We start from the raw sequence: 72089 nt of genomic DNA, 5'->3' as shown, positions 1-72089 counted from the left end.
CACACAACTTTTAGCTAGGGGGATGTAGTCTATTTATGACTAATTTTTTACATTGATATGATATTTTGTGAAGGTTATCTATCCTATGTTATTAATGTAAATAATTAATTTCAGTCTCGATCGAGTCATTTTTATATCTTAATGTTAAATTGGGTAACGTTTAGAGATAATCAAGTATAGAGTGATGAATTTTTGGACATGTATTTCTATTTTTATGACATTGAAAATTGATAGATGGTTGGAGTATTGTTTGTTATTTAGAATGCAAGCTAAATAAAGTCCACTATTATTTTGTATTTATGCATGCAATTTTGAACTTACCTATAATTCATTATCTCCTCCTTTTATTCAACCTAGTGTCCTAACCCTCATTTCTAGACGATTCTACCCCTCCATCACAATCCAGCTTCATAACATTTTACTAACTTACACATATAATTGTTCTTGAGAATTTCTTTTTTAACGTATTTTTTAAATACTAAAAAAATAATAACAAATAGGCTCACTTATTCTCTTTAAAAATATTTTTCATAAAAACATTTTTCTTTCAAGCCAAATGCACTTATATCTCTTTTCTTATTTTATATATAAAAAAAATACAAAACAATGCAATTAAGGAGTAGTATTATTTTATTCTATTTCTAATGATCTGCCATTCTCTAATCCACCATATAAAAAAAATACTATGCTACTCATAATTAACTTTAGTTATAAAAAATGATAATGATAAAAAAAATCACCATAACTCAACCACAATCTCATTGAACAAATGGCCAGGGTGTATTTAGCCAAAGTCCAACTTTAATTTAACTACCCACTTTGATATATGAAAAGTATAAATACAACCCATAAAATGATCAAATTAATATCTCAAAAAATGGAGAATCAAAAAAAGATCAGTAATTTGTTTTTTGTTATGTTATTAATTCTAAGTGTTAGTAGTATTGCCTTTGGTCAATTGAAAACAGACTTTTACAAAAATACATGCCCAAATGTTGAGTCATTAGTTCGTTCTGCTGTTAGACTGAAATTTCAACAGACTTTTGTTACGGCTCCAGCGACTCTCCGACTCTTTTTTCATGATTGCTTTGTTCGGGTGCGTTTTCAAATTCATTGAATTGTCTCAATTACAAAAAAAAAAAACTAACATATAACAATTTTGAGTGATTTTAGGGTTGTGATGCATCGATGCTATTGTCATCACCAAATGGAAAAGCAGAGAAGGACCATCCAGATAATCTTTCATTAGCTGGTGATGGATTTGATACTGTTGTCAAAGCCAAAGCAGCTGTGGATAGTGACTCTAAATGTCGTAACAAAGTATCTTGTGCTGATATTTTAGCTTTGGCTACTAGAGAAGTTGTTGCTATGGTAAAATACTACTTTTACTATTCAGTATATATAGTATATTGATGATGTCAAGATAAAATATGTCGTGTTTCAGTAGAAAGACTGTTCAATTACTGCTTGATCTCATCAATCTTACGTAATATAATTGTAGACTGGAGGCCCATTTTATCCGGTGGAGTTGGGCCGTCGTGATGGGAAAGTTTCAACCTTAACCTCAGTCCAACATCAACTTCCAGGGGAAGGATTCAACCTAGACCAGCTCAATACCATGTTTGCTAGACGTGGCCTTAGCCAAACTGATATGATCGCATTATCAGGTATTTGCTCTGTCCTAATTTAATTATCGTATGTTTTCTTTTTTTGGCCTAATTTCGTTGTACGCTATTTCTTTCGTTTCACAAAGAATGATTTGGTTTGACTTGGTACAAATTTTAAGAGTATAAAGAAGACTTTCGAATCTTGTGGCCCTAAATTAAAGTTAGGTCAAATGTACAAAATTGTCGTTTGATTTTGTGGCCTTAAAACATGTCACGTGGAAAACTGAAATTATAATGTACCAAAAAAAGAAAAAGGTCATTCTTTTTTAAACAAACTTAAAAGGAAAGGATATCATTCTTTTCGAAACGGATGGAGTATTTAGTTGAGTATGTAAACCTTAAACCTGTATATAAAGTTGAACAAACAGACACGCATGTCAACGTAGCATCCTATGTTGCAATTTGTGTCTTACGTGGTGTACACCACGTGTTTTATGTCATATAAGACTCATGTATCTACTTATTCAACTATATACAAATTTAAATGTTTACTCATAGACATCTTAAATTGGAGGATATTAAATATTAAGTGACAGATTTATGTATCATACCTTTTTTAATAGATATTTTAACATTCTATTACCTAGCACGACAAAAAATTCTCTATTTTTTAAATTTGATATCGAATCAAACTAAAACGTTGTTTGAAATATAGGTGCACATACTCTTGGTTTCTCTCATTGCAACCGTGTTTCCAAGAGGCTTTACAATTTCAGCCCAAAGAGCAGTGTTGACCCGACCCTAAACAAAGCATACGTGGCACAATTGAAGCAAATGTGTCCATTACGGGTCGACCCAAGAATTGCTATTAACATGGATCCAACAACACCCAATACTTTTGATAATGCTTATTATAAAAACCTTCAACAAGGAAAAGGTCTATTTGTGTCTGATCAAATACTTTTCACTGACTCAAGATCAAGAAATACTGTCAACTTATTTGCTTCTAATAATGATGCATTTAAACAAGCATTTGCAACAGCAATGACTAAGTTGGGTCGGGTCGGAGTTTTGACCGGAAATCAGGGTGAGATCCGATTCGATTGCACGAGACCAAATTAGTAATTACTTTATTTGAGTTTATTTACTAATAATAAAGTAATAGTACGATTTACCTATTTTTTTTGTAATCATTTTTATGACTTATTGGGATGTGTAACCAATAGCTAGTTCGATGAAATTCCTCGACAATTAGCTCTTTTGATCTTGGTTACGCTATATCAAAATTCATCAATAAAATTGTTTTTCTATTTATCTTTCTAATTTTTTTTATTGATGTTATGTTGTATAAAATCAATTGAAATTCGCAAGTCAACTTAAATTAAAATAAAATTTACTAGTGATCTGATTTGACTTGATTTGGTATTAGAAATAAACCCGACTATGTGATCTGATTTGACTTGGTTTGGTATTAGAAATAAATCCGACTATGTGATCTGATTTGACTTGGTTTGGTATTAGAAATAAACCCGACTATGTGATCTGATTTGACTTGGTTTGGTATTAGAAATAAACCCGACTATGGTTGAATTGGTTTGATTTTTATTAAAAAAAATCAATCAAAAACTAAATCAATTCGAATATATATATATTTTAAATGTTTTAAAATAAGGAAAAATCTTAGCCAAAATAATTTGTGAAGTGATAATGGACACGAGAGTAGATATTTTGAAATATTACGTAAAGATATAATTGGAAAAAAATTAAGTAAGAACGGGAGCACATCAAATCGGTTATTCCATAAAATAGGGTTTTTCATTGTTAGGTAACAACCAAGTTTAACAATACAGTACAATACATTTTAAGTAACAATCAAAACAAACATTGTAGGTATATTAACGATACAATACAATGAGTGACAATGATTCAAACATAGTGTAAACCAATCGGTTATCAATACTCATTAATCTTCCTTCTTCACCTTCACATTTCTAACCTCACTTTTCACGTTTCTATCCGTCTTTTTTTCCCCATGTTTCTAGATTCTCTTTCTTCAAGGTACTCATAAATTGTTCATCAAAATATATTTTTAGTTCAAGAGATTTTCTCTATTATTAAACAAATCTTTTTAATTCAAGCAGATTTCTCGATTGACAAGGTAATTTCCATTATTTATTTAGATTTATTTAGATTTGCTGTTTAAAATCACCGATTATGGTGTATACTTCAGATTCTATATATTACGAATTTCAATATCACCGTTTATGGTTTATATTTCGCATTGTACATATTACATGTTTTCGTCAATTTTTTTTAAGTTTATGCAAGTTTGTTTACATGTTCATCTAATATTTATGATCTAAGATTTTTAGTCGATTAAATAATTTCTTTAATTGTTTTCTAATTTCGTTTTAATATTTTAAATTTATTAGAATTTACAAATCCATTCATATATTTATTTTGTTTGACTTTTAAATACCCTTATATTTGCTTTTAGGATTTTAGATTCAGAGAAAACATTTGTCTATCTACAATGTCTGAATCAACAGTTTATTTGTCTATTCATTCTATCTATATATCAAAAAGTTTTACATATTTTTTGTTTTTATATTGTATTTCAATCTCAATTAGTACACCAACATGTTTGTATTTCCTTCTTAATTTGCATTCATCCTAACTGTATGCTAACAATTCTGTATCTTATTGGGTATTCATTCGGTATTTCAGTCTCAATTTATATATGAACAAGTTTGTATTTTTCTTTTGTTTTGTATTCAACCTAATTGTATACCTACAACTTTTGTAATTTATGTGCCTATTTTACCTTTTAAAGTTACTTTGTATGTCAAATGAAAAGAGTATTTCTTTTGTATTCATAACTTTATATTCAATCTCACTTTGAATTTATAACTTTGTATTTTCATCTCACTTTTGTATTCATATATTGTTGTATTCAACATATAGTTTATGATCGATTAGTTTGTATTTTATCTTCAAAGTCACTTTGTATTTCAATGAAAAAAGTATTTTTTTTGTATTCACAACTTTATATTCAATGTCACTTTGTATTTTCATCTCACTTTTGTATTCATAGATTGTTGTATTCAACATATAGTTCATGATCAATTAGTTACATTAACTTAATGAGATACAAATTATTGTATGCATTCAAACAGAAAAAACAACTACTAAATTAAAAAAAAAACAATTTCATTTGTTATACATCATAATTTGAATACAAAATCCAAATCGTTCTTCCCGGGCAATGTATAGCTTAAGTTATATTCGAAATAACCTATAAATCCCAATGCACACAAAGATTTCACTGATTCAATCAGGAAAAAAAAACTCTTGTACTATACAAATATCTCATCCAAACAAATAAAAATTCAAAAAAAAATCTGATTATTTTTCAATTATTCACTGAATGCGACAAATTTATAATCGTCCATTTTAAAATTTTTCATTTTGAAAATATGTCGTATTCAACTTGAAGAAGCTTTTAAAGTTATCAAATAAATGATTCGGAAAACAACCTAGATTATTTCATTTTTTATGTCTTAAAAAGAGAGAAAAAGAACGCTCAATAGAAATATGACTATTTTATGCTCTTTTCAAAACTTAACTAATTTCTATTTAAATTATTTTTTACCTTTTTTCAATTTTTTTGTTCCATGAACTTCTCCGTTCTATTATTAATATTTATATTCTTTCAAATTAATCAAAATAAATTAAATACCTAATTAATTCTTTAACAAGCTAAAATAATGATATTTTTAATAAATGATGAAACTGTTGGTAAGGAGTCTCATTAAAAGCTAAAATATAGTTGTTTTTCAATATTTAGGCATAATAATGTTTAGGCTAAGTAGACTAAAGAAACTTGGGTTTGGACCCAGATTCCCAGATTAGCCTTTTTGGGCTGCTTTGAAATGGTGGGCTTTTAGCCCATTTCTATCCTGTATATTTACTGTATACAATATATGTATACCAGCATCTTTCCACCTACATTTTGGCCTTCCAAGACCTTTATTTATCTTCTTTTTCTGACATCCAGTAGGGTGACTTAGAAAGTAATATCAACTCCAAGAAATGCAAGGATGGAGTTCAAACTGGACTTAGATTGGCATCACCTGTATCATGGAATAATATATATATATATATATATATATATATATATATATATATATATATATATATATATATATATATAGATATAAGAACTTATATACCAAAATAATGTAAAGTCATAAATCTAAAATGAGATCAAATAGTTAGATGGATATGTATGCTACTGTATAGATTTTTGAAGGAAGAATATAATTAACACTCATACAAAAAAAATAAAATAAAATAGTAATGTACAAAAGAGGAGCAACATGACAACTATTTTGAAGTAAGTACCAAAATTTTCTTAATACAAATTAAGAGTGCGGTTGGTATTTTCCAATTCTCATATTTGGTTGAGACAAAAGTTTTAGAAAATGTTTTTCAAATCAATTCATTTTTCTCAAAATTAAGGAAAATGACTTTCTTTCAAAAATTAAGGAAAACATTTTCCAAAACTCTCCTCCAAATTCAACTTACAATTTTTTTTTGAAAAAAATCAATTTAAAAAAATATTTTCAATTTTAAAATTTTATTTTTTCACCCGATCCCCGGCCCCAACCCACCCACCACCGGCCAACCCCCAAACCACACCCCCTCCCCAAAAAATTAATTTTGTTTTTTAAAAATATTTTCAATTCAAATTTTTATTTTTAAACTCCTACCCTCCACCTTGCCAGCCCCCTACCAGCCCCCACCCACCCCAACCCCCCAAAAAATTAACCACTTAGAGAGGTGTTCTCTAATTTTAGAAAGAAAAATAAAACAAAATAAATATAAAATTCAAATTTCTAACCTCACGTAGAGAGATGCATCAATCAACATTGCGTTATAAGACATTTTGAGTGTGGGTTTACGCATCTATATTTTAATATACTTTTAAAAATATAATAATACTACATATGATCTTGAGAGGAGAGAATGAACTCACGTGAACCCGGTGACCCCTCTCCCCGGATACGTCCCTGCCTAGCCCCAAAAATTCATACCAAACATAATGCTAAATAATATAATATATAATACATAAACTATTTCTCCTAATACGTTCAACCTAACGACCCCTTAACTTGTTGACATGTCCTCCTGTGGAAATTTCAAGGGGGGGGGGGGGGGGGGTTCACACTACTCCATAAACAAGTTAGACATTACAACGCTTTAACCATGTCAGGCTGAAGTGCTTACTTTGTGCTTAGAATATAAAACAATTGTAGAGTCGATTGAGTGACATTCTGAGTTTTATATGCATAATTAAGTGACTTTTTTTTTATTCTTTTATTACAAATAACAAATGTGATTTTATTAGATCATTTTAGATGGTTAAGTGAAGATGAACTCTTCTAAATCTTCTCTTTATTAGATAAACGTCAAATGAAAAACTTTATAGGTTCTCACTTAATTCTCTTCTATGAGTGAACAAGAATTGAACCTCTTTATTTTATATAGTATTATCACTTCAAATCATCATCAACAATATTTTGTTTGTATATACAATAATATTGTATACCTACCTTCTTACACATATTTGGAGTCTTTATAACTTGCCTGACTACCGGTTACTTGAGTTTAACTTCATTAATAAAAAATTAATGATTGAGAAGAAACGAATAATTGAGGCTAATTTTGTCAATAATTTTTTTGCAATTTGTAGAGTGTGCATAAGACAAACGAATTAAAGGTAAACAAGAAGAAGACAAATAATTAAAAAAGTCATGCTTTAAATTTATTGGTATTATATGAATTGAATTTATTTATAAAATAATTGCACCATGTGGAACTGAATATTTTAAAGCACATCACTTTGTTGTATATTTGGAAGACAAATATGATATATGGAACATTTAGCTTTTGGGGTAATTTCTATGTCCCTTCTAAATCTCGAGGGACTTTATTATTAAAAATTAATTATTCACCTCAACTTTAATATACATCTATATTGAATTTATCTGATTCTTTTTTTGTTATTAAGTATAATTTTGAAATTTTGGTTATCCACCCTGTCCTTCTTTTGCTATCATTTGGCACCTTGCTTAGTTCAATTTTTATATTTTAATATCATTTGGCACCTTGCTTAGTTCAATTTTTATATTTTATATTTTAATTTTAGAGAAAGAATCAAATTATATTCATTAATTTTATAGAGTGGACAAGTATTGTTGGTCATAAATAATATATCATAGACAATTGTTATTGAACGTTATTGAACGGAGGATCAATTTTACAGTTTTGGTTACAACTAATAACTTCATACTTCGTGTACATAAATATCTTAAATTCATATAATTTTACATTAAATATGATGGATGAAGTGATAATTATTAATATACTTTTAATTTATTTATTTTTTTGAAAAAAATGAAGATGAAGAGGGAAGATTTATTTGGTTTTACTATTGCTTAATGCTAATGATTCTTGTATCCAACTTACAAGAATCTTGTTCTCAAGTTTGAAAATATTAAAAAATTAAAAAAAAAGAAGCAAATTGTTTGTGATCATGGGGACGATTTGTACAATTTGAGCTACCCTAGTATATGTATTTGATAATTTTCAATTGGATTATTATTACTTTAAAATTATTATTTCGAAGCCCAAATTCATAAGTTTAAACATTTGAAGCTTTATTTGCATTATAGTGCAAGAAATGGGAAGTCATTATCCGATAGACATACATTTGCTCCATTTCAGTTTGCTTGTTTTACTCTTCTATTTTTAATAATAAAGGTTTAAAATTATAAAATTAAAAAATATTTGATATATTCTACATATATTTACTTTAAACCATAAGATTCACAATCTATTTATTTTCTTTAGTTTCTTTTCAAGTCAAAATTAAACAGATAAATTAAAATAGAAAACTATATATACCATGTGTATTATATATATTATGTTACAAGACAACCCTCCAATTAGAATAATCTGCACCTCTAAATTCCAATCATAATTATCAGACGTAAAGTCAAGCAAATCTTGATTGACTGGAAAATGATTGAATGGAGATTAGTGGTAAAAAGAAATTTAATTTTATAGAGGGTACTAAATCATGCATTTGATGACATTAACAAACCCATTTTTTTCGATAATAATGATGCTTTATAATTAGCTTATACGAAATGCTAATATATAGTCAAACTCATTCACATGCTTGCACATACTGGGATCCACACTACAATAGGTGGTTCACAAGAATGTATTAGTATCTTTTTATTTTTATAATATGTATAAAGAAATAGATTGAATATCTATAAACATTTAATTATGAACGTTAATTTAAGGTCTTTATGAAAATTCATAAAATTTAAGTTTTGAATTTGTTTTCGTATACAAACTATCACGGGTAATACTAGCAAGTCTTTTTAACCAACATAAATTATGGTGGAAAGTTTGAGTCTCTTTGAATATAGATTCGTTTTTATTAGAAAACGCTTTGCACTTCAATGTTGGACTTCTCGACGTAAATCCGAATTTAGTCAAGCCCAAATGTGAGTATCAAATATTGACTCAATTGTATTTTAAGAATACTATTTTTTTTTTCATTTTTCCATGAGAGATGGTAGAAAAGACGAACTCAAATTTACTTTATATTTTTATGAAAAACTATATTAAATATAATTAACATTTACATGTCTTTGGATCGGAAAACATTTTGAGACATGTTCTAGTTACACTTGTTCTATCTTTTATTTTTTTGCCTCCTCTTAATTATAATAATGATTAACCAAGCTTAAGGTAGAGTACAAGGATTGTTTCTTATAAGGATTTAGAAGAAAAAAAATTAGGTTCCTTTTATCCCTTCATTGAAATTGTGAACATATTATCATATCTTGGTTAACTTTACTTCATTTCATCACACTTTCAAACTAATTATATTTGTGTTATTTATGTATTGAATTACGTTACTTTCATCAATTCAGACATACTTTTAATATAATATAACATAATTCATACTAAATTAAGCTTATATAATTGTTTTAAATTTTTTTTTGTACCATTGCACTATGATATTACTCGAGATTTGTACTATTACAACACAATATAATATAGTATAGTATTATTATTCATACTGAATCAAACTCGTACGCAAGAAAGAGCTGTATGGAATATGTCGTTAACAGTCCTACGTTGGATTATATTACTACTATGTCTACATAGCTATCTGTTTCCAATCTTAAACCATTCTACTGTGGGGTCCATTTTCAAATAGGATATAGTCAAATCAAATAATTTTGGACATAGCTACTCTATTCTTCTAAGCCATTGATATCTTAAGTTGTAATACTTTATTTTATTCTATAATTGATTCTTCTAATAATTCTTTTCCAATCAATAATTATTTACTTATTTTTAGTGTCTCTAATGTCTGAAAAATTAGGTGATTCAGTTGGTATGATTCTCGTATAAATCAATTTTAAAAGTGTAGTAGTGTGAAAACAATTTTCTCAAAAATAGTAATGAGGATCCTATGTATCAATTGAAATCTTTGACAGTGTTAAAAAAAAAGATATATGTCTTAGTTTTCCAAATTTAAGGGGCCTCATTTTTAATAATAATAAGTTATAAGTTATTATTTTTTAAGAAATATAGAATACTATTTGAAGAAAAAGTAAACTTTTTATGAAAAATTAAGGAATTATTATAAGAAATTTGATATATTTAGAGTACTATATCACATAAAAAATAATTTAAAATAAGAGTGGTTATATTATCAATTGAAAACTAGAAGAAATTAGTTATATAAAAGTTATTAACAATTCAAGTTTAAGGCCGCGTTTGATTTTCGCTTTAAGCCACTAATACGCTTGAGCCGCTTCTGATCTTATCACAAAATAAATGAAATTAAGTAACAAATGCAATGTAGGTCATCACCAGCCTCCAATCAATAGTAGTCAAACAACGCTCTAAGAATAAAGAAAACTAACCTAAACTCAAGTTGGTCCTCAACCAAGGCCTCAGGCCTAACAATACACCAACATTCTCAATAGTAATAGCATAACAGGTTCACCGATACACAAGACACGAAGGAAATAATGAAAAGTTTAAAAAATCGATGGGGAATAATTCAATAATCGACGCCCTACCCAAAACATGCTATCCGACGACAACTAAGTCTACCTAAAGTCAGTTCACGTCTCGAGCCTACATCCTAGACGTGGATGACACTCGATAACTATTGTTGTCCCCAAGCGAACCCTTGGCCTGACTTACTTACTCAGCGGAAGACTACATGCATAGTTATAATGATTAAAGACACTATACTCACTTGAATAATAAAATATTGAGAATGCTTAAATAGTCAAACATTCAACTTGGTCAAATGGCAACTCAAGTCTTAACATATGAAATGAAAAGTAAAGACAAATGATCTACTAACTATCTATGAAACCTCTAAAACAAAGAGGGATATCGGGACAAGACCCCCGATTATCCTAACAATGAAATACTAAAAGCGAAATATAAAAAGAGTCCTCAAGAATGCAATGAGGCTCACCAACAGACCCTGAGTTCTCAACTAGATCACCGAAGTGCTGGATGTTGATCTTGATTACCTGCTTCTGCATCATAAGACGATGCAAGCCAACTGACATCATTACATTAAATGTACGAATATGCGAGTTGAAATGTTAAAACATGATATAAGTTCAAAAAGAATTTGAAGAAACACTTACCTTTCCTCTTCTCAACTTTTGAATAACTTCGCTCAAATGTAAAACAATAAAACACATGTCCTATATATAAAACTTATAAAAACAATTGAAAGCGACTTAGTTCGCTAAATAAAATGCAATAACAAACTCAACTTTACTCATATAAAGAAATTAACATAATTTATGTGAGAGACTCTCTAACCAACAACCATCATTGTGAGCCTAAGTAGTGATACATCGTCTTGCCCACATTATCAGAATTTTCCTATACTTTTTCGTCGTATAGAACTACTTAACTTAGTGATCCACTAGCATATGCTAAAAGCATCTCAAGGAGTCATCTACAAAGTATGATCCTTTACTTCCCATGACGGCTACATGTTTTATGGAGACTTGAGTTTAATGAACTCGCATCCCCATATGGTGCTCAATACTACTCCCAAAATATACTTAATTCATGTGTTTGTAAAAACAAAACTCTTTCTTTGGTTTGAGATAATTACTATAAATTTAGCTTAAAACTCTCTTGGAATTGATGTTCCTTTCTTTCTCAAATGTCAAAACATTTTAAACTTTTTGGAAATACTAAGTCCTTATATACTTTTTGAAGAAACGAAACTTCAAATCATTACTATTTGCTTAACTTGAACTTAATTTTTAAAACAAAGTAAAAACATTTGTGAATGACTTTCGAAAACTTTATAAACTTCTCTTGACTTACTTCTTAACTTCTAAACTTGTCTCTTAACCCTCCTTGAATTGAATTTATGTATTCAAGGATTATGATTTGAGAGGAAAGATATCATGATGATTAGGAATGATTTTTAGATAGCTAAACATGAGAAAATATCAAACTATCAATATATGAGGGTGGTTCGCGATGCGGAGAATCATTTATATTTTTGGTTCTGAAATAAATTTTGAGGTAGAATAGTCTGTGAACACTCCGCGATGCGAAACCATTTTCCCTAATTCTGGGGAGAAGGCCCACGACGCGGAGGCACTGTCCAGATTTGCCCGATAAATGTCTTCTTCGTTTTCCAGCCCCAATTCACCCATTTTCAATTTTTTTTCTTAAATTCTTTTTAGATACATATGCCCAGAAATTGTACTTAAGAACATAACTCAAAACGACTCTATAATTTGACTTAACGATCTTAGTAACTTCTCAATATCAGCCAATTGAAGAACGACATCAAAATTAAGAATATATATGAAGAACATCAACTTTCAAACTCTTTTAAGATGAATCCAAGCTGAAATAAATATATTTGGCACATGTGTGGATGAAGCCAACATTATGAAAGCATCAAATACCTTGTAAAATTAAATCCTAGGCAAAATCCACAACTAGATTGAATGATCTTGACTAATCTTGCTCTTTCTTCTTCTTTCTCCTCTTTTCTCCTTTTATCCAATCCCCAACGTAGATTTTCAATTTTCTAAACTGACTATAATCTAATTTGATCCAGATTAAACTCCTAAAACGGATTAAAATAATAGGGCAAGGAAAAGAGTAAAGTATCTTTCTAAAATTCGAATTGGACTTTCTTGATCAAACATCCCAACTTTCAGAGGGTTATCTCACTCGTACCAACTCGTAATTGCGCAAATTTGGTGGAGTTGGAAAGATCATTCCAGAAGATTTTCAACCATATCTGGAAACACACCTAACTCATTCTGATCTAGAAGTTATGATTGTTTGACGTTGACCAAAACTTAACTTTTACATACGTAACAAATATCTAGATTTTTAGATTCTTCAAAAAAAAAAAAGACCATTTCCAGTTTCTAGTTTCTGTCTAGTTATTTCAAATTGAGAGATGTTACAATACCTTTGGGAACATTCGTCCTCGAATGAGATTACTCTTACATCATTCAATTTAAGCACCCAACAAGCTAAGAAAATTAACATGCTTACTCATAAATTAAAGAGCTATTAGAAGAGAATTAGTACGTTATCTGTATTTTCTCCGTATTCGAATAGATGTGAATATATCTTCTTCATATCCTTCTCAGCTTCCTCGACTAATTGGTTCCTCCAATGGGCTTTGACTGATGCTACTTCCTTTGTTCACAACTTGCGAACTTGGTGATCTAGAATCTGAACAGGAATATCTTCACAAGATAAGCTACCCTTGATCCCATTATCTTTAATTTGTATAATCAATGAAGGATTGCCCATGCACTTCTTCAACATGGTGACATGAAATACCAGATGGATCGCTGCTAACTCTTGGGATAGCTCCAATTTATATGCTACTTTGTCAATCCTCTTAGAAATTTTGTAAGGACCAACATATTGGGGACTAAGCTTCCCCTTCTTACCAAACCTCCTAACTCCCTTCATGGGTGAAACTTTCACCAACATATTTGGGACTAAGATTCTCATTCTTACCAAACCTCATAACTCCCTTCATGGGTGAAACTTTTAAGTATACTCAATCATCTACTTCAAACTCTAACTCTCTTATCCTAACATCAGTGTAGGATTTCTGTCGACTCTACGCTATTTTCAACCTTTCTTAAATCAATTTTACCTTCTCCATAGCTTGATGTACTAAATTTGGTCCCATCAACCTCGATTCACCAACTTTAAACCATCCAATAGGATATTTGCACTTCTCCAATAAACAGCTTCATAAGGAGCCATTTGGATGCTAGAGTGGTAACTAGTATTGTAAGTGAACTCGATGAGAGGTAGGTGATCATCCCAATCACCTTTGAAATTAATCACACATGCCCTTAACATATACTTTAAGATTGAATGGTGCGCTCTTCTTGACGATCTATCTGAGGATGAAAAACAGTACTCAAGTTCACCTTTGAATCCAAGACTTTCTAGAATGACTTCCAAAAATGTGCAGTAAATTTTGCACCCTTATCTGATATAATCAAAACACGGACTTAATGAAATCTTACCACCTCCTGAATATATAACCTCCCATAATGTTATGTTGAATGGGTAGTCTTTGTCGGCAAAAAGTGGGTTGATTTGGTCATTCGATCCAAAATCACCCAAATGGAAGCTTGCTGCCTCCGAGACCTTGATAAACCTGTGATGAAATCCATATTCATCATCTCTCACTTTTATTTTGAAATTTCTATATTCTGAGCCATATCACCGAGCCTTTGCCGCTCTACTTTAACTTTTGACAATTCAAATATTTAACAACAAACTCTGCAACGCCCTTCTTCATACTACTCCACCAATAAACATATCTCAAATCGCGACCTATCTTTGTAGAACTCGGATGAATAGAATATCTAGAGTTATGAGCTTCCTCCCTGATTCTGACTTGGAGTTCATCCACCATAGGCACACACAATCTACCTCGATACCTCAACACACCATCTCCCCCTTGTTCAAAAGTCATTACTTTTTGCTTATGGACACTTGCCTTCAATTTAAGCAAAATGGGGTCTTGGTCTTGCTTGTCTTTTACTTTTGACACTAATGATGATTCAACTCCAATCATCACCACCACTCCTCCTTTTGTGGAATCTATTAGTCAGACTCCTAAGCATGCAAGTCTATGCACATCTTTTGCTAGTTCTTTCTTCTCTTTCTCAAAATGGGTGGTACTACCCATAAACAACATGCTCAAGGCATCAACAACAACATTAACCTTGTCTGAGTGGTAAAGAATACTAATGTCATAATCCTTGAGTAACTCCAACACTTCCTTTGTCTGAGACTAAGCTCTAGCTGAGTAAACACATACTGAAGGCTCTTGTGACTGGTGAACACATCTACGTGCACACCATACAAATAATGATGTCATATCTTTAAAGCAAATACTACGACAACCAACTCTAAGTCATTGGTTGGGTAATTTTCTCATATATCTTCAACTGTCTAGATCCATAAGCTATAACTTTATCATTCTGCATTAATACGCAGCCCAAACCAATTGTAGATGCATCATAATACACCATAAAACCTTGAGTACCTTCCGATAAAGTCAAAATTGGGGCAGTAGTCAACCTCTTCTTCAATTCCTATAAGTTTTTCTCACAAGCTTCAAACCATTAAAACTTCACTGTTTTCTGAGTCAACTTGGTCAAAGGAGACGAAATACACAAAACCCCCTCTACGAACCTTTTAGAATAGCCAACCCAACTCGAGAAACTCTAAATATCGGTTGGAGATGTTGGTCTAGGCCAACTTTGCACTGCCTCTATATTTTGGGTATTTACTTTAATTCCATCACTGGGAATTATGTGTCCCAAGAACGCCATAGACTCAAGCCAAAACTCATATTTAGAGAACTTAACATATAACTCCTTATCCTTCAAAGTCCAAAAAACTATTCTGAGATGACTAACATGATCTTCTTCATTCCTCGAATACATTAGTATGTCATCAATGAAGGCGATAACAAACATATCTAAATATTTAATATTTTAAAATTCTTGAGAATACTTAGTCCCCATATACTTTTCGAAGAAATGAAACATCAAATATTTACTCTTTGCTTAACCTGGAACTTAAGTCTTAAAACAAGGTAAAAACGTTTGTGAAAGACTTTTGAAAACTTTATAAACTTCTCTTGACTTGCTTCTTAATTTCTAAACTTGATTCTTAACTCTCCTTCAATTGAAATTATGAATTTAAGGGTTATGATTTGTGATAGGAAATATCTCATAATGCTTAGGAATGACTTTAGATAACTAAACGTGAGAAAAGATCAAAATATTGATATCTGAGGGTAGGTCCACGATGTGGAGAAGCATTTATATTTTTGGTTCAGAAATAAATTTTGAGGCAGAATGGTCTGCGACCGCTTCACGATGTGAAACCATTTCACTAAATCTGGGGAGGAGGTCTGCGACATAGAGGCACTGGCCGAATTTGATCCACGAAATTTCTACTTCGTTTTCCAGCCCTAATTCACCCTAACTCGATTCTTTTTCCTAAATTCTTTTAGATACAAATATCCATAAATTGTATATAAGAATCTAACTCGAAACAACTCTAAAATTTGATGTAACAATCTCAGAAATTTCTCCATATCACCCCAATTCAAAAACGACATTAAAATCAAGAATAAATATAAAAAACATCAACTTTCAAACTCTTTTAGGACGAACTCACACTGAAATATACATATTTGACACATGGGTGAACGAACTCAACGTTATGAAAGCCTCACATACCATGTAGGATTAAATCCTTGGTGAAATCCACAAATAGATTGAACGATCTTGACGAATCTTGCTCTTTCTTCTTCTTTCTCATTTTTTCTCCTTTCTCCAAGCCCTAGCATAGATTTTCAATTTTTTGAACTGAATAAAATTTTATTCAACCCATATTAAACTCTTAAAAATGGATTAAAATAATAGGGCAAGGAAAAGACTATAGTACCCTTCCAAAATCCAGATAGGACTTTTCTTAATCAAACATCCCAACTTTCAAAGGGTGTATCTCACTCGTATAAACTCATAATTGCGCAAACTCACTGGCGTTGGAAAGAGAATATCAGGAGCTTTCCAACCATGTCTGGAAACACACCTAACTTATTCTGATCTAAAAGTTATGACCATTTGAAGTTGACCAAAACTCAACTTATACACACTTAACAAATTTCCAGATTTTTATATTCTTTCCAAAAATAACTATTTCTAATTTCTAGATTCTTTATAATTATTTCAAATTGTGAGATGTTACAGTCAAACTACGATTGTGACAAGCAACTAAATGAGCAATAATGGAAGATACCAAGAACTTTAATAATTACTTACAGGGGAAACATATAAGTATAAGCATCACTAGAACACACTAAAGCATCTAAATTGCATCCTAGTTAGACTATGGCCACAAGTATCAGTCCTAAGGAGGATAAGGGCGCCAAATATACTATGATCGGCAATAAGTCTATCAGCACTTACACAAGAAAAATCGAATGCTTCTACGAAATTCAAAGAAGAAGAATAAGGAAAGGATTTCTAAACTCGGAATATACAATCACAGTTCACATGTAATTCATACTAAACCTTTTCTAATATAGCAAAATAAAGAAAAGTAGATTGTTGCCTACCTCAAAATTGGCTACACACTTTTAATCCACTGAACTACAGTTTTCCACTTTTAATCAAAATATATGTCATAACGTCAATACGAATGTTTACACACCAAAATTACAATAATTAGATATTGACAAAAAAAATATTGTTGTTAATATTATTAATTATTGTTATTCTCTTGAGATAGTTTTCTTTGTTATTATGTATAACAATTGTATTTTGTTATACATATAACAAATGTTGTATTTGTTAATTCAAAAAGAAGCAAAAGTCATTATACATATAATAATTAGAGATAATAATAACTATAAAAGTAAAACATTAATATGAACCTACAATAACTCTCCACCGCACCTTCTTCCTCATTTAGATCCCAAAAAATCTTCCCTGCACATATTTTTCACCATTAATTCTTTTTATAATCTCACTCTATTTCTAAAAGAATGTACTCATCCTTCAAACATTCCACGACAAACATACAATTGGAAAGAAAAAGAACTACTTTTTTGTTTGAATGATTCTTTGGGATGATTTATTTGTTACTACTAAAATACAAATTGGAAAGAAGAAAATACTCATTTATAACAAACCCAATAATAAGACCAACCAATTCAAACTCAAGCAATCGATAATTCTGTTCACGAACTCGTAATTGAAATTACAAAGAAATTTAAGAACTAAAAAGGAATTGAATAATACACTAAGTGTTGTTCATCTTGTATTTCAAACATACTTAAAACAAAAGTTTGAACATCTTTGTAAGACAATAAAGTTTGAGAATATTTTCACAACTAGAAAACTAAAACTAGTAGCGAAACTAGAATTAGAAACAGATTAAAAAAAATATACGAAATTTTTTTCTTAAAGAAGAATTGTTGTTAATATGTGTCTAAAGAATCTTACTGATTTCAACAAACTTTGCAAAAATACGAAGTTACCAAGTTTAATGAACCAGTGAAGAACAAAAGAATAGAAAAATTGAAAATAATTCACAAATCTAAAATTTGTAAAACACGTACCAGAATCTGGAAAATTTTTAATAGGAAAAAGATCAAGTCCACTGAACTCACAGTGTCCCCTTAAGGAAATTATTCCCCTCTAGAATCCGAGGTTTGATTTGGAATAAGACCTCCCAGGGTAAAATGATCTCAATCATCAGAGTATAGATACCAAAAACTCCGGTGTCAGCGAACCACTCAACGGCAGGAAAGTACACTTCGAATACTAGATTTAGTAGTTGAAGAAGAAGTCCATGAATTCTATATTATATTGAGAGGAAATCCCTCAATTTATAGAAAACAAAGGGTAGTGCGAAAAGGTTTTTATTGTGCCTTACCGGAGAGATCACAATCCTTTGGGTTGTTTAAATCCCCCACTAGATGACTCAAGTCTAGTTTTATACGGATAAATATGTTCAAAAAATTCAGTACTATCTGATTCCAGTACCGTATTATCATGAATATCCGGATGTTCGGACTTATGAACCAAAAATCGACATGCCTTACTGTTTGTGGCATATCCAATGAATACACAATCCACAGTCTTAGGTCCTATTTTTACCCTCTTAGGTATGGGAACTTGAACTTTGGCTAGACACCCCCACACTTTGAAATATTTCAAATTGGGTTTTCTACCTTTTCATTTCTCATATGGAATTACATTTGTCTTTGAGTGAGGCACTCTGTTAAGTATCTGATTTTCTGTAAGAATAGCTTCCCCCCACAAGTTCTGTGGTAAACCTGAACTTATAAGTAATGCATTCATCATTTCTTTTAAAGTTTGGTTTTTTTCTTTCTGCAATTCTATTAGACTAAGAAGTGTAGGGAGCAATAGTTTGATGGATTATTCCATTTTCTAAACATATTTCTGCAAATGGAGATTCATATTCTCCACCTCTATCACTTCTGATCATTTTGATATTTTTATCTAACTGATTTTCAACTTCAATTTTATATTGCCTAAATGCATCTATTGCTTCATCCTTACTATTTAGCAAATAGACATAACAATATCTAGTGCAATCGTCAATAAAAGTTATGAAATACTTTTTCCCACCACGTGATGGTGTTGACTTCATGTCACAAATATCAGTGTTAATCAATTCTAAAGGATTTGAATTCCTTTCAACAGATTTATAAGAATGCTTAGCATACTTAGATTCAACACAAATTTGACATTTTGATTTATTGCACTCAAATTTTGGCAAAATATTTAAGTTAATCAGTTTTCGCAAGGTTTTATTATTAACGTGTCCCAAACGTTCATGCCATAAACATTTAGACTCAAGCAAGTAAGAAGAAGCAAAATCTTTATTCATATCAACTGCAATTACATTGAGTTTGAAAAGGCCATCACTAAGGTATCCTTTTCCTACATACATATCATTTTTGTTTAATACTACTTTATCAGAAACAAATACACATTTAAATCTATTCTTGGTCAGAACTGGAATTGAAACTAAATTCTTTCTCAATTCAGGAACATATGAGACCCTATTCAAAGTCACCACCTTGCCTGATGTCATTCTTAATAGGACTTTGCTAGTTCCTTCCACCTTTGCAACAACGGAATTTACCATAAACAATTTTTCATCTGTAAGTGCTGGAGTATATGATGAAAATAATTCTTTGTTGGCACAAACATGGCATGAGGCACCAGAATCTATCCACCATTCTCTTGGATTTCCAACCAAGTTACATTCTGAAAGCATTACATAGAGATCGTCCATTTCTCCTTTGGATTCAGCCAAGTTTGCTTGATCCTTCTTTTTCTTGTCCTTCTTAGGACCTCGGCATTCATTAGCCCTATGACCATGTTTACCACAATTAAAGAAGTTTCCATTGAATTTCTTCTTAGGAGGATTGCTTTTTGGACCAGATGCTTTCTTTCTTTTCTTTAATTTTGTGGAATCTTCTTCAACAAAATTTACTCCAGTTATTGTTGAATTACCACGTGACCTCTTTTTTGCAGCCTTATTATCCTCTTCGATTCTCAACCTTACTTTGAGATCTTCAATAGTCATCTTCTTGCGTTTGTGTTTCAAGTAGTTTTTAAAGTCCTTCCACAATAAAGGTAACTTTTCAATAATTGCAGCCACTTGAAAAGCATCATTCACAATCAATCCTACATTAAAGGTTATGTGAGTATTAAGGGAAAACTCAATATTTCTAACATAGGAATCAAATAAATTTATACCTTCAGCAAGGAGATCATGGATTATGACCCGCAATTCTTGAACTTGGGTGACGACAGTCTTACTGTCTATCATCTTAAAGTCCAGAAATTTTGCCACAATGAATTTCTTCATTCCGGCATCTTTTGTTTTGTACTTCTGTTCTAAAGCATCCCACAGTTCTTTTGAGGTTTTTGCATTGCTGTACACGTTGTACAGATCATCTTGCAGACCACTCAAAATATAATTTTACACAAAAAATCTGAGTGTGTCCATGCTTCTGTTACCAAGAATCGTTCATCAGCTGGAGTTTCATTTGACATAACATGAACATTCTCATTGATGAACTTCTGCCGACTCAACGTAGTGAGATAGAAGAACATCTTTTGCTGCCATCTCTTAAAGTCGACTCCAGAAAACTTTGTAGGTTTCTCAGCCGGTGCTAAGGCAACATTTGAACGATTATGTGCAACCGTTGTTGTTGCAGCACTTACTGTTCCAGCATTTGTTTGACATGAATTAGTCATTTTTTTCTGTCACAAATGGAAGATAAATTAAGTATTTAAAATACTAACAGTAAAGAAAAAATCTTTACACCAACTATTTCTGATTTAACGATAAAGTTTTTATGTTCTTTTAATCGTTAATCGAATGAATTTTAAAAAATTCAAGCAGAGTAGAAAACCATAAAGGTTTTAATCTCCAGAAACCTCAAATACAGAAACTGTTTAAATTTCTTAAGATTGTTATTCTTTTAATAACTTGTATTTATAAAGTTAATAAACAGAAACAGAAACAGAAATTAGATGAAGCAGAAAATAATATAGAATACAAGAATTAATCCGAGTCCACAGAAACTACTGTGTGTCCTTAAGAAATATAATCCCCTCACTATACCCAAGGTTATTGATTAATTGACTTCCTTTTATAGCCATTTTCAGCAAGGAACATGCATGCCTTTTCAGTGAAATCTGTTCAGACCCATTTTATCCAGAAAGTTGTGTCTTTTGAAAAAAAATAACAAATTTTCAAAAAATTGTGTCTGTTAGGAAAATAACTACTTTTTGGAAAGTAACGACTTTTCGGAAAAGTAACGACTTTAGGAATGTTACCGTTACCCGTAAATTTATAAGAGATAATATTAATAGGATTTATTTGATTTAACAAAAAATTGATTAAATAAATTTTGTCCAAAAAATTTATCAATCAATCATTTGCCAAATCCAAATCCAAAGCCAAAGCCAAAGCCAAAGTTGAGCCGAGCCGAGCGAGCGACGACGACAACGACGGCGCGAGGGGGCATCTTCTTCTTAGCTTTTTAAGAAGTAATGGAAGTGTTTCCTTCTATAAGGACAACAATTTCCCATTCTTTTGTCTATATAGGAGAAATGAATTTTCATTTGCACTTTGCAAATGACTTTTCATTTTCCCTCCAAAGTAGTTCCCTCACTTTTCATATTCTCTCTTTTCTTTTCTCATTCACACTTGTTAAAACCCAACAGATATAACACTCACTAGAAACTTTGTAATTACTTTTGGTGCAATATAGCCTTTGTTAATACGTTTTTCCTTGTTAGCTAAAGGAATCAGAAAGCTAGTTGTATGCCTATGAAGAGACATGGCAATGACCCAAGCTACACAATTTCTTGAATTGACCAACTTATTTTGAGACATCTATGGTGTATCCACATTCTTAATGTCCTTAATTGAAACCACCAATTTGGATAGATTTCAAATGCAGTCCAAGATGTTCATCCCATGAAGGATTTGTGCACTTCCTTCTCTATAGATTTGTCCAGCAACATCTAGAAGAATATTATGATATAGAGCAATGACTAATGCATCATCAACGACGTCACGGGTTGAACTTCTAAAATATTTAATCCTATAATCAATAAGCAATTCAAATTGAATAAATTCAACCATCCATGGCGAAGAAGTTGTAAGCACTTTGAAGTTGAGTTATTGTTGAAACACTTTTTTTTACAACTATCAAGAGCAGCAAACTGCTTCTGATATGATCACTCTAGAGACTAAAAACAAGAAGAAATTGCATTTGTCTCACGCATTGGGCCAAACCTGTATTGTATTTACACTGTCAAATGATGTCCAAAGATCGTATCATAATACCTTGACATTGCAACGAGCAAAACAACAAGTGTCTTTATCCACAAGATTGATTTGATTAATTTATCATGATCCAGGTTGTTTGAAAATACAGAGTTTCTTGTAACTTAAAGGAACATAGTAAGTAAACGAGAGTCGGGATCAAATGGAAACGCTAATCCAAATTGATAAGGTGGAAACAAATGCAAACTTAAAATAAGTGAAGCAAGACCAAGTTGACATCTCCTTCGAGCATAGGGTTATCTAAGTCCAAGTTGCATATTAAACATGACAAGGTCATTTTATTCTCCCTTAACTGCACAAACTGTTTGAGACATTTCATCCAACATATGGGATGCCATATTTTCGAAATCATATATCACTGGAGCTTCGACTCTCAGGTCAATTTTCTTATTGGGCATTTCAGCAGACATCTTGCATGCATAATTGATTGGGTCTGAAACACCGCTATAGCGCTCCTGCTTGATTGGAGTTGGGATTTGGCAAGCCATGGAGTAAAAGTAATGAAAGCAACAATGTAACAAACCCAATAATAAAACCAACCAATTCAAACTCAAACAATCGATATTTTATTCACAAATTCATAGTTGAAATTATAAAGGAATTTAAGAACTAAAAAGGAACTGAATAACACACTACGAACAAAGGGATGACTAGTATAACTCAAAGAAAAGAGATGAGAGGACTAGACATTTTTCTCAATATTTTTCATAAACCTATTTTGCTCTCTCAAGTTTCTATTTATCGACCCAGATCACACACATAGCTATTTATTTGGTTTTGGGCTGCTTTGTCAATACTGATCTTGGCCCATTCATAACACATCCTTCAACATCCCTCAACAAACATACAAATTGAAAACAAGAAAGAACTTTTTTGTTTGGAAATACTTATCATCACTGCTAAAATCTCCATGGTTGCTTCAAGCAGCTATTTTGATCGTTGGAGATTTATCTATTTGATATACCGTGGTTTCACGGTACAATTAATACCTTTTCCTTAAGTTTAGTGTGTCCGAAAGCCCTTTTTGTGCTAATTTTGATATAAGTTTCTCTTTGTTTTGCAGGAAATCTGTCCAAAGCTGAATGTGGAGATTTTGAGCGAAAAATGCAGAAGAGACCACCTATGGAGCTTATGATGGTCCGCCGTGCCTGTGACGGTCCGTAGGTTGCAGCGTAGAGAAGCTGCTGAAGGAAGATGGGGAAGTCTGACCAAGTGGGATTACGAAGCTTGTGACGGTCCGTCATGGCTATGACGGTCCGTCCTGCAGGTTCGTCGTGAAGATCAGAGAAGTGATCCCAGTACCCAGATTCCAAGATTTGAAGTATTTTGAAACGAGACCCTCGACGGACCGTTGTGCATATGACGGTCTGTCACACTTGCCGTCGAGGGGAATGAAGAAAGCAGCAGAAGAATTGCACCAAGTATGGTACGACGGAGTCCACGATGGTCCGTCATGACCACGACAGTCCGTCGCGTTGTCCGTCGACCCAGCCGTGTTTTGGCAGATTTCCAGTAATTAGAATCCTTGTTTAATTAGGTTTTTATTTTTTTATAAATAGTTCGAAAAACCTCGTTTTTGAGGTTAGACTCTGTGAGATTAAACATCATATTGTTAGACTTTGTGTCTTGAGTGTTTGATTGTTAGAGATTCTTACAAGTGATTTTTGGTGATTAATCAAGCAAATTTTCGGACTTTATTCTTTCTCATTGAAGTAAGTACATGAATTCTTGTTTAACATATTTGAATATTGTGTTTATGGCTATGAGGAACTAAACTCCATAACTAGGGTTGTGGGAACCATAGGCAAATAATGAGATAAACCCTAGCTAAAATAACAATTCTAGAATCGTGTCTTGCATTTATTAATAATTCTTTCGCTTAGAAGTCTTTTTAACGGATGATCAACGTTAGAACTCGCCTTAATGCTACTTGCTGGACCAAGGAGGTAGATAATAGGAAAAGAATTATTAACATAGATTTAGTGTATACTATCTAATAGGCTAGTATTAATTGGTACGAGGTAATAACTTAGTCAAATATCGAATACGATGCTTAATATGAGGTAAGGATAAGGGTTAGGAAAGCAACACACGTAGCCGGACCAAGGTGCGGAGTGAGATTTTCTAGATGCCAGACCAAGGATTTAGAAATACATAACTTATCACTTTGCATGCAAGATACTAGGAAAGAATTGTTATAGTTAGAATTATCAAGTTATGAACCTGTGGGAACACGTAAACCCTAGTTACTTTGATTACTTGATTAAAACTCAACATTAAAAGTTGTTAAGTGTCTCTTTCAAGTTCGTTAGTTATTTTTGCTAATTAGGAAATACAAACCCCCCTTTTATGCTTTTACTTTCTAAGGAAGTCATCAACCGAACAATAGTAATAACAAGTTGAAGTTAAGTCTAGACTATTTTCCTCGTGGGAACGATCCCAACATCACTATTTAGGGGTTATTTACTTGACGCGACCGCTTTACTTCTCATTTGAGAAGTAAGTTTGAGCTATCAAATTTTGGCGCCGTTGCCGGGGAATTTAGCTTTTAGATTAACTTGAACTTCTTACTATAGTTTAGGTTATATTTTCTTGATTTTACTTTGTTTTATTGTTTTTGATTTCTTTTTCAGAACTATCCTCCTTGTATGCCAAATACACAGAGAGGAAGAGAACCATTGTTTCCCTACGATTACGAGCTAGAGCGTACACTGAGAAACATGAATCGTAATTTGGGAATCAATGATGAGGATCCAAACTAGATCATCCCAGCTCCGGCTGATGTTCATGGTCAGATGTTACCCGATGCTCCGGGTGAATATCAACAGAGGGGACAGAATCCCGCTCCACGACCCCAAGCATACTACAGAGGCTATGATAACATAGCAGATTCGAATGGGACACTGGTTTTGCCTCCTCTACCCACAGGACACACTTTTGTGGTAACTAGTAGTCAGATGCAAATGCCCACTGCCAGAGGTTTGTTTTCAGGTCTACCTTCTGAGGATCCACATGCCCATATAGCTAAGGTACAGGCAGTGTGTAAAAGTTGTGTGGGGAGGCCTTATTTGGATCTAGATGTAATAGGTCTCAGAGTGTTTCCTCTCTCACTGACGGGAGAGGCTGCTATGTGGTTTACTGAGCTCCCATACAACTCCATCTTCACTTGGAACCAACTACGAGATGTCTTCTTAGCACGCTACTATCCGGTCTCCAAGAAATTAAACTACAAAGACAGGGTGAATAACTTTGTGGCACTACCAGGAGAGTCAGTTAGAATTTCTTGGGATAGATTCACCTCATTCTTAAGAAGTGTTCCAAATCACCGTATTGATGATGAGTCACTGAAGGAATACTTCTATCGGGGACAGGATGATAACAATAAAGTGGTGTTGGACACTATAGCAGGTGGATCTTATGGAGAATGCCCTTATGCTGAGACCGCTGAAAAATTAGAGAAAATTTCTCGTAACAACAAAGCTTGGAGTACTAGGAAGTCTGATACTGGGAGAAACACTTTCGCAGTGCAGTCCACTCACAACCCAGCCACAGATGATATTCGTGAAGAAATGGCTCAGATGAGAACTGAGCTTGGGTTGGTACTAAAACATGTCACTGGGGGTGCAAAAAAGATAAATGCAGTCAATTACTTGGCTAAACCACCACCTCCAATCGATGAGTGTTATTATGAGGAGGATTCCTATGCAGTAAATGAACAGATGGGGGGTTTCCGACCAAGTGACCAAGGCTCTAATCAGGAGAATTGGCGCCAAGGTCGGAACTATGGTAACTACAATCGTGAGGGTCATTATGTCCGAGATGGAAACTACAATCGCGACAACAACTTCAACAGGGGTAACTATGGTAATAGAAACGACAGGAATGGACCCTATGTTCCTCCTCAAAATCGTGAAGTTACTCCTAGGTATGGTGGAGGTAGTATGTCGCGAGTTGAGGATATGTTGCATAAAATGATGAGGAGGTTCGATGCTAGTGATGAGCACAATAAAGAGTTGAGGAATGATTTAGAGGGTATTGGGCAAAAAGTTGATACACATGCAATATCGATTAAGCAACTTGAGTTACAATTGGCCCAATTATCTGCAACTGTGAACACACGGCAACCAGGAACTCTTCCTAGCAACACTGTCCAAAATCCGAAAAATAATGGACATTGTATGACAATTACTACTCGCGGTGTCAAGCAAACCATTGACCCACCTATGCCATCTAATGAGAATGAGGTGACAAAAGACACTGATAAAGTGGTAAATGTTGATGCTAATTTAGAGGATAACATTGCAGAAGATACTGAAGTGCCTAAAAAGGTAACTCCCATGCCTAGGCCACCACCCCCATTTCCTCAAAGATTAGTGAAAAAGACTGAGGATGGCAAATATCGACGTTTTATAACAATGTTGAAGCAACTTTCTATCAATGTCCCTTTGGTAGAAGCTTTAGAACAAATGCCCGGTCACGCCAAGTTTATGAAAGATTTGGTAACAAAGAAAAGATCGGTTACTTTTGAGGATGATGATAGAATGCAACATTGTAGTGCTATTGCTACAAGATCTCTGGTCTAAAAGAAAGAAGATCCGGGTGCTTTCACTATTCCTTGTACAATCGGGCTATTACATTTTGCGAAAGCATTATGTGATATGGGGGCAAGCATAAATCTCATGCCCCTCTCGATTTACAAGAAGTTGGGTTTGGGTGACCCAAAGCCCACTACGATGCGGCTACTGATGGCTGATCGAACAGTAAAACGGCCCATAGGGATACTTCATGATGTGCTAGTAAAACGGAGTCATTCATCTTTCCAGCCGATTTTGTTATTCTTGATTGTGAGGTTGATTTTGAAGTGTCTATTATCCTTGGGAGGCCATTCCTAGCTACGAGAAGAGCCTTAGTAGACATGGAAAAGGGGCAGATGAAATTTCGGTTGAACAATGAGGAAGTGACCTTTAATATTTGTAAGTCCATGAAGCAGAGTGGTGAACTCCAATCGGCATCTGCTATATCCTACAACATGGGTGAGACATTTGAGACACAAATAGAAGAACGTCTAGGTGTCGAAGCATTAGCGACAGTGATAATGAACTTTGATAGCGATTGCATTGAAGAGTATGAGTCACTAGTCGCGGCTCTTGACCGAGGTGATGTTCGGTTTAAACCGAAGAAATTTGAGCTTGATATGAAGAATCGCGAGTCCCCACCCGCGAAACCATCTATAGAGAAAGCTCGAAAAGTTGAATTAAAAGCTCTCCCACCTCATCTTAGGTATGAATTCTTAGGAAATGGTGACACTTTGCCGGTAATCATTGGATCAGACCTGGATGAACAACAGGTTCAGAGTTTGGTGAAGGTACTAAAAAGGTTCAAAAGAGCTATTGGGTGGACCATTGCGGACATTATTGGGATCCCTCCTGGTATTTGTTCTCATAAAATCCAACTCATGCCTGATCATAAGCCGAGTATTGAGCACCAGAGACGCTTGAATCCTCCTATGCAAGAGGTTGTGAAGAAGGAAATTATCAAGTGGTTGGATGCTGAAGTAATCTATCCAATCGCTGATAGTAGTTGGGTATGCCCGGTTCAGTGTGTACCTAAAAAGGGGGGAATGACTATGGTCCCCAACGAAAATAATGAACTTGTTCCAATGAGACCGGTTACTGGATGAAGGGTGTGTATGGATTACCGTAAACTGAACTCATGGACTGAAAAAGACCATTTTCCTATGCCATTCATGGATCATATGTTGGATAGACTTGCCGGAAAAGGGTGGTATTGTTTTCTTGATGGGTATTCGGGGTATAATCAGATTTCTATTGCACCAGAAGATCAAGAGAAAACCACTTTCACTTGTCCATATGGGACTTTTGCATTCAGAATAATGTCGTTTGGGTTGTGCAATGCACCCGCAACCTTTCAGAGATGTATGATGTCAATATTTTTTGACATGGTAGAGGATACTATAGAGGTTTTTATGAATGATTTCTCTGTGGTTTGTGATTCATTCGAGCGGTGTTTGACCAATTTGTCTGAGGTCCTTAAGAGATGTGAAGACTGCAATTTGGTACTAAACTGGGAAAAGTGTCATTTCATGGTGAAAGAGGTTATTGTGTTGGGTCATCGCATTTCAGAAAAGGGCATAGAGGTTGATCGAGCTAAAGTTGAGGTAATAGAGAGACTTCCCCCGCCGATCTCTGTGAAAGGTGTGAGAAGCTTTCTTGGGCATGCAGGTTTTTATCGGAGATTCATCAAAGACTTTTCAAAGATTGCACACCCATTGTGCAAATTGCTGGAGAAAGAATGTAAATTTTGTTTTGATGAATCCTGTCTTAAAGCATTCGGTGAGATAAAAGAAAAGTTAGTGTCTCCGCCTATCATTATTTCTCCGGATTGGAACAGTCCATTTGAGGTAATGTGCGATGCTAGTGGGGTGGCTCTTGGTGTAGTATTGGGACAGAGAAGAAACAAAATCCTTCACCCAATTTACTATGCTAGTAAAGCCCTAAATGAAGCCCAGAAGAACTACACAGTGACGGAGCAAGAACTCCTCGCAGTAGTCTTTGCTTTTGAGAAATTTCGCTCCTATTTGCTAGGTACTAGAGTTATAGTGCATACTGACCATTCAGCATTGAGATATTTGATGGCGAAAAAGGATGCGAAACCAAGGCTAATTCGTTGGGTATTACTGCTGCAAGAATTTGACTTTGAAGTGCTGGATAGAAAAGGGACTGAAAATCAAGTTGCTGATCATTTGTCTCGTCTAGAGGATGAAGCTATGAGAGATTTAGGGGATAAGACTGACATTGATGATACTTTGCCCGATGAACATGTATTGGCTGCTTCACAAGACTTGATTCCATGGTTCGCAGATTTTGCGAACTATCTGGCTAGTGATATTGTTCCATCAGACTTGTCCTTTCATCAAAGGAAAAAGTTCATGTACGATGTGAAGAAGTTCTTTTGGGATGAACCATACTTGTATAGGAGTTGTGTCGACGGGCTTATTCGGCGTTGTGTGCCAGAATGTGAAATGTTGAGTGTATTGGAGGCATGCCATTCTTCACCTGTTGGCGGACATCACAGTGGTATCCGAACCGCTCACAAGATATTGCAATGTGGTTACTATTGGCCAACTCTTCATCAAGATGCTCATGGGTTTGCTAAATCATGTGACAAATGTCAACGAGATGGTGGTATTTCAAGAAAGCAAGAGCTCCCTCTAAACCCCATTCTTGTGATTGAGTTATTTAATGTGTGGGGTATTGACTTTATGGGCCCTTTCGTGAGTTCTCATGGGATGAAGTACATTCTTGTAGCAGTTGATTATGTATCTAAATAGGTCGAAGCCATAGCCCTCACAAACAATGAAGGAAGAGTGTCACTGCATTCTTGAAAAAGAATATATTCTCCCGTTTTGGCACTCCAAGGGCCATTATTAGTGATGGGGGCTCCCACTTCTGCAACAGATTGTTCAAGGGGTTATTGGAGAAATACGGTGTTCGCCATAATGTGGCCACTCCTTACCACCCCCAAACTAGTGGGCAAGTTGAGGTATCGAATCGGGAGATCAAACAGATATTGTCCAAAACAGTGAATGCTAGTAGAACAGATTGGTCAAGGAGGCTTGATGATGCTCTTTGGGCCTACCGGCAGCTTATAAGACTCCCATAGGTATGTCTCCATACTAACTTGTATGTGGGAAAACTTGTCATCTTCTGGTTGAGTTAGAGCATAAAGCCATGTGGGCTATGAAGAAGTTAAAATTGGATTGGAGCGAAGCTGCAGAGCAACGGTTAAATGGGTTGAATGAACTTGATGAATTTCTCTTGAAAGCCTATGAAAGCTCAGCCCTATATAAAGAAAAGATGAAGAAGTATCATGACAACAAAATTGAAAAACGAGAGTTTATGGTCGGGGATTTAGTGCTTCTATTCAATTCCAGATTGCGCTTGTTTCCAGGCAAACTCAAGTCCAAATGGACTGGTCCTTACATGGTTACCAATTATTCCCTCATGGAGCTGTTGAGTTGGAAACGAAGGAGGGTGTGCGGTTCAAGGTGAATGGACAACGCATAAAAATCTCTCTCGGGCATGCTGAATCGGCGAATGAAGTGATCGAGGCATACCATCTTGATGAAGTCTGAGTAATCAAGTGGCCCCAGTCGTGCCGCGACATTAAATCAAGCGCTTGTTGGGAGGCAACCCAATACTTATCGTCTTTTTAATAATGGTAGCATTTTTTTCTCTATAAATGGGTTTTAAATTTGCAGGCACATGATACGCTCAAACTTACTTCTCAAATGAGAAGTAAAGCGGTCGCGTCAAGTAAATAACCCAACTAGTGAGGTTGGGATCGTTCCCCCGAGGAAAATAGTCTAGACTTAACCCCAACTTGTATTTACTATTGTTTGGTTGATGACTTTCTTAAAAAGTAAAAGCATAAAAGGGGGGTTTTGTACTTCCTAATAAAATAAAAATAACTAACGAACTTGACAGAGACACTTAATAGCTTTTAATGTTGAGTTTTAATCAAGTAATCAAAGTAACTAGGGTTTACGTGTTCCCCACAGGTTCATAACTTGATAATTCTAGCTATAACAATTCTTTCCTAGTATCTTGCATGCAAAGTGATAAGTTATGTATTTCTAAATCCTTGGTCCGGCATCTAGAAAATCTCACTCCGCACCTTGGTCCGGCTACGTGTGTTGCTTTCCTAACCCTTATCCTTACCTCATATTAAGCATTATATTCGATATTTGACTCAGTTATTACCTCGTACCAATCAATACTAGCCTATTAGATAGTATACACTAAATCTATGTTAATAATTCTTTTCCTATTATCTACCTCCTTGGTCCGGCAAGTAGCATTAAGGCGAGTTCTAACGTTGATCATCCGTTAAAAAGACTTCTAAGTGAAAGAATTATTAATACATGCAAGACACTATTCTAGAATTGTTATTTTAGCTAGGGTTTATCTCATTATTTGCCTATGGTTCCCACAACCCTAGTTATAGAGTTTAGTTCCTCATATCCATAATCACAATATTCAAATATATTAAACAAGAAGTCATGTACTTACTTTGATGAGAAAGAATAAAGTCTGAAAATTTGCTTGATTAATCAACAAGAGTTACTTGTAAGAATCTCCAACAATCAAAAGCTTAGAAAAACAAAGTCTAATAATATGATGTTTAATCTCCAAGAGTCTAACCTCAAAAACGAGGTTTTTCGAACTATTTATAAAAAAATAAAAACCTAATTAAACAAGGATTCTAATTACTGGAAATCTGCCAAAATGCGGCTGGGTCGACGGACCACGCGATGGAACGTCGTGGTCATGACGGACCGTCGTGGGCTCCGTCGCCCCATACTTGGGTGCAATTCTTCTGCTGCTTTCTTCATTCCCCTCGACGGCAAGTGTGATGGACCGTCACAGGCACGACGGTCCGTCGAGGGTCTTCGTTACAAAATACTTCAACTTTTGAAATTTGGGTACTGGATCACTTCTCTGATCTTCGCGACGAACCTGCAGGACGAACCGTCATATCCATGACGGACCGTCACAAGCTTCGTAATCCCACACTTGGTCAGACTTCCCCATCTTTCTTCAGCAGCTTCTCTACGCTGCCACCTACGGACCGTCACAAGCACGACGGACCGTCATAAGCTCCGTAGGTGGTCTCTTCTGCATTTTTCGCTCAAAATCTCCGCATTCAGCTTTAGACAGATTTCCTGCAAAACAAAGAAAAACTTATATCAAAATTAGCACAAAAAGGGCTTTCGGACACACTAAACTTAAGGAAAAAGTATTAATTATACCGTGAAACCACGATATATCAACACCCTCAACTTAAATTCGTTGTTTGTCCTCAAGCGACGCACTATGACTCACTACACAATCTTTGTACAATAGTATCCATGTTTTATCCTTTGCAATCATTTGGCTATCAATCCCGACTAATCCCATCAAATCTATGCATGCTATCACTATTAGACTTGACTTTTGTGGGATTCGAACATGACACAGACTCACCATGCACTAACGCCTATCCTTTTCAATTGCTCACCGAGGTGCTAACAATTTCGGTATTGCAACTAGTGTCCTCGCTTTAGAACAAAATCCTCATTTTTCACACAATGATTTCAGTTTGAGTATAAGGATTACATTTCAACACTCGCTCTCAGAACAAAGTCACACTCATTCATACCTATTGCCATAAGCTTGCCCTTATTTTCACTGCCTTAAGTTCGCTATACAACCCTTAGGATCACGATAGGACTTTGTTAGCTTGTAACGTAGGCTCGGAGTCAGGTAAGGTATATTTAGGTATACTTTAGTGACTTTTTGCCCTCCTTGACATGTCGGCTAAACCTTCCGCTCTATATCAATTTATCTCGCCCAGCTTCTCCTATTCTTTCACCTTGCTGTTTCCCTTCTTTCTTCATTTGTGTAAGTGACTCGTTTCTTTTCTTGTTTATAATTCTTGAATATTTCCCTCTTTTTTTTTTCAATGAGTTCTTGAGTCACTTTACTTTTGTTCTTTCTCTCCCTTTGTTCTTTCAACCCCACTTTCCAGAGCATTCCTCAAAACAACCACCCTCAACTCATGGCTTTGCCATGAGTCAAGGTACACAATACCCAAAATCGGGTCAGGGCCATAACGAAGGTAGTTTATACATTAGCCACCCTAAACTTATGCTTTTGGCATAAGTTGAGGTGCACATGTCCAAGGAGGGACCAGGGCCAACATATTGTTCCCAGAAAAGATTAGTTGGGGTGAAAAAGAAAGGTCTAATTTTAAGCTCAAATTCTTTGGATCAACGAAGGATAACTTTCATTTGGTTTCTTTTATTTAGGCTAGAAATGGGCTATATTGAATAAGGGCCTATGATCCTTTCCAAATTGTATGTTACAACTTACTTTTAGCAGGACTAACCAGGCAAGTTCTAGCTCAGTATCAGTAGTGGACTATTCAACTTTCCTCACACTCACTTGACATCTCATCGCTATACCAGATTATCAGACACCTAGTTCGACTTGAAGGTTTAGGGTGGTGCAATGGTGTAACTCTATTTCGTGTTTAGATCCACATAATTATCAGTTACTACGCCTTTTCATGCAACCTTTTCCAGTTTTATCGGGATATCATTTCAGCCATCATGCTTCAGAGTTAAACTATGTACAAAAGATATAACGTGCCGGTTCAACAGAAAAAGTAATCAGTCTTTTGGGGAAAAAGAACACAGGCGAGAAAACCCCAAAAGAGGATAGTGAGTTGGGCTACTTAGACTTCACCCTAACACTCACTTTCCAGTTACCCCACCCCCAACAAAAAAGCATGCAATTGTCCCCAATGCATAAAAAAATCTAAAGATTAGAGGGGTAGGTGAAGCAAACCTGTGGCGCATAGCGCCGTCGATCAACAAGCTGGTGGGTCTGGTTCCCAGAACCCACATCCTCTGCAATCTGGACACCCTCAGTGATGTCCTCAGCAACAACTGCACCCTCAGTAGTGCCTCCTGCTGTCTCTACAGTGCGGGAGCTAGACGCCCCAGCCGCTATCTGTGATGCTCTGATCTGGTGGGCCTCCGCCTCAGCAAGTGAGGCTCTCCTCGCGGCCTCCATCTCTCGGCGCTCCTTCTTTCTTGCTCGCGCCTCATCCTCTGATCAACCCCTCCGCCTCTTGGCACTCTCTCTCGAGGAAGATGGGGGAACGTCTGGAGTAGAAAACAGAGCCGCCAATACCGTATCCTCAGCAGGCTCGACAGACTCTGACACTCTTGTCGCTAGGATCGTGTCGATGTCTGCACGAAGACTGGCGACTGCAGCCTGGAGAGTCGACACATCTACCGGAGGGGCTGGTCGAGCTAATACTCTCAATTCAAAGGCATCGAGGCACTGGTTAACCTCAGCAATCTTCCGCTGCGTCTGCCTCTCCATACGCGCCTCAGACTCAGCAATAGACTTCTGCATCCATGGCTGGATATGATGCAGAAGAGTGGCCATTTGTGCCTCCAGTTTTTGAACTCGGGCAAGCGGGGCCGGTGTCGGTAGAGGGGCTGTGCTGCTACCCGGGATAGACTCGACCGGGGTAGTGTCCGTGGATGGCTGTGTAGCTGTGCGAGCCTGGGCCACCATATCCGCAAGGTCATCAGATAGTGGTGGCAGCTCTGGACGGGGCCCTCGACATGGGGCCAACTCATTGGCCTCGTCTCTGATGAGGCGAACGTCAATGGTACTCGGCGGGGTCCTCAACTGATCTATGTGTCATACGGGCACACCTGCAGACCTTCAAAGGGCAAAGATCATGCACGGAAAGGGGTAGGTGGTGGTGACCTTAAATTCCCTCTCGTGCATGACTGTCTGGAGAAGCCATGCATAGTCCACCTCGAAGCCGGCTATCCTCGCCGCCATCAGCACTGCTCGATCCCAGGTGACTATGTTATCAGCAGCTGTGGGGGAAAGGCAGTGACGCACGAGCAACCATAAGAACTTGGCGACGAACATGAGGTTGGCCTTCTTGATGGCCCCCTTCGGCTCGGTGACCCAATCTGCACCCTCTCCGTCGACTGATAAGTGTAGGGCCATCCACCGCTTGGTGGTCTCCCTTAGTGCTGGCTCTCGCAGGAACTGTCCATCCTTCACTACCTGCCAGCGGTAGTCAAACTCGGTAGTGATGGGGGTCCGAGTAGCATCTGCACTCTCGCCGTATAGGAACCGGCGGATGGCGGGCAGGGAAATGTCAACCTGCACGCCCCGGACTAGAACCTGCTCCAATGGGGCCTGTTTCGCCGGAGCAGCCCGCCTGTCGATCTGTGATCGGAGAGTCGCTACGTAGGACACGTAGAACTCTCGGACCATCTCCTCACTATATCGTCCTAAGGGACGGGCTGTCCACTCTAGGCGATGCCTGGTGAATATGTTGTGGATCTCCGGCATCGAGGGGAGACTCCCTGTAAGTACCCGCCGCTCCAGGGTGAGTGTTTGAGTCATTACTCCTTTATCGGTTAAGAACTTCGCGTCGGAGTAAACCTGAAACTGGCCTTCAACGCACCACCGGTTTGGCTGGTCAGAGGCTGGGGTGGGGACCGGGGCTGGTGCGCCGGATGTGGAGTCTGAACTGTCAGCCTCATCAGACGAGGCCGACGCTGCAGCAGTGGCGGGTGCGGGAACCTCAGCAGATCCTGAAGCTTCCTCGGACCAGGATGCTCCCAAGGAGCCAGATGCTCCTTCCTCGTTTTTGGCCGACCCAGAGGGTGTGCCGGTCAGTGTGCGCTCCTCATCAGACTGGGAGGCAGTGACTACGCCGGACGCCACCGTCTTGGGTGTGGCTCTGGGGCACGTGTAGCACGGGAAGGAGCGGAGGTGCCTGGGGGCATGTATTCAGGGTCACGCTCATCATCAGACCTGATGATCAAGCGTGCAGACGGGGCGACAGACTTAGATCGCCCGCGTGCATAAGTGCGGTCTTGCTTGGGTGCCATAGTCGATAGTACCTGTAAAGGGGAAATGTTAGTATGAGTAGTGGCAATCAAATCAGGCAAGATCATATGACATAAAACTTTAAAAAAATGTGTTAGTAATATTGAAACTGTACCACACGACGGGACCTATGACGGCTCGTCGTGACTATGACGGGCCGTCATGAGGTCCGTCTTTGATACGCTCAAACTTACTTCTCAAATGAGAAGTAAAGCGGTCGCGTCAAGTAAATAACCCAACTGGTGAGGTTGGGATCGTTCCCCCGAGGAAAATAGTCTAGACTTAACCCCAACTTGTATTTACTATTGTTTGGTTGATGACTTTCTTAAAAAGTAAAAGCATAAAAGGGGGGTTTTGTACTTCCTAATAAAATAAAAATAACTAACGAACTTGACAGAGACACTTAACAGCTTTTAATGTTGAGTTTTAATCAAGTAATCAAAGTAACTAGGGTTTACGTGTTCCCCACAGGTTCATAACTTGATAATTCTAGCTATAACAATTATTTCCTAGTATCTTGCATGCAAAGTGATAAGTTATGTATTTCTAAATCCTTGGTCCGGCATCTAGAAAATCTCACTCCGCACCTTGGTCCGGCTACGTGTGTTGCTTTCCTAACCCTTATCCTTACCTCATATTAAGCATCATATTCGATATTTGACTCAGTTATTACCTCGTACCAATCAATACTAGCCTATTAGATAGTATACACTAAATCTATGTTAATAATTCTTTTCCTATTATCTACCTCCTTGGTCCGGCAAGTAGCATTAAGGCGAGTTCTAACGTTGATCATCCGTTAAAAAGACTTCTAAGCGAAAGAATTATTAATACATGCAAGACACTATTCTAGAATTGTTATTTTAGCTAGGGTTTATCTCATTATTTGCCTATGGTTCCAACAACCCTAGTTATAGAGTTTAGTTCCTCATATCCATAATCACAATATTCAAATATATTAAACAAGAAGTCATGTACTTACTTTGATGAGAAAGAATAAAGTCTGAAAATTTGCTTGATTAATCAACAAGAGTTACTTGTAAGAATCTCCAACAATCAAAAGCTTAGAAAAACAAAGTCTAATAATATGATGTTTAATCTCCAAGAGTCTAACCTCAAAAACGAGGTTTTTTGAACTATTTATAAAAAAATAAAAACCTAATTAAACAAGGATTCTAATTACTGGAAATCTGCCAAAACGCGGCTGGGTCGACGGACCATGCGACGGAACGTCGTGGTCATGACGGACCGTCGTGGGCTCCGTCGCCCCATACTTGGGTGCAATTCTTCTGCTGCTTTCTTCATTCCCCTCGACGGCAAGTGTGACGGACCGTCACAGGCACGACGGTCCGTCGAGGGTCTTCGTTACAAAATACTTCAACTTTTGGACTGTTGTGCATATAACGGTCCGTCACACTTGCCGTCGAGGGGAATGAAGAAAGCAGCAGAAGGATTGCACCAAGTATGGGACGACGGAGTCCACGACGGTCCGTCATGACCACGATGGTCCGTCGACCCAGCCGCGTTTTGGCAGATTTCCAGTAATTAGAATCCTTGTTTAATTAGGTTTTTATTTTTTTATAAATAGTTCGAAAAACCTCGTTTTTGAGGTTAGACTCTGTGAGATTAAACATCATATTGTTAGACTTTGTGTCTTGAGTGTTTGATTGTTAAAGATTCTTACAAGTGATTTTTGGTGATTAATCAAGAAAATTTTTGAACTTTATTCTTTCTCATTGAAGTAAGTACATGAATTCTTGTTTAACATATTTGAATATTGTGTTTATGGCTATGAGGAACTAAACTCCATAACTAGGGTTGTGGGAACCATAGGCAAATAATGAGATAAACCCTAGCTAAAATAACAATTCTAGAATCGTGTCTTGCATGTATTAATAATTCTTTCACTTAGAAGTCTTTTTAACGGATGATCAACGTTAGAACTCGCCTTAATGCTACTTGCCGGACCAAGGAGGTAGATAATAGCAAAAGAATTATTAACATAGATTTAGTGTATACTATCTAATAGGCTAGTATTGATTGGTACGAGGTAATAACTTAGTCAAATATCGAATACGATGCTTAATATGAGGTAAGGATAAGGGTTAGGAAAGCAACACACGTAGCCGGACCAAGGTGCGGAGTGAGATTTTCTAGATGTCGGACCAAGGATTTAGAAATACATAACTTATCACTTTGCATGCAAGATACTAGGAAAGAATTGTTATAGTTAGAATTATCAAGTTACGAACCTGTGGGGAACACGTAAACCCTAGTTACTTTGATTACTTGATTAAAACTCAACATTAAAAGCTGTTAAGTGTCTCTTTCAAGATTGTTAGTTATTTTTGGTCATTAGGAAATACAAACCCCCATTTTATGCTTTTACTTTCTAAGGAAGTCATCAACCGAACAATAGTAATAACAAGTTGAAGTTAAGTCTAGACTATTTTCCTCGTGGGAACAATCCCAACCTCACTAGTTGGGTTATTTACTTGACACGACCGCTTTACTTCTCATTTGAGAAGTAAGTTTGAGCGTATCACTATTCACCACGATTTTGTAAGAATTCTTGAATCTCAAATTGTTTTGGCAGCAGGTGTATGTTTTGTACTTAAGGCAGACGGAAAAGGATGGGAGTGTGAGGAGGGTTTTGATTTTGGGGGCGACTAGGGTTTACAGATAAGAATGAAAGATGGAAAGGAGTTGGTGCAACTAGTGAGAAAAATTAGCTTCTTTAAAAATTATTATTGGATTTTTAATTTTTAATTTCTCACCTATAGTTAAAAAATGATGTGGATTCTATGCGCACTACTAGGATCGAAAATAAGCAGGTGTAAATGCGGAAGCTAGCAATGCAAACTTCGAAAGACCACGAGTAAGAAGACAACGAGAAATATATAAAAATACACAAATATTTAACGTGGTTCGGTCAATCGACCTACGTCCACAAAGGAGATGAGCAATCCACTATAAATATGAGAGTACAAAATACAAAGGGAAACAACTTCAAGTGATAACATATCAAGTTTGTAACCATAAATTCTCCCCCTAACCAAAACTCTCAAATCCTGTAAGACTACATTATGAATGTTGATTAAGTTAGAAGGAACATTCCTCTATCTATAGAGTCCTAGACATTTTCCTACTAGAAAAATGATTAATCAATCCAAAACCTTTTACTAAAAGGAAAACCTATTTATGGTAAGAATTTAAGAAAACTAAAATTCAACAAATCTCCCCCATGGCCTGAATTTCTGACAAAATGAATTTGTCCACCTTTTTTACTTAATCTTCAACAACTTTCTTCTCCTCTCCATAATCTCCTTTGCAAAATTTATGTCTCAACACGGAGAACCTCTCTGAAATAATTTCTCCAACAAAATCTTCATTACTGTCAAAAAGGTTGCGGCTAGAACTACACCCGTCAAGATGAACACCTCCTTCTGACCTGGTTAGATCATCGATTATCGAACCACTAAATCTGACTCCATCATTGAATTTGGCTCTGATACCACTTTTTAGGACCGAAAATAAGCAGGTGTAAACGCGGAAGCTAGCAAAACAAAACTCGAAAGACCACGAGTAAGAAGACAATGAGAAATATTTCAAAAGTCACAAAGATTTAACGTGGTTCAGTCAATCGACCTACGTCCACAAAGGAGATGAGCAATCCACTATAAATATGAGAGTACAAAATACAGAGATAAACAACTTCAACCAATTCACTCAAACTACATGGGAGAATCATACAAGTGATAACGTATTAAGCTTGTGACCCACAAATTCTCCCCCTAACCAAAACTCTCAAAGCCCTTAAGACTACATTGTGAATGTTGATTAAGTTAGAAGGAACATTCCTCTATTTATAGAGTCCTAAACTTTTTCCTATCAGCAAAAGGATTAGTCAATCTAAAATCATTTCCTAAAAGGAAAACCTATTTATGGTAATAAATTTAGGGCAAATAAAACCCAACAAATATCCCCTTGGCCTGAATTTATGACAAAATAAATTTGTCCACCTTCTTTACTTAATCTTCAACAACTTGCTTCTCCTTTCCATAACCTCTTTTGCAAAATTTATGTCTCAACACACAGAACCTCTTCGAAATAATTTCTCCAACAAAATCTTCATTACTGTCACAAAGGTTGCGGCTAAAACTACACTCGTCAAGATGCATTCCTCCTTCTAACCTGGTTCAATCATCGATTATCGAACCACTAAACCTGACTCCATCATTGAATTTGATTATGATACCACTTGTTAGGACAAAAAATAAACAGATGTAAATGTGAAATCTAGCAAGAAAAATCTCGAAAGACCACGAGTAAAGAAGACAACGAGAAATATATCAAAATACACAAAGATTTAACGTGGTTCGGTCAATCGACCTACGTCCACAAAATAGATGAGCAATCCACTATAACTATGAGAATAGAAAATACAGAGGAAAACAACTTCAACCAATTCACTTGGAATAAATGGGAGGTTCACGCAAGTAATAACGTATCAAGCTTGTGACCATAAATTCTCCCCCTAACAAAAACTCTCAAATCCTTTAAGACTGCATTATGGATTTTAGGGCAAATAAAATCCAACACGTACTTGGGTGTATTACACGCACCATCTCCAAATGGAAAAAGGGTTAAAAAATTTGTGTTCCATTAAGTACAAGTGTTCACTCGACAAAGTTATAAGTAAATGAGTTCACTTTACAATCTGATACAAGAATAAGGGTCTATCAGACCATTTTTTCATTGAAGATTAAGGGAGAGACAGGAGAAGACTATGCTACTTTGGACTCAAACAAAATGACGTCTTATCTGAATTGTATATTATGATTATTCTCAAATTGTAAAATGCAATTATATGTAACTTGAGAATTATTTAGAATCTCAGAAATGTAATAAAATTATTGAGATCCAATTTTAGCTACATTAAAAATTCTTGTAATTAATAATGGTTGTAGCAATAATTTTTCTAGCAATGATATTCGTAGTTATGACTAAATCTGTATGTAATTATAAAAATAAGGCGATATATTTTCACTTTTCATTGAAAAAAGAATAGCTACAAATTGTGTGTCATGGCAAAAGTTTGAATTCTTAGCTTTGTGAAAAAATATTTGTGCAAATACTTTAATTCTATAGCTATAAATTATCTAATTTGTAGCTAAATACTAGTATCATTGCCTCAAAATTAAAAATATAAAATAACAACAAATTTGAATTTTTTTCATAGCAAATAAATCAAGACATTTGTCACAAAAAAATATATCGTGTCTACCACGTAAAAATTTCTATAGATTTAATATATTATGGCAAAAGTGTAAACATATTTGCTATAAGTATATCTTCTGTAACAAGAACATTTAGGTATTATAGTTACAACACAAATTTTTAGTAGTTATAAGTATTGGTCCCTAACATTTAGGTATTATAGTTACAACACAAATTTTTAGTAGTTATAAGTATTGGTCCCTTAGCCACATAAAAGTTTGTAGCTAACTTTTAATCACCCTACATCTTGCCACGAATGCTGTGAAAATATATTTTATCACTAAAGCGTTAGCTACAAAAAACTTAGATTTAGCTACAACATATTTTGTAGCTTTAAGTGCATTTTCTTATAGTGATAGCCATCCATAAGTGTCATCACCTACCACCATTACTTTGGACTGTTTTAATTAATTGTCATTACAATTACTAACTGATTTTTTAATAAATTTAAAAACCCAGAATCTTCAGACTCATAAACTTTAAAAACTCAGAATCTTCTAATCTCAGAACGTGAACTTTCCTCCCTAATTTATTAGTATTCTTCCAACAAATTTGTGTATATTTATTAAAAGAGAGTAGTAACACTTTCTTTCTATTATATTAAATCTCCCTCCCTCTCTCACACACATTGGACAATAGACATACAGCTGTCAAGATGAATAATTAAACGTTTTTATGTAATTAATCAATTAATTAGTGGAAGATTGCTTTGTTGTTTCTCCAAGAAAAAGGTGTAAAAGATGATATTCTAATTAAGATGTAAAATATCATCTATTGTTTCATTCAAGTTCAACATACACACCCTTTCTTTACTTCTCTAATTTTCTCCATATTTTTTTTCGTCACAAAAACAAAAAGGAGAGGTGCAAATCATCAATTGATAACAAAAATTAAAAACAATCCATCTTTCAATGAAAGAATTGCTTGGATCTTATCACACTTCAAATTTCAGGTAACTCAATTCTTCTTCTTTTTTATTTAATATAATAATTGATTTCTTCCACAAATTAATGAGAATATGTAATACTCATTTAGCTTCATATATTGGTATGAAATATTGTTCCTTTTTTTGTTTTCTCAATGCAATTATTTCTACATTTTTGTTTGTCATCTCATGAATCTAGTATTCTTTTTATTATTTTCAATATACATTTTGAATAATTTGAAAAGTCTTGTAAATCTTTTAAATATGAATCGATGATATTATTGCACAAAAAGAAAACAAAGAATTTTAGCTTTGGATGTGATGGCTATGAGTGTATGAGTGTAATTTTATTTTTTTGATATATTTTGGCATCTTTTGCGTCATATACAAGTTTTATCCAATGCTTTTATTTTGAAGACTAATAAAAGCTTTTTTTAGTTTCTATATCAATAGTTTCCCCATTATTTCAAATTTATTATAACGTGATTGATGCCAATTAAGGGAAAAGACAAAAACACCATCTAAATGTATGACGGATGGGAAGTATTTCTACATTTTTAATTAAAATTTTCAATTTTTAATTTTGACAATAATGTCTTCTTTAGTATCCAACTCTTAATTACCTCCAAAAATTTTTAATAAATTTAAAATTAATTGAACATTAAGAAAATATCAAACATCAAATAGATAAAATAAGATTCAACCAAGTATACGAGAAAAGGCATCCAAGTATGCACTAGGAAAAAAGATGATTAACTTTATATTGGATACTAATTAATTGGTGTTATTTTTAGATGAGATTCTTGCAGCAATTTTTGACTTGATCTTTTGAAAGACATACATATTGTTTACCACATAAAGTAATAAATCTTTGAACCACTTGATATGGTATAAATTTCAAAGGCAAGCTAATAAGGATTTTTTTAAAATTAAAAATGTGGAAATGGGAATAAACAATAATATTATTTACAATGATTAAAAAAAAAAGATAAAAAAAATTAGAAGTGACAATGGTGGAACAATATTCGGCCCAGTGGAGTATTTAAGATATTCTACTACTACATACATTTTCTAATTAGATTTTTTTCCCCTTAATAAATAGTAATTGTAGTGTCTGGTCTTTAACTGACATGCTAATTTCGTGATATACTCTTCACTTCTCATCAATAACCTGTATCAGATAACTTTATTCATCGAAAATAGAATTGATATATAAGATTCCACTCATTCTAAAAGTCTCTTACTATAAGTAAGTGTTCCATATAAACAAGTTTAGTATGGGTGGTGTGGTGGCTTGAGATACAAGGAAAACATCATCATCATCATATACAAATAAGGTTCATACTCTTGATATTCATATCGCTATAATATATGAAGATGTACGATGGTCTTATTACTATTTTACCCTTAATATCATTTGTAATTTTCAAAATACTCTTTTTGAAACAAAACTCTTATTGACATTCATTTCTCTTAATTTGAATAATATTGTATATTGCAGGAATGGCAACAAGACTCTTATATGCCAAAAATCCAATAGCTAGTAATTTCCCAAACAATTCATACAAAATTGGCAAAATTCAAAATGGATAGAATTATTGAATTGAAGAGAAGTACAGAATCCATAAAGAGGACAATGATGATGCATGAGGATATTTTCAAACAACAGGTACACATATTTATGCATACATTTACTTCTCGTTCAATTTATTTGATACAGATATTTATGCATACATTTACTTCTCGTTCAATTTATTTGATACAGTTTAATTTTACCTTGACGTTTAAGAAATCAGAATGAAAGAATCTTAAAATTTGTTTTGTCAAACAAGTCATAATATTTGTATGACTATTGAAACTTGTGATCTAACATTAACATAACATTTATATTGTTGTAAAATATTCTTATTAACATGATATATAATGAAACAGACTAATAAAGAAATTTATGCCTTATTAAAATGATATACAAATGTTTCATTTTCTAAAACAGCCTAATAAGGAATTTATGCCCAACAAAATTAAGTGGAGGGAGCATTTATTTAAATTGATGTACTTCATTTTTATATTCATTCCCTAATTGGTCCATTAGTGTACCCCTAAGATTAAGGATATATAGAAAGTAGTCTGAGTATTTAATTATTGTAATCCAGTTTGTGACAGATCAAAATCACATGCTTCACAATTTGTCTAGTCAATGACAACCTAATTAATTTCACTTTTTTATGATTAGCTTAACTGCGCATGGATCTATAGAAAGGAAAAGTTGACCAAGTAAAAACAAATGGATTTATACTTAATGATCTTTATCAATATTTAATTAGCGATAATAGTATAATCGCTGTTAATACGTACTTCAATACAATTAACACTTTTTATAATTAAGTGTTCTTAAAGTCATTGGATTCAATGACGATTAACTAATGCTTGTAAAAATTATAGCACTCTTTGTTAATATGTATATTTATTACCGTCGAAAGTTATTTTTTGCTATATTGACAAATAGTATAAATGATCTTTACATTATATGTGTAATTCAACTTGTTCGAGCATGTTTTTTTCTTTTAGGTTGCCATTTAGTTAATGACTTATTATATGAAGTTACCTACAATTATTGTCAATGAAGTAGTATGATTCTCTAATACTGACTGTCAGTGCATATAACTTAAACTTTGATAGGTAAAAGAGCTCCACAAACTATACCATCTTCAAAGGAAACTGATGCTGGATGTGAAGAATGAGATGTCAAAGATAGAGGATGCAAGACACAAATCCATGATCAACAACATGTCTACTTGGCATGAACCTAGAAGAGAAATAGAGTTTAATGGTGTTAATGTTTATGGTTTAGGAGATGATCAACAAAGAGAAACAAGTGGTAGTTGCTCAGGTGAGAACTCAAAAACAATATTAATACCAATTAGAGGATTGAATATTGAAATGGAAGAAAGAAGTTCAACTAGTAATTATGAGGATGAGAAGATGAAAAATAGTAATACTCATAGATGTGATGAGGAAACAAATGTGGAGCTAACACTAAGTATTGGACCTAGCAATAGTAAAAAAAGATTGAAAAGTCATAATAAAGAAAAGGAGATAAGTTTTTCTACTTCAACAAAGTTTGAAGATTGTGGTGATGCTACTTCAAGTGTTATATTCAACAAAGAAAGTGCCCCTCAAGCTTATTGGTTTTCCCAAGATCTTAGTTTAAATAGGAGATCATAGGTTGTATTAACTTCAATTTCATTCTTTTGTAGTTATTATATGGAAGGCTAGTTTGTAATTCCTTTCAAAATCTTCAATGTGCTTTTTTTTTTTTTTTGTCAATTTTCATACTTGTATATTTTCACTTTTTTGTGTGTCAATATTTTCATAATAAATAGGTTAGAATATTGTCACACAAGTGGTTGAAAAGTTGTTTGAGAAAGATCTTCAATACTATCATGGCAATTCAAAATGAACTTCTTCAATGTCAACAATAGTACTAGATTTCTAAAAGAGAAAACAAACAAAATCAAGCTTTGAAGTTGGAAGCTAAATAAATAAAATTGTTGTGAAGGTCGAACTAGAGTGTAGAAAAGGAAATTCACTCATAAACAAATTTAGACTAAGTGAAGCAAAATTAGGTATTAAATGATACTAAATACATAATTATGCAACAATATGGATCGAAGTGCAACTTATTTTCATTTGCACTTGGATAATATATATGAAGGCAATTAAGGTCAATGGACATCTTATAAAAACCACTTTTGAGAACTCAATAGAGGTAGTTCATCATTTGAGAATAACATTGCAAATATTTATAAACATAATTTAATTATTTAAAGAGTGAATGAAATTTGTCAAATTGTACATCCAAACAAAATGCCATAACATAGATAGTTGAACAATGATAACTTATCAAATAAATACTTGAATATACATACACTAATAAAGTTGAATAAATAACCTATCACAAAAGAAACTTGCAGTTTGTCACTTTCTAAATGAAAACTACCACTTGCTTAATGAATAATATGCCGTCTTACGATTAGTAAGTTCTATTTCTCGATCGGACTAGCTTATACACCCATATTATCTCAAAAAATGCAGGAACATGATACTGCATCCACCAAGAAAGACTATATAATCTGGACATGTTTGTTCACTCTAAGGATTGCAACGTTTAGAAGGTGTTTGGTTAGGATGTATAAGAATAGTGTTAGATATGATGTATAAGTAATATAGTTGTTAGTTCTGCATGAATTGGTTATGTTAGGATTATTTTTTGTGTACTATTTTGATTTGGTGGATTAAAAATAACATAAATTATATAATTTCTAAACAAATTACCTGTTTACAAAATATCATTCACAAATAACATAGAAATGATGTTGAAAAGGTTTTGAGGAACAATTATCTTAAACCATGCTAATGCACGCATTAAACTAAGCTTAATGACACCGTTAATACCATGATTTCCTATATATTAGTTATACATAGCTGTAAATAAATTAGTCAATTCACGCACTATGGTCTATGTTATTCCCAAAAATGCACACACAAGTATATGTGGTCACATTATTCTGAATAAGATAAAAATCGAACTTCGATTTTTATATCTTAGGACTTCTTATAAATAAATACACTCTTGGGACTGTTAAGTTAAAATGAGGTAAGATCTCATTAACTCTTAATCCTAAAAGTGTCATTTTACCAATGAAATAAAACTTGGACAGCATATCTAAAGACCTCCACCCCCACCCTATTTTTTACATGTTTTATTCAGATCTTAATTATCTTTGAACTTGGCTATTTGATAGTCATGGATTCTACATAAAGGGTGTGTTTGGTAGGAAGAAAAATGTTTTTTTTGAAAAATAAGTTGACTTTTGACTTATTTTTTCGTGTTTGGAGTAAAAAATAATTTTTGGAAATGATTTTTTGTTCGATTTGTGAATTAAAAATATTTTTAAGAAATACTTTTTATTTTTACTAGAATAGAAAATAATTTTGAAATTGAAAATATTTTTTAAAAAACAGAATTAATTTTTTTTGGGGGGTGGGGATGGGTGGGTTGATAGGGGGGTAGGGGTTAAAAAACAAAAATTTGAAGTTAAAAATATTTTTTAAAATAAAATTAATTTTTTTGGGTGGGGAGTGGGAGGTCGAGGTAGGAGTGAAAAAATAAAAATTTGAAGTCGAAAATATTTTTTAAAAAAATTAACTTAAATCAATTTTTTTGGAGGGGGAGGGAGGGGGGGGTGGAGGGTAGGGAGGAAACAATAAAAATTTAAAGTTAGAAATATTTTTTACAAACAAAATGAAAATTTATTTTGGGAGGTGGGGTGGAGTGGGGGTAGGGATGGGGGTGGGGGGAAGATCAGGGTAGATATGGGGGGAGGGTGAAAAATGAAAAATTAAAAGTACTTTTTATAAAATAAACTTTAAATTTATTATCATTCTGGGGGTAGGGGTGCGGGGCTGGGGTTGAGGGTAGGGATAGAGTGAAAATACAATTTAAAAATTGAAAATATTTTTTAAAAATAAACATTGAATTTTTATTTGGGGAGGGGGGTAGGGGTTGGCTGGGAGGGGTCGGGGTGAGGGTGGGTAAGAAAAATTGAAGTTGAAAAATGTTTTTTAAAAATAAGCTTTTGTTATAAACAATTTGTATTACAGTGAATGTCTAATTATGTGGAGTCCTTGTAGGATATGATTAGGAATCCTATTTGGGACCAAGTAAAGTTTTCCCTATAAATAAAGGATTTTCGTTAATTATAAATAAAATTTGTGAAAGACCAATGAATCATGAATATACTTCAAGAGAAATAAGAAGTCTTTTCTCTTCTCCCTACTTTCTTCTTCTTCTAAATTTATATAGTTTCATAACACGTTATCAGCATGATTGTTCTATTCTTAAAAAATGATAAAGAAGACGGGAAAAGTGCAAAAGAGATCTTGCATAAGTTATGCAATAAGATTCTTATATCTTCAAGGTTTGATTTATCTTTATGTTAATAATTATTTATGTAACAGATCTGGAGGTACCATCTAAAGTAAGTATTTAAAGAGACTTGTCGACTTTCTATACATTTAATATTAATCGACTGGGAAGAGAATTTCTTAATTTATTTTAATAATTAAATAAGCACAATTTAGTGAAAGGTATGTTTTCAACCTTTATATGAGGTATGTGATCTATTAAGCTATATTTATTAACTACTAATATTGATTATAATAAATCAATAATCTCAATTTTGTGTGTAATTATAATGTACGATCATATTAATGATCATCAAAAGTGATAAAATTACAATTATTTTGAAGGCTTGAGGTTGATCCTCATTATGGGTAAGACGATAGATTTAAGTTTTATCGCATCAAAAGAATAAGACGGTGGATTTATGTCCAATCGCAAAAAGAGGGTAAGACATTAGGTTAAAGTCCTGATGCACTATGATGATAAGATGGGTTCAAGATTCATCGATTTATGACCTAAGACACTTTTATATGGATAAGACATTGAATGTGAGTCTCAATGCACCATATTGATGATATAATAATGACTAAAGAAAAACTAATGTGTTTTTGATGAGAAGTCATGAAATTTACTGAATTTGCTCCATTACGTACAATGAATGTGGTTGTAGTGCATAATATGTCTGAAAGAATACAAGTGATTGAATAATGCACATAGATATGGAATGAGGTACTAAAGTTATCATTATTTGATATGCTCACATATTTGTGTTTCATTCATGAAGAATGAGAATTTTTGATAAATGCTAAAAATATAGATTCATTCTCTAAAGGGAATGAGGTGTAAGCCACCATGCTAGGCATGATAAAAGTTTGCGACCTTTGGTTAACGATGTGGTATCATCAAGAATGTCTCTAAGAAGACATGTATTATAGAAATGTTTCATGATTTATATTCATACTTGTATTGGACAAGAATTAGTTCAATTGAGGCACATTCTATGATAAATAAGAAGTTTTCCAATTTCAATACTTTCTTAATTTGGCATGATTGTCTGAGACATCATTAGTCTATAATGTTTAGACGAATTATGGAAAATTAAAAAGGACAACCGTTCAAGAACCCAAAAATTCTTTTAAATGGTGAGTTTTCTTATAATGATTGTTAGCAAGGCAAGCTAATTGTGAGACCATCATAAACGAAAGTTGAGATTGAATTCTCTGCGTTCTAGGAACGTATACAAATATTTGTGAATCTAGTCATACACCTAGTGAATTGTTTAGACATTAAATGGTCCTAATAAATATTTCTTCTATATGGTCTCATGTGTGCCTATTATTATCTCGCAACTTGATGTTTGCAAAAATGTTGGCACAAATAATATGTTACATGCACAATTTTCTTCAAATTAGTTCATTAAATGATGGAATCACGACTCACCTAAAGGTTGAAGTAATTGAGAAGAAATAAATCTGAAAATCACTCTTAGATTAATAAAATTGAAATTTACTCATATAATAATATATCGGAAATTTATTAAATGAAAAGGCAATGACATAGTAAACTTGGAGTTTACTAGTACTAATAATTTTATTAGTTGGCATGAATAATTTTTTCATCCCAAAGATGTGCATACTGAGCAATGGACATACATTGAAAATCTAGAAGATTCTTCAAGAATTCTTTACCTTGCTTGTTCTCGTGATAAAGTTGATTGGATCAACAAAAGTTGGGACTAAATCCCTAAATTCTGAAAAGTATAAAAGGTGAATATGGTCCCGTTCACCCATCATGTGATATGATAAAAAGATGCATCTATAAGATAATTACATGTGCGTTTGTTGTCAACATGTTGTTTGACATTCACAAAATTACTTGTGCAAAAATAATAATTGAGTTAAGAGCACAATTTCAAAATATGTAATCAAGAAAATTTATCTTATAATATTGATAAATGCTCAAGATGATGTGACATTAAATATCTCAAATAGTAAAATCATTGTTTATGAAAATAAAGCTTTATATGTCGATATAAAATACGATATTGCATACAAAAGTAATTGTACGCATGAGACTGATAAATTATAATCAAATTTTCTTTCAATTGATTTATGGTCGGGGTATTTTTCATCTAATTATTTTGATATGTGGTATATAATCAATGAATATACTTTGATGCACAATGATAGATTCTCCAAAGATTGAGATATATGTTAGTTTGTCTAACATAAGGGGGAGATTAGAAGCAACACAAAAGTTGTAAATACTCTTATTGAATGTCCCTTAAGGATAGTGTCTACAATATGCATGAAGCATGATATATCAATCAATTCTAAATAAAATAATCCTTGAAAAAAGGGGAGGATCAAAGAATTCAAATGATCATAAATAAGGAGACAATATGTTTCTGAAGAGCCTACGACATAACACTTATGAGATCTCAATAAGTTTTGTCGTATTGTGAATCGATACAAAATGGTATATCGTTGACGATATCTTTGATACAATAGCGCGCAATATTGTAAAAGATTATGAGGATATGAATTCTACAACTATTAAAGCATGCTTGTGCAAAAATAATTATCAAGTGAAAAGTGGAATGATGCATCTTGGTAAGCGTAAAACTTATTTGACTTGCAATCTAGGCACTAGAAGACGTCATACATCTAATATTGAATGTTGTCACTTGACAAAACTAATATGAAAATATCCAAGGGATTCGAAATCTAGCATATACAAGGTTTTGGAAAACTTGTTTATCATCCTCATCAGGATTAAATAGATTCAAAATCATAGAGCATATATAAGTATTGTTATGCAAGTTGATAACTATAATTGAAACTCTTGAAGAGTTTTCAAAAGACAACAGATTATTTGCTTAAAGAAGTTAAAGTAAGGAACTTGGAAAAATCTTTGACCTTGAAAGGAAGATTCATAAAAAGGAGATAGAAGAAAGCATATTTTGTCAATGTTTTTCTACACTCATGGGCTCCCAAGAATGGTGATATCAACATGCAAGAGGTTTGTTCAAGTAATATTATTGTTGATTTATTCACTAAGTCTCTACCAACTACAACTTTCAAGAAGATGGTGCACAAGCTTGGAAAACGAAGATTCTAGTCTCTGAATTGATGTTGTCATTAGGGGGAGTTAATACGCATGTACTCTTTTTTCCTCACAAGGTTTTGTCCCACTGGGTTTTTCTTGTAAGGTTTTTAATGAGGCATCCATAATATGTATTATTAGATATGTATACTCTTTTTCCTTCACTATATTTTTGTTTCTACTGGATTTTATCTAGTAAGGTTTTAACGAGGCACATAATCTACCGACATTCTAGGAGGAGTATTATAAACAATTCATATTATAGTGAATGTTTAATTAGAGTCCTTGTAGAATATGGTTAGGAATCTTACTTGGGGACCAAGTAAAGTTTTTCCTATAAATAAAGAATTTTCTTTCATTGTAAATAAGATTTGTGAAATATCAATAAATCATTAATATACTTCAAAATGAATAAGAAATCTTTCTCTGTTCTCTACTTTATTTGTTTTCTAAAATCATATAGTTTTATAACAGCTTAAAATTTTTTGTAAATTGAAGTTGAATAAAAGTTTTGAAAAATGTTTCCTTAAGTTTTGAAGGAAAGTAATTTTCCTTGAATTTGAGAAAAATGAGTTGATATGGAAAATATTTTCCAAAACTTTTAACCCAACCAAACAAAATAAAATTGAAAACGTTTTCCGACATACCAAACACACCCAGAAACTCAAATTGTTTCCTCTTTTAAAACAAGACTAAAGTATCTCTCCAAATGATTAAAGAATTCCTTTCTTCCTCCCTCCTATCCTAAAACTCATTTTATAAAATATCGTTCACATCAGATCTAAGTCGGTGATTGAATTGACTTACTTTTGTAGTTTCTTGGTCTTTGAGCTGGTATTTTATGGTTTTGCAAGTGTTTCGATAACACAAAAAGTGTTTTTAAATCTGAAAAAGTACAAATAAAAAGGCCAAAAGAAGTTTGATATTTCATACTTAGGACTTCTGGCTTTTAATTTATAAGTCATTTTCAAAAAGTCAATCCAAACATGCGTAAGCCACAATCACTCCATAAGAAAACCTTCTCAATTGTATGTTTGCACCAATGATTTCACAATTTTCAAACTAGACGCCCACATCACATGTCACGAGTTATGATCAACTATAGACGTCTAGTTTAGAAATTGTGAAATTAAGATCTTTATTACAAGGTGACTCGACTAGCTAGATGATTCGTCACAATTGAATAATAAGGTCGATTCAGAAAAATATAGTCAATCGAAAAAACACATAGATTATGATGTCAAAAATCAAACAACCCCAAATTAAATTAAGAATAAGGTAAAATTAAAGTGGCATCAAGAATGAGCTAGTGCAATAAGCTGATCAACAACAGTAGGATCAGCCAAAGTACTTGTGTCCCCAAGCTCATCTAAGCTGTTTGAAGCAATTTTTCTCAATATTCTTCTCATTATTTTGCCACTCCTTGTCTTTGGTAGACCTGGTGCCCAGTGGATCTTGTCTGGTGCAGCAAAACCTCCAATCTAATATCAACGTCAAGTAATTTTATCACTTTTCGACATAAGCCAGTTTTCATTTCTTTCTAACAAAGACGAATTCAAAATCATACCTTATCTCTAACAACTTTGATAAGACTTCTTCTGAGTTCCTCACTATATGAAACACCTTCAGCCAAAGTAACAAACACGTATATCCCTTGTCCTTTAACATCATGCTCCACGCCAACAACAGCAGCTTCAACACATTGAGGATGTGATACTAAAGCTGACTCTACTTCAGCTGTGCCAATGCGGTGTCCACTGTACATATGCACCATATAGTTCATATAACAAAAGCAAGTAAATTGGATGATGGAGGAGGAATAAGAAGGCATGTACCTGACGTTAATAACATCATCTACTCTGCCAGTGAGCCAGTAGTAACCGTCTTTGTCCCTAAATACAGCCAAGAGCTTATAGATACACGTACATACGTATGAATTATGATCATGAAAGTTAATAAACCAGGTATTTACCTGTTGCAACCATCACCAGTAAAGTAATATCCAGGGAAGGCACTAAAGTATGTAGTCTCATATCTTTCATGATCTCCGTAAAGTGTTCTGAATGCAGAAGGCCATGAATTTTTCACGCATAAATATCCACTACACTCACCTTTGAGCTCCACACCCTTCTCGTCCACTATTACAGGCTACAATAATTAATAAATATTTATTACATAATAGTAGGCGTATTGTAATCGCGATAAAATGTAGCATGTGTCCTGTCATAGGTTACCTGGACACCAAAAAATGGTAATGTAGCAGAACCAGGCTTCTGTGGCCAAGCTCCTGGCATTGGAGTAATCTGCAAGAACAAAAATCAATAATAATGAACTCAACTCTAAAAGGGTAGCTAGGTATGTACGTACACTGTAGTGTTTATTCAACAACTTATAAATGCATTATAGTATGTGACGATCTCATCTAAAAGCTTAAGCTGTCAGTAACTAGACGGATGTATTGGAAGAAACTAAAGAATTTGATATGCTTCATTTCATTTCATTATTATTATATAGAGAAAAGAAGAAATACCATGAAACCTCCAGTTTCTGTTTGCCACCATGTATCAGATATAGGGCACTTTCCATCTCCTACAACATTGAAAAACCATCTGCACAAAAACATTTTTTTAAAAAAAGATCAGTATTTTTTTTTCAGAAAGTTGTTATATAAAAGAGAAATATAAATTAAAAGATGCATATATAGGTAAAGATAGAAACCTCCATGCACTAGGATTGATTGGCTCACCAACACTTCCCAGCACCCTCAAAGATTTTCTTGAATATCGAGTCACGTGCTATAAATAAAATTTATTAACAAATTAAAAATATTTTCATGAATAACAAGAAACATTTTATGATCAAGAAATAAGAAAATTATATTTAGGTACATACATAAACTTCTCGATCATAAGATTAAAATTCTGTGTAAAAATGTGTATTGAGCTACTCTCATGTGGAACACAAGTTACTTGAAAGTAATCTGATTAAGAGAATTAGATAATAGAGTAAGGTGTAGGCTTACCTCGTCTCCCTCGCGCATGAGAGATCTTACTAATGTGGGAGCGGTGTAAAAAATTGAAACTTTATACTTATCAACGATATCCCAACAACGTCCTGCATCTGGATAATTCGGAGCCTGCAACATATGAGTTATATATAAGGTAATAATCACTCGACGATTTTTTGTTTAGGTTATTCATATCTATAATAAAACTCAAAACATAAGTTTTTTTTTAAAATGTTAAAATGAAGTAACTTATTACCCCTTCAAAAACCACATTTGTTGCTCCATTCAGTAAAGGTCCGTATGTAACATAACTATGACCGGTAATCCAACCGCAGTCAGCTGTACACCTACAGAACATAACCAAAAAAAAAAGTATTTTCATTAATAAATAAAGGGGAAAGGGACAAATATACCCCTGAACTATCGTAAATGGTATGCAGATACCCGCCGTCATACTTTTGAAACATTATATTACATATATATAACATAAATCTATTTGGTAAAGATATTGAAGAGAGAAAATGTGTTGAAGGACATACCAATAAATGTCTTTTGGTTTGTAGTCAAATGCATACTTGAATGTTGTGGCAGTGTATACCATATAACCTCCAGTTGTATGTAGAACACCCTTAATATATAAACATCAACTAAAACCCATCAAAATATTGTAACAGAATAATCGTCTAATCGATACAAACATGAAATTTTACCTTAGGCTTTCCAGTACTACCACTAGTGTAAAGTAGGAAAAGTGGATCTTCTGCATCAACCCATTCTACATCACATGTAACTGGATATTTTGGAACTACATCCTGAAATAAAAATAATTTTGTAAATATAATATGCCTAAACTATACGTATAAAACGAAAAGCAGTACTCTATCAGTCTCAAATTTATGTGACACCTTTTGAATTTCAAAGTGTTTGAACTGACCTGCCACCAAATATCTCTTCCTTCAACCCATTTCGTCATTTGTTTTTGTAATGCTGATTCATTCTCAAAAGTCAGACACACATCTGCAAAGAAGAGAGTAAAAAGAAAATAATATATATGTAGCACATTAAGTAATATTTTTGGATATTAATTAGTAGTAATATATAGTGACCTATTTTGACTGAATTTTGGGCAGATTGTGTTAAGGCATCATCAACAATGTCTTTGAGAAAAATAGTCTTTGCTCCTCTCTTAACTGCACTGCATGTTATCACAACTTTTGGCTTGCAATCTACGATTCTCTGTGCAAGTGATTCTGCTGAGAACCCCGCAAATACTACCTGTACAACTTCAAACATTATATTTTTCAAATAACTAATTTCTATCTATCGTAAATAAATATCAAGCATGAGTAACTTTATAATAAATATTTTTTATATCGATACATTAGAAGAAGAGATAGCTACAATCTACATATTACCGAGTGAACGGCACCAATGCGAGCACAGGCAAGCATAGCAATGGGAAGTTCCATAAGCATAGGCAAGTAAATGATAACAGCATCACCCTTTCCAACTCCAATACTTTTCAAGTAATTTGCCAACTGTCACAAAAGTTAATTAAAATCTATCAATGTATCTATATTATTTTCATTGATATTTCGCGATTCTAATTTTAATATAAGTCGCAAATGCTGACTTGGTGCAAATTTCAACCGTTAACATTTATTAAAAATGTGATTCTTACTAAATTTAGAGAGTTAGGAGGAAAGTTGAGGATAATAAATGTAACATGTTGAACATATGAAAATTTTCTTTTGTTGTTAAACTTTTTAAAAAAAATATATTTGTAGAATATTATTAGAGAAGTAATGAAATAAGAATAACTATAAATTTAAAAGAAGGGAAAAATAAAAAACCTGACAAACTCTGGCTAAAAGTTGAGTGTACGTTAAAGTGGCATCACGACCAAGGTCATTTCCTTCCCATAAAATTGCAAATTTGTCACCATTTCCAGCATCGATATTTCTATCCAAGCAATTGTAACATATATTTGTTTTACCACCTTTAAACCACTGTTGAAAATTACATAACACAATAGAAACTTTTTAATTGTACATAATGTTGTGTTATCCAAATTAAATTATAGGAGAAACAATTGTACTATAGTGAAAAATAATGAGAAAATATGGAAGATGGTTAAAAAATGAAAAGGCTGGCATAAGAAAAGGACCAATTTGTCCCTGCCACTATTTTAGCTAGTCTTAGAAATACGGAGACATTTAAGGCATCGGAACCGAAAAAACCATTTTTTAAAAAATAATATTAATCATTCAAATATCATTAATTTTTTTAAAAAAACTTATTTATGACAACGAATAGAAGAATAGAACTAGCCGACGAAAAATAAATATAAAGTAACAATAAATTAAAAAAGAAGAAGAAGTACAGGCCTAAATTTCTTTGATTTCTGAAATTTTAAATAATAATACTAATTACATTTTATAACATGTCTAAAAGAATCTCAAATATAAATTGATTGCATCAAATTAATTATAAAAAAGTATAAATTTATAAATAATTACTCCTTCTATCTCTATTTATGCATTCATTTTATTTTACAAAGTCATATAATTTTAAAAAAAATACCAACAAAATTTTTAATTTTATTTTATATTTATAAATTATTTAAAAAAAACTACAAGAAACAATAATTGACCATTCAAAGTATGAAAAATTTACGATCCCTTGTTTGGACCTCGAAATTTACTAATCTAATTATAATTAGAGTATTAAATACATCACATTTCATTTTAAAATCAATTATTACATCAGCAAAGCAAGTTTTAACCCCAAATAGTTAAGTAGAGATTTGAATAAACCTGAATATTAATTTTGCCATTGCGAATGTCGAGATTGTCGGTGTAAACAGGTTGCCCCCATTTCTGTTTCCAATAAAATTCCGATGCAATCTCAGACCAAAATCCGGCCGGATCCTCCATCGACTTACCATACATCTCCTCATACTGCACTCACAAAAATTAATTCAAAAACTCACCATTGAATCAAATCTGCAATGTGAGAAAAGAAATCGAACCTTTTGTAAAGAAGAAACATGAGCCTGTTTGGAGAATTCGTGACTGGGGATCACAAAATTAACTTCCTCAGATGCAAGACCTTCACCAAGAACAATATTATTATTATTTGAACAATTGATTTCTTTCATCTTAACCACACTATAGCTGCTGCTGCTTCTAATTCCGATCTGAATTTTGATTGGTTCACTGTTCAAATACAATGGCGTTGATGCTAATGCTATTGATTGATAAAAAAAGTGATAGCGGTCAAATCTGGCATCCCTAAATATATAATATATAGTATTTATTACACCAATGAATATTAATTTTTGAGCAAGTCAAACAAATTCGTTTGATGTGTAGCATAAAATATATAATGATTTTACCATTAATTTTATTATGTATTTGATTTTGAGATATTAATTATTTTTGAAGTTATTTATTGATGAAATAAATTATGTCAAAAAATATTTAATTTTTAAATAACTTATTTTCAGCTATCATATCTTGGACCCATGGGAAATTTGTTATTTTATAACGCTATGCTATAATATTTTAATAGTATAATTTTCAGTGCACAACCCACGATTTGATCTGACATTTTTTTTATTTAATTATTAATATTTATAGTTTAAATAATTCTAATTTATATTATATTTGATTTATTTGAAAATCTTACTTATACCAAAAAAAAAAAAAATTAAAATGATCTAATTAAAAGAATATATTTCATTTTGTGGTGCACGAATACGTGAACTACGTAATTAAAGAGCTTGCTAGTCTTTTGCACGATATGGAAACAAAATCTTTGAAAATAGATCTCCATAAATATTTTTTCCTCTTGATAAAATATTTCGAAGCAAAGGCCGGCCTGATTTGACATTAGGGCTGGCAAGGAACCGGGATATCCCGCCTCGGCCCGCGTCTCGCCCCGCCCCGAGTAACGCCTGACCCATCCCCTTAGGTTTAGGGGGTTTAAGGGGTGGGGAATGAGGGGACCGGTCAGGGGCCGGTTCACTCCTGAGTCCCGATCAATCCGGCCCAGTTGAACCGGTCGGTTCGCGGGATCCCCTCCATTTTTTTTTAAATTTTGAAAATGTTACCGTTTTTCATCCTTTGTGGAAATGATGTGCCCTCCCCCCCCCCCCCCCCCCCCCCAAATGGATTTTCGCCACTTTTTGTTTTCTCAAACACCCACAACCACCCCCCACCCCCTACTTTTAAAACTTTTATTTAAACCCTCAAGTTATAATAATTACACTTTAACTCATTTTTATTATATTATAAATACCCCTTATCCCTTACAATTTCTTACAAAATCATCTATTCTAATTTCTCTCATCTATTTTTCTATATTCTCTCCACTCTCAAGTGTCAATCTTAATTTCTATTCCATTTTAATTCTCCTATTATTATATTCCATATATTTCAATTTTCAATTCAAAATTTTCATATTATATCAATATATATAATTATATTATCTCATATTTTATCAAGTATTGGTTGGATTTCAAATTACAAGTTACAACAAATCACAAGCTTCAACAATCGAATTAACGTCTGCTATTAACACAGACATTTGGTACATTCATTTCATAATATTTATATTTTATTTTTCGTCTTTATTTTTATGTTATTATTATTTTTATATAACACTTTATACATAATTAAGTATGAGTTCTAGGAAAAAAATAGCGGTGAAGGAAAAGAGAAAGCACAAGATAATGAAGAAATTAAGTAGACTTTTTAAATTATTTAATTTTGGTAAAAAAAATAGTAAAGAAAAAAAGAATAGTAAAAGTGGTGGTACTTCATCTAAATCAACGTGTAGAGTTAGATTTAACACAAATGATTCTACTTATGTTGATGATACTCCTTATGATATTAATTCAAATGTTCAACTCGATCACGAAAGTTTAGAACGATGTTATGGTAATATTAATCCTAATGTTGATGAAAATTCAGGTGAAGAAGTAGAAGCTGATTTGGGAGAAGAGGAGTTAGAAGAAACACCTACTAGTCCAGTGACAGAAGTTCCAAATGAAACTATCAATTTAACGGAGCAAAATTGTGGACATCCACCCCTTATACCTCCCACAAGGGAGAAGATGAAGTATCAACACCCTAAAACTTCTATTGTGTGGCAATTTATGACTTTCGATAAAGAAAATAGTGTTGCTATTTGTAATAAGTGTAAGCAACCTTTTAAATATAAACAAGGTGGGGGTCAAGGTGGGACGGGAGGATTAAATAGATATTTGTTATCTTGTGTACCGATTCAATATAAAGAAGTTAAAGCATTAGCCAATAGAAAAAAGGAATTCCAATTAATGAATTTGATGTTACCGGTAATGCATCGGTAGGGGCTACTAACATGGTTCAAGGAACATTAGATCCTTCTAACCCCGTGATAACGCTCAAACTTACTTCTCAAATAAGAAGTAAAGTGGTCGTATCAAGTAAAGAACTCAACTAATGAGGTTGGGATCGTTCCCACGAGGAAAATAGTTCAGACTTAACTTCAATCTATTATTACTATTATTTAGTCAATTATATCCTTAGAAAACAAAGTCAATAAAAGGGTTTTTTTTATTTCTAAATGAATGAAAATAATTAGCTAAATTAAAGTAGACAACTAACAGATTCAAATGTTGGAGTTTAATCAATTAATAAAAGTAACTAAGGTTTAAGTGTTCCCCACAGGTTCCTAACTTGATAATTCCAACTATAACAATTCTTTCTCAATATCTTGCATGCAAAGTGATAAGTTATGTATTTCTAAATCCTTGGTCTGGCATCTAGAAAATTTCACTCCGCACCTTGATCCGGCTACGTGTGTTGCTATACTAACCCTTACCTTTACCTCATATTAAGCATTGTATTCAATATTTGTCTAAGTTATTACCTCGTACCAATCAATACTAGCCTATTAGATATTATACACTAAATTTATGTTGATAATTCTTTTCCTATTATCTACGTCCTTGGTCCAGCAAGTAGCATTAAGGCGAGTTCTAATGTTGCCATCCGTTAAAAAGACTTTTAAGCGAAAGAATTATCAATACATGCAAGACACTATTCTAAAATTGTTATTTTAGTTAGATTTTACCTCATTATTCACTCATGGTTCCCACAACCCTAGTTATGGAGTTTAGTTACCCATAATCATAATCACAATATTCATATATATAGTATAAGAGTTCATGCTCTTACTTCAATGAGAAAGAATAAAATTCAGAAATTTACTTGATTAATCGACAAAATCACCAACAATCAACTCCAGAGAAAAGTGTAACAATCCAAAGTCTAATATCCAAAATAATCTACTAACAACGAATCTAACATAAAAGTGTCTAACCACCAAAAGTCTAACCCCAAAAACGAGGTTTTTACAACTATTTATATAAAAAAGGAAAAACCTAATAAAAGAAGGACTCTAATTGCTGAAAATCTGACAAAATGCGACTGGATCGACGGACCTCGTGATGGACCGTCGTGGTCACGACGGCCCGTCATGGTCAAGGTGGCCCGTCATGGCCTCCGTCATCCTATACATTACAAATCCTTCTACTGCTTTCTTCATTACCCTCTTCGAACAGGTATGGCGGACCATTTCAAGCACGACGGTCCGTCGAGGGTCTACGTTCCATAACACTTAAACTTTTTGAAAATTTGGGTACTGGGACTACTTCTCTGATCATCACGACGAACCAGCAGGACAGACCGTCATGGCTACGACGGTCCGTCATGCACTTCGTAACCCCACACTTGGTCAGACTTCCCCATCTTCCTTCAGCAGCTTCACTACGATGCCACCTACGAACCGTCACAGGCACGACGGACCGTCACAAGCTTCGTAGGTGGTAACTTTTCTGCATTTCTTACTCAACAACTTCCGCGTTCATCTTTAGACAGATTTCTTGCAAATAAAGGGAAACTTACATAAAAATAATACAAAAAGGCTTTTGGACGCACACTAAACTTATGGAAAAAACATTAAAAATATCGTGAAACCACGATATATCAACACCCTCAACTTAAATTCGTTGTTTGTCCTCAAGCGACGCACTATAACTCACTACAAAATCTTTGTACAATAGTGTCCATGTTTTAGCTTTCGCAATCATTTGGCTATCAATCCCGATCAGTCTTATCATATTTATGCATGTTATCACTATTAGGCTTGAATTATGTGGAATCAGACCATGACACAGACTCACCACACACTAACATCTATCCTCTTAAATTTCTCATAGAGGTGCTAATATTTCCGGTATTGCAACTAGTATCCTCACTTCAAAACAACATCCTCATTTTTCACACAATGATTTCAGTTTGAGTACAAGGATTAATTTTCAACACTCACTCTCAGAAAAAATTCACAACTCATTCATACATATTGCCATAAGCTTGCCCTTATTTTCACTGCTTTAAGTTCGCTATACAACTTTTAGGATCACGATAGGACTTTCTTAGCTTGTAACATAGTCTCAAGGTCAGGTAGGGTATATTAAGGTATAGTTTTAGTGACTTTTTGCCCTCCTTGACATATCGGCTGAACATGCCACTTTTTATCATTTTATTTCGTCTAATTTCTCATATTCTTTCACCTTGCTATTTTCCCTTCTTTCTTCATTTGTGTAAGTGACACTCTTCTTTTCTTACTTTTATTTATTGTATTTTTTTTAATTTCAACTGGTTCATTGAGTCACTTTACTTTTGTTCTTTATCTCTCTTTGTTCTTTCAACCCCACTTTCCAGAGCATTCCTCATAATAGCCACCCTCAACTCATGGCTTTGCCATGAGTCAAAGTACATATACCCAAAGTTGGGTCAGGGCCATGAAAAGGCTATTTTCTGCATTAGCCACCTCAACTTATGCTTTTGGCATAAGAGGAGGTGCACATGTCCACAGAGGGACCAGGGCCAACACATTATTCCCAGAAAAGATCAGTTGGGGTGAAAAAGAAGGGTCTATTTTAAGCTCAAATCATTTGGATTAAAGAAGGATAAATTTCATTTGTCTTTTTTATTTAGGCTAAAAATGGGCTATATTGAACAAGGGCCTATGATTCTTTCCTAATTGTCTATTACAACTTACTTTTAGCAAGACTAACCAGGAAAGTTCTAGCTCAGTACAAATAGTGTACTATTCAAATCTTCCTCACACTCACTTGACATCTCATTACTCTACCAGATTATTAGACACCTAGTTCGAATTTTAGACTTAGGGTCATGTAGTGGTGTATCTCTACGTCATGCTTAGAGCCACACATTTATCAATTACTATGCCTAGTCATGCATCATTTTCATTTCATCAGGATATCATATTAGTCATCATGCTTCAGAGTTAAACTATGTACAGAAGATATAGACATGCCGGTTCAACAATAAAAATAATTAGTCTCTTGGGAAAAAAAATATAGGCAAGAAAACCCCAAAAGAGGATAGTGAATTGGGCTACTCAGACTTCACCCTAGCACTCACTTTTCATTTACCCCACCCCAACAAAAAGACATGCAATTGTCCCAAATGCATAAAAAAAATTAAAATACGAGAGTGGTAGGTGAAACAAACCTGGGGCGCAAAGCGCCGATGATCAGCAAGCTGGTGGGTCCGGTTCCTCGGAACCCATTACCTATGTAATCTCGACATCTTCAGTAGTGTCTTCATCAGCAACAACACTATCAGCAGTGCCTCCCACTATCGCCACATCTCTGGAGCTAGATGCCCCAGCAGCTGACTCTACAACCCTGATCCAACGCGCCTCCTCATCAGCAAGCGAGGCTCTCCTCGCAGCCTCTATCTCATGACGCTCCTTCTTCCGTGCTCTAGCCTCATCCTCCTCTCGACCCTTACGCCTCTTGGCATGCTCTCGAGGGGGAGGTGGTGGAATCTCAGAAGTGCTGAAAAAGGACGCCATCACTGTGTCCTCAGCAGACTCTGTAGAAGGGGCCTCGGACTCAGGCACCCAAGACTCTAGGATCATATCAATGTCCTCTCGAAGACTCTCGACTGCAGCCTGAAGGGTCGACACGTCCACCTGAGGGGCTGGCCGGGCTAACACCCGCAACTTAGAAGCGTCCAAGCACTGATGAACCTCAGGGATCTTCCGCTCTGTGTGCTGGACCATTTTACGCTCCAAGCGCTCTTCTGCCTCAGCAATAGACCTCTGCATCCAAAGCTGGATGTGATACAGAAGCGTAGCCATCTGTGCCTCTAGTTCCTGGACCCTAGCAAGCGGGACCAGAGCGGGGAAAGGGGCTGAGCGAGAGGAGCTCGGTGAAGTGCTACTACCCGGGATAGACTCGACCGGGGTAGTGTCAGTGGTTTCAAAAGACGCCTGCGTAGCCGTTCGAGCATGTGCTACTGTATCAGCAAGATTTTCACCAAGTAGAGGCAACTCTGGACGAGGCCCTCTGCGTAGAGCTAACTCATTGGCCTCATCCCTGATGAGGCCAATATCAACAGTGCCCAGCGGAGTCTTGAGCTGATCAATGTGCCAGATGGGCACACCTGCGGACATGCATAGGGAAAATATCATGCACGGAAAAGGGTAAGTAGTTGTGACCTTGAAAGCCCTCTCGTGCATGACCGCCTATAGAAGCCAAGCGAAGTCCACCTCAAATCCGGCTATCATCGCCGCCATCAGAACTGCACGATCCCATGTGACTATATTATCAACAGTCGTGGGGGAAAGGCAGTGGCAGACAATCAACCATAAGAACTTAGCCGTGAAGGTCAAGTTATCCTTCTTGATGGCTCCATTTGACTCTGTTACCCTGTCGGCACCCTCTCTATCAACAGACAAGTGCATGGCCATCCACCTCTTCATGGTCTCTCTCAGCAATGGCTCACACAAGAATTGGCCATCTTTTACAATTTGCCGCCAGTAGTCGAACTCTGCTGTGAGAGGGGTCCGGTTGGCATCAATATTCTCGCCGTATAAATACCGGCGGATGGCAGGCAGGGAGATATCAACCTGAATGCCATGTACTCGGACATGCTCAAGTGGGGCTTGTGCGGCGGGGGCAGCCCGCCTATCTATCTGTGATCTTAGAGTAGCCACGTAAGAGGCGTAGAACTCTCAGACTAACTCCTCACTATAAAGAACCAAAGAACGCGCTGTCCACTCCAGTCGGGTGTCTGGTGAAGAGATTGTGGATCTCTAGCATGGTGGGGAGACTACCCGTAAGGAATCGCCTCTCCAGTGTAGGGGTCCATGTCATGACTCCTTTATCATTCAGAAACTTTGTGTCTGAATAAACTTGATATTGCCTATCGACACCATCGGTTGGGCTGGTCGGCAACCGGGGTGAGAGCACGAGTGGTGAGCCGGGAGTGGAATCACAACTGTCAGCCTCATCAGACGTGGCAGACTGGGCAGCTGTGGCGGGTGCAGGGACTTCAGCGGACCTTGAGGCTTCCTCCGACCACGAAACTCCTAAAGAGCCAAACGCTTCTTCTTCATGTGTAGCTGACCCAGAAGGTGTGCCGGTCAGTGTGCGCTCTTCATCAGACTGGGAGGCAGTGACTACGCTAGACGCCACTTTTTTGGGCGTAGCTCTGGTAGCACGTGCAGCTCGTGATGGAGTGGCAGTGCCTGGGGCATGTACTCGGGGTCATGCTCATCATCAGAGCCTATGACCAGGCAGACAGATTGGGCAAAAGAATTTGAACTCCCACGTGCGTAAACTCAATCTTGTTTTGGTGCCATAACAGATAGAACCTGTAAAGAATTAATATAAGTACGAGAAGGAGCAATTAAGACGAGCAAAAAGAAAACAAAATAAATATAAGAGTTAAGCTGGAATGACTTTTCTACAGTAACAGTGAAACACGACGGACCAAGTGAAGGCTCATCGTGATTATGACAGACCGTCATGGGGTCCGTCATGTCTTACTTCATATATGTTAATGTGGAGACCCCTGAAGGAATGTCTCTGACAAGCATGACGGATAAGAAGGACGTACATCGTGACAATGACGGTCCGTCATCGATGTCCGTTGTGGAGACCCTTAGGAGAGAGGTCTCTGACCGACACAACGGTTGTGCAGGATGGACCATCGAGGGTATGACGGTCCTTCGTAGATGTCCATCAAAGGACACTTAGAAAAAGTAGGAGACCCTTAGAAAAAGGGTCTCTGACAACCAGAACGGTTGGAAACGACGGTCCGTCGTGGGAACGATGGTCCATCGCATGTATCCGTTGGTGGACACTTGGAGAAAACGTACAGTGGGATGTTGGAATAGACCCTATGACGGTCCGTCGTAGGTACGACAGTCCGTCATCGAGGTCTCGTTCTGTCATTCAGTGACATAACTGGGGATGCCACAATCATCCCCTATGACTCACATTGAATACTTAGTGATAACCTATATGTTTCTAACCCAAATACCTAGTAAACTAGCAATGCTAAAACACCTATTTCTAGAGTTTTAACAAGGCAATTTTGAGGATTCTCAACCTAGGTGAGACAAAATTTTGATCAAATACTGAAGACCCGTCAATAAGAAATAGGCTAATACTAATTGATAATAAAAAATGCAATGTAAATGGGTAGAAACCAGAGACACATACCTGAGAATTTGAGAAAAATAAGCAAGGGAGGTACTTGGTGATCAAGAACAGAACCACAGCAACCGACTCCGACCAATAGAAAAGAGATATCTGTAATTGGGGAATTTAGGGAAGCAATCGGTTGATAGAGAAGGGAGGTAGGAAGTTGGAAGTTGAAAAGGGAGGGAAATTGGAGAAAGAGGGAAGGAAATGGGTGAAATGAAGGGGTGGGTTTTTTTTAAATGTTACCAATTTTTCAAATTACCCCCAACCGGGTCGGGTATGCTCATTAATGATGCAACGAGACCCCGATGACGGTCCGTCGCAGATGCGATGGTCCATCATTGGTTCCGTCATATGTGGCCTTGTTTTGAAAATAATTGAAAGACGTACCTGGCACGACGGATTCATACGACGGTCCGTCGCGTCCGTGATGGTCCGTCGATGTTTCCGTCAGTGACTGTTGCAATGTGATTTTCTGCAGAATATCCTGGTGATGTGCCTGCAAATTTAAAACCCATTAGTAGAAAATGCTACCATTACTACAAAGAAAACTATAAATATTGGGTTGCCTCCCAACAAGCGCCTGATTTAACATCGCGGCACGACTGAAGACACTTGATTACTCATACTTCATCATGATGGTATGCCTAGATTACTTCATTTGCTGATTCAGCATGCCCGAAATAGATTTTTATACGTTGTCCATTCACCTTGAACCGTACACCCTCCATAGTTTCCAACTCAATTGCTCCATGAGGGAATAGTTGGGTAACCAAGTAAGGACCAGTCCTTTTGGACTTGAGCTTGCCCGGAAACAAGCGCAAACTAGAATTGAATAAAAGCACCAAATCCCCAACCATAAACTCTCATTTTTTAATTTTTTTTCATGGTAATTTTTCATCTATTCTTTGTAGAGGGATGAGCTTTCATAAGCTTTCAGGCAAAATTCATCGAGTTCATTCAACCTAGTTAACCATTGTTCTTCAGCTTCTTTCCATCCATTTTAAACTTCTTCATAGCCCACATGGATTTATTCTCTAATTCAACCGGAAGATGACAAACTTTCCCATATACAAGTTGGTATGGGGACATACCTATGGGAGTCTTCCTTGACCAATCCGTTCTACTAGCATTCCTGTTTTTGACAATATCTGTTTGATCTCCCTATTTCACACTTCAACTTGACCACTAGTTTGAGGGTGGTAAGGAGTGGCCACATTATGGCGAACCCCATATTTCTCCAATAATCCCTTGAACAATCTGTTGAAAAAGTGGGAGCCCCCATCATTAATAATTGCCCTTGGGGTGCCAAAATGAGAGAATATATTCTTTTTTAAGAACGCAGTTACACTCTTCCCTTCATTGTTTGCGAAGGCGATAGCTTCCACCCATTTAGATACATAATAAACCGCTACTAAAATATACTTCATTTCATGAGAATTCACAAAAGGACCCATAAAGTCAATACCCCAAATATCAAATAACTCAATCACAAGAATGGGGTTTAGAGAGAGCTCTTCCTTTCTTGAAATGTCGCCATCTCTTTGGCATCTATCACATGCTTTAGCAAACTCATGAGCATCTTGAAGAAGAGTTAGCCGATAGTAACCATATTGTAATATCTTATGAGCGGTTCGAATACCACTATGATGTCCGCCAACGGGTGAGGAATGTCATGCCTCTAAAACACTCAACATCTCACATTCTGGCACACAACGCTGAATAAGCCCGTCGGCACAACTTCTATATAAATATGGTTCATCCCAAAATAACTTCTTCACGTCTCACATGAATTTTTTTTTATGAAAGGACAAGTCCGATGGAATAATATCACTAGCCAAATAGTTCGCAAAATCTGCAAACTATGGAATCAATTCTTGTGAGGCAGACAATACATGCTCATCGGGGAAAGTATCATCAATATTAGTCTTATATGCTAACTCTCTCATAGGTTCATCTTCTAGTCGGGACAAGTGATCGGCAACTTGATTTTCGGTCCCTTTTCTATCCCTCACTTCAAAGTCAAATTTTTGTAGCAGTAATACCCAACGAATCAACCTCGATTTCGCATCTTTCTTTGCCATTAAATATCTCAATGCTGAATGGTTAGTATACACTATAACTCTGGTATCTAGCAAATAAGAGCAAAAATTTTCAAAAGCAAAGACTACTGCATGGAGTTCTTGCTCAGTCACTGTGTAGTTCTTTTGAGCTTCATTTAGGGCTTTACTAGCATAGTAAATGGGGTGAAGGATTTTTTTCTTTCTTTGTCCCAATACTACACCAAGAGCAACCCCATTAGCGTCGCACATCACCTCAAATAGACTGTTCTAATACGGAGAAATAATGATAGGTGCATATATCAATTTTTCTTTTAGCTCGCCGAATGCTTTAAGACAGGATTCATCAAAATAAAATTTACAATCTTTCTCCAGTAGTTTGTACAATGGATGTGCAATTTTTGAAAATTCTTTGATGAATATCCGGTAAAAACCTGCATGCCCAAGAAAGCTTCTCACACCTTGTACAGAGATAGGTGGGGGGAAGTCTCTCTATTACCTCGACTTTAGCTCGATCAACCTCTATGCCTTTTTCTAAAATGCGATGACCCAAAACAATACCTTCTTTCAACATGAAGTGGCATTTTCCCCAATTTAGTACTAAATTGCAGTCTTCACATCTCTTAAGGACCTCAGATAAATTGTTCAAACATCGCTCGAATGAATCACCAACCATAGAAAAATCATCCATAAAAACTTCTATAGTATCTTCCACCATGGCGGGTGCATTGCACAACCCAAACGACATTCTCTTGAACGCAAAGGTCCCATATGGACAAGTAAAAGTGGTTTTCTCTTCTGGTGCAATAGAAATCTGATTATACCCCAAATATCTATCAAGAAAACAGTACCACCCTTTTCCGGCAAGTCTATCCAACATCTGATCCATGAAGGGCATAGGAAAATGGTCTTTTTCAGTACATGCATTTAATTTGCGGTAATCCATACACACCCTCCATCCAGTAACCGGTCTCATTGGAACATGTTCATTTTTCTCATTGGAGACCACAGTCATTTCCCCTTTCTTAGGTACACACTGAACAGGGCATACACAACTACTATCGGCGAACGGATAGATTACTCCGACATCTTACCACTTAATGATTTCCTTCTTCATGACCTCTTGCATAGGTGGATTTAAGCATCTCTAGTGCTCAATACTTGGCTTATGATCGGGAATGAGTTGGATTTTATGAGAACAAATACAAGGAGGGATCCCAATAATGTCCGCAATAGTCCATCCAATAGCTCTTTTGAACCTTTTTAGCACTTTCACCAAACTCTCAACTTGTTGTTCATTCAGGTCTGATGCAACGATTACCGGTAAAGTGTCACCATTTCCTAAAAATTCATACCTGAGATGAGGTGGGAGAGCTTTTAGTTCTAAATTTGAAGCCTCATCTATAGATGGTTTCGCGGGTGGAGACTCGCGATTCTTCATGTCTAACTCATATTTCTTCGGTTAAAACCGAACATCACCTCGATCAAGAGCCGCGACTAATGACTCATACTCTTCAATGCAATCGTTATCAAAATTCATTATCACTGCCACTAATGTTTCTACACCTAGACATTCTTCTATTTGTGTCTCAGATGACTCACCAACATTGTAGGATATAGCAGATACCGATTGGAGCTCACCACTCTGCCTCATGGACCTACAAATGTTGAAGGTCACTTCCTCGTTGTTCAACCGAAATTTCATCTGCCCCTTTTCCATATCTACTAAGGCTCTTTCCATAGCAAGTAATGGCCTCCCAAGAATAATGGGCGCTTCAAAATGGACTTCACAATCAAGAATAACAAAATCTACCGGAAATTTGAACAACTCCATTTTTACTAGCACATTGTGGAGTATCCCTATAGGCATTTTTACTGTTCGATCGGCCATCAGTAGCCGCATCGCAGTGGGCTTTGGATCATCCAAACCTAACTTCTTGTAAATCGAGAGGGGCATGAGATTTATGCTTGCTCTCAGATCACATAATGTTTTCGCAAAATATAATAACCTGATTGTAAAAGGAATAGTGAATGCACCCGAATCTTCTTTCTTTTGTACCAGAGATCTTGTAACTATAGCACTACAATGCTGCATTCTATTATCATCCTCAAAAGTGGCCGATCTTTTCTTTGTAACTATATCTTTCATAAACTTGTCATAACCGGGCATTTGTTCTAAAGCTTCTACCGAAGGGACATTGATAGAAAGTTGCTTCAACATTGTTATAAAACACCGATATTTACCATCCTCGGTCTTTTTCACTAATCTTTGAGGAAAAGGGGGTGGTGGTCTAGGCATGGGAGTTACCTTTTTAGGCACTTCAGCATTATTTCCAGTGTTATCTTCTAATTTACCATTAACCTCTACCATTTTAACAGTATCTTTTGTCACCTTTTTCTCGTTAGGCAGCATAGGTGGGTCGATGGTTTTCTTACCACCGCGAGTAGTATTTTCATACAATGTCCATCATTTTTCAGATTTTAGACAGTGTTGCTAGGAAGAGTGCCCGATTGCCGTGTGTTCACAGTAGCAGATAATTGGGCCAATTGTAACTTAAGCTGCTTAATCGATATTGCATTTGTATCGACTCTCTATCCAATACCCGCTAAATCACTCCTCAATTTTTTAGTGTGCTTATCACTAGCATCTAACCTCATCATCATTTTATGAAACATATCCTCAACTCGCGCCATACTATCTCCACCATCTCTAGGAGTAACTTCACGATTTTGAGGAGGAACATATTGCCCATTCCTATCATTTCTATTACCATAGTTACCCCTGTTGAAGTTGTTGCCGCGGTTGTAATTTCCTTCTCGAACATAATGACCCTCACGGTTATAGTTACCATAGGTCCGACCTTAGTTCCCTTGACCTTGGTGCCAATTCTCCTGATTAGAGCCTTGGGCACTCGGTTGGAAACCCCCCGTCTGCTCATTTACCGCATAGGAATCCTCCTCATAATAGCATTCATCATTTTGTGGTGGTTGTTTAGACAAGTAGTTGACTGCATTTATCTTTTCGGCATCCCCAGTGACATGTTTTAATACCAACCCAAGCTCAGTTCTCATTTGAGCCATCTCTTCACGAATCTCATCTGTGGATGGGTTATGAGTGTATTGCACTACGAAGGTATTTCTCCCAGTATCTGACTTCCTATTACTCCAAGCTTTATTGTTCCGGGAGATTTTCTCTAACTTTTCGGCAATCTCAGCATAAGGACACTCCCCATAAGAACCACCCGCTATAGTATCCAACACCGCTTTATTATTATCATCCTGTCCCTGATAGAAGTATTCCTTCAGTGAATCGTCATCTATGCGGTCATTGGGGACGCTTCTAAAAAATGAGGTGAATATATCCCAAGAACTACTAACTGACTCTCCTGGTAGTGCCACAAAGTTGTTCACTCTGTCTTTGTGGTTTAGTTTCTTGGAGACCGGTAGTAATGTGCTAAGAAAATGTCCCTTAGTTGGTTCCAAGTAAAAATTGAGTTATAAGGGAGCTCAGTGAACCAAATAGCAGCCTCTCCTGTCAGTGAGAAAGGAAATACTCTTAGCCCTATTACATCCAAATCCAAATCAGGCCTCCCTACACAGCTTTTACACATTGCTCTTACCTTAGCTGCATAAACATGTGGATCCTCAGAAGGTAGCCCTGAAAACAAACCTCTGGCAGTGAGCATTTGCATCAGGCTACTAGTTACCACAAAGGTATGGCCTAGTAGTAAAGGGGGCAAGACAAGTGATTCATCGAAGTCTGCTACATTGTCATAGCCTCTGTAGAATTCTTGAGGACGTGGAGCAAGATTTTGTCCCCTCTGTTGATTTTCACTCATAGCATCGGTAATAACTGACCATGAACTTCAACTGGAGTTGGGATGTTCTGGTTTGAATCATCATCATTAATACCCAAGTTTTGATTCATGTTGCGTAGTGTACACACTAATTCGTGATCGTAGAGAAACAAGGGTTCTCTTATTCTTCGTGCATT

At 35.1% G+C, this 72089-nt stretch overlaps 2 protein-coding genes and 1 non-coding gene across 3 annotated transcripts; 2 read left to right on the top strand and 1 right to left on the bottom strand.

Annotated features, from left to right (window-relative positions):
• Nucleotides 1-746: 746 nt before the first annotated feature.
• LOC101264739 (peroxidase 16) lies at nt 747-2921 on the top strand. The gene is made up of 4 exons (XM_004242863.5): nt 747-1096; nt 1174-1371; nt 1502-1667; nt 2323-2921. The coding sequence occupies exons 1-4, from the start codon at nt 827-829 to the stop codon at nt 2727-2729; spliced, it is 1041 nt and encodes a 346-aa protein (XP_004242911.3). The 5' UTR covers nt 747-826; the 3' UTR covers nt 2730-2921.
• Nucleotides 2922-42018: 39097 nt separating this feature from the next.
• Nucleotides 42019-45786, top strand: LOC104648195 (uncharacterized). Its single transcript, XR_011210594.1, has 3 exons — nt 42019-42410; nt 43885-44052; nt 45063-45786. It is a non-coding gene; the product is annotated as an uncharacterized protein (transcript).
• A 6846-nt stretch (nt 45787-52632) lies between these two features.
• LOC101264442 (acetyl-coenzyme A synthetase, chloroplastic/glyoxysomal-like) lies at nt 52633-57975 on the bottom strand. Its single transcript, XM_004242862.5, has 17 exons — nt 57492-57975; nt 57277-57420; nt 56314-56469; nt 55876-55998; nt 55567-55735; nt 55395-55477; nt 55171-55272; nt 55000-55088; nt 54717-54807; nt 54476-54589; nt 54172-54248; nt 53984-54062; nt 53688-53756; nt 53426-53601; nt 53289-53345; nt 53021-53210; nt 52633-52934 (listed from the first exon to the last, which is right to left on the bottom strand). The coding sequence occupies exons 1-17, from the start codon at nt 57618-57620 to the stop codon at nt 52749-52751; spliced, it is 2034 nt and encodes a 677-aa protein (XP_004242910.2). The 5' UTR covers nt 57621-57975; the 3' UTR covers nt 52633-52748.
• Nucleotides 57976-72089: the final 14114 nt, after the last annotated feature.

Source organism: Solanum lycopersicum, chromosome 7 (assembly GCF_036512215.1).
Source record: "Solanum lycopersicum chromosome 7, SLM_r2.1".
Classification (NCBI taxonomy): Eukaryota; Viridiplantae; Streptophyta; class Magnoliopsida; order Solanales; family Solanaceae; genus Solanum; species Solanum lycopersicum.
This window is presented reverse-complemented; position numbering and strand designations above follow the sequence as displayed.

Excerpts from the sequence above, each read along its gene's own strand:
- LOC101264739 (XM_004242863.5), top strand. The coding sequence starts at position 827 with ATGAAAAGTATAAATACAACCCATAAAATGATCAAATTAATATCTCAA. Across the intron at positions 1,097-1,173 it reads TTCATGATTGCTTTGTTCGG|GGTTGTGATGCATCGATGCT; the intron begins GTGCGTTTTCAA and ends GAGTGATTTTAG. Across the intron at positions 1,668-2,322 it reads TGATATGATCGCATTATCAG|GTGCACATACTCTTGGTTTC; the intron begins GTATTTGCTCTG and ends TTTGAAATATAG.
- LOC101264442 (XM_004242862.5), bottom strand. The coding sequence starts at position 57,620 with ATGAAAGAAATCAATTGTTCAAATAATAATAATATTGTTCTTGGTGAA. Across the intron at positions 57,421-57,491 it reads ATGTTTCTTCTTTACAAAAG|TATGAGGAGATGTATGGTAA; the intron begins GTTCGATTTCTT and ends TTGTGAGTGCAG. Across the intron at positions 54,063-54,171 it reads ATCAATCCTAGTGCATGGAG|ATGGTTTTTCAATGTTGTAG; the intron begins GTTTCTATCTTT and ends GTTTTTGTGCAG.